The following is a 72,089-nucleotide window of genomic DNA, read 5'->3' on the forward strand; positions in this document are numbered from 1 at the left end:
CAAAAGACCCTACGTTTAGTTGTTAATCTTTTAAAAAACGAGATTACCTCAATCACTAAAATAAACCAAACTTACAATCAATGATAAGAAAGCTTAAGGTTTAGAAAACACCTATCTTGAATCACACAAGAGATGAAAACACCTTCCTTGAAATCCACAAGGGATGAAAACACCTTCCTTGAATCACACAAGGAATGAACACCTCCTTTGAATCACACAAAGGATGACCGGCTTCTCCTAGCAACAACAACAACACTCAATCCCTCAAAATTCTACTTGATAAAAGTTATCGCTCTACCCACACTAGGTTTTTCAAAGCCTTCCCACAGAGTGTTCTCAAGTACTTAGACTTCTCTAACTTCTGTATGTTGATAATGAAAGCCTACCACTCTATTTATAGAAGCCTATTTAGAAATTAGGTTAAGAATATGAAAAGTTAAGTCGCAACTGTCATAGATAATCAATTATCAAAAGTGATAATTGATTATCATAAAAACTTTTCTAAAAACATTTTTCTTGCTGTGATAATATATTATCAGTCAGGATAATCTATTATCAGCAAGTGATAATCGATTATCAGCAGTGATAATTGATTATTCCAGAGGCTTTACTCAAAAATTAGTTTTAATTAAGATAATTGATTATCACTAAGAATAATCAATTATTCCAGTAAGGTTTGCAGATAAATAAAATTCTCTTGGTGCTCTACTACTTGGGTTTTACCTTTTGGACTCTTGACATACTAATTTAATTATTTTTAATAACATACACAAATTACAAGACCTAAAGAACTAAACCCCTAAGTCTTCAATGTATCTCTTGAATCAAAGCATTCTTTTAAGTCTTCAACTTTTTTCCATGCACATCATCATCAAGTCTTCCATACTTCTTCATAAGTCATCATCATCATCAAAACTCCTAATTGGAGGAAGATGTTCATCTTTTTCTTTTTGTCAACAACATGAAAATGCATGATGCTACAAATTTGGAAGCTACCTATACACATGTATGCATACTAACAACATATGGATACATGTTATACATTATGCAAAGTGACATAAAGATGCAAATATGATACATATTATGTTAAGTTTGGAAACTACCTAGATACACATGCATGTGAGTGTATGTATGGTATGTACTATGCACGATGGCATGAAAAAGCAATGGGATGAATATTATGCATTATACATTATGACATAAATCCAAAGTGGATCCATGTTGTGTGTCAAGTGAATGTAAAAATGTTATTTACCTTAAAACTGTGTGCATGGTACCATGCATGAAGACAAGATGTGGATGTAATGCATTCTTATGGCTCAAGAGGCATTGACATGATATGTTGATGCAATTGTGACGCAATTATAAAAAAACATTCATGATATGCATTTAACTGACTTGCCTAATGAGATGTAACACATGTATGCGTCTCGAGAGACCCTTATTTACATGATATGTTGATGAAAATATGACATAGTTTAACTACTTAATTTTATAAAAAATGAAAATATTAAAAAATATAAAGAAATAATGCACGCTCCCTTTGTGTCCTAGAAGGTGTAGAGAAAATATATTTTCTGGTCTATGGGCTTTTACATGATAATCCGAGACTTAACAAATGTGGCATGTCAAGAGGAAGCAAACTCTAGATGAAGTCTTCCCAATAGTTAAGTAGATTCAAGATCTAGCATAACAATCGTTCGACCTCTACTCCTTATGGTTAACTCAGATCCAGGTATGGGACCCCAATATTAAAATGAATGCACTAGCCTAACATGTCTAGTGTGTGAATTTAGCAACCTAAGACTACCGAAACCCACACCTGCAAAATAACCAAAAAATTTCCAAACAGATATAGCAATTGTCTTCTACCTTAGGGTTCAATAATTTCAACAATATAATCATATAAAGACATCAAAGCAAGTAAATACGACATCTAGGAAAAAAAAGATAAATAAAATATACATGAAGTAAAACAAAACATAAGGGGAAAATAAATATATTAAAACAACATACCTTTTGCACACTCAACTAATAGGATCGACTGTCAAAAACATCTCTAGTGGAGTCGCCATCTGTCGCAACCGAGATTGCGGAGGGACGGTGAAAATAATTTAGAAAAAATAATGGAGTCGCCACCATAGTTTATTATGGAAAACTATAGAAAAACCTTAAAAAAGAATAATCTTCGAAACCAAATTTGAGTTCGGGAGTCGATTACGTATGGGTAAGATATTAGCACCCCACAACGTCAGTCATAAGACGGTTCCCTTTAATTAAGTATGCAAGATAAAAATAGATGTTTTAAAATATTGGTTGTTCCCCAAAAATCAAACAAAATAAATATACAAAATAATAAAGATTAAAAATATAATTATTTTTTTTCATTTTTTGGCCCGACAAGGATTGTACCTCGCTCTTACGTATTTCCATTTGGAAAATCAAAGATAACGTAGTTCTTTGTACAAATATTTGTTGTTTGATATTAATATTATTTTTTAAAATTTTAGATTTTAATATATATATTTTTATTAATATAAAGATAATATGAGATTCAAGATGATAAAAGATTTAGTTATCCGTGACTTGACATGATATTCAATAAGTATATAAAAGAAATAATATAATTATTTATTTATTTATTTATTTATTTTTAAATAGAATTAAAAGGCTACAAAAAATATTTCTAATTATCAAAATAATGGCATCCCAAATAAAAGAAAAGAGAAAGGTTGGGCATATCAATGATGAACCCAAACCCATCATTACCTAACATTCGAGCCCCAAACACAGTTAGCCATACAACAGGTTAATCAATCATACACTTGATATTATAACAAAGTCTCAACAATACATGAATACCATTAGGAGCAAAAAGAATTTACCTTTCAGAACCACAAATAGAGCAAAACCGACTGAAAGGATAGTAAGGTGACCTCCTTTTACGTGTGTACTCTAGTAATAAAAAAGAAGAGAGGTTTTCCGAATTTTTGTCTTTGTCTTGCATTTGAGAGATTTTGTGCTTATAGATGGGATACACTGAAATCCTAGTATTTAATTATAATAAAATATATGAGGATGAATTTGGTCCCTGATGAAACATATCATAGAAATTAAATCGTTGCATAATATTCAGGGTATTGATTATAATTATTAACAAAATATTGTCTGTAATTACTAGAATCATATATTTTCCGGTACATGAATATCTTGATCAAATCATAACATATTCATATAATTGATTCTAATTATTACCAGGATTATTCTTTTCCAATTATTAAAATCGTATCATTGTCTAAAAAACATTATTATCGGGAATATTTGCTTCTAATTATTAAAATAATATCTTCTCTAATTGAAAAATCAATGAGACACATCACATAAGCATATAAAGTCAAGATATTTATTCTAATTATTATGAAGAAAATTGCTCCTAATATTATACCCTTCTTTAAAAAACAGAGACTATAAAATGTCATTTTCTAACATGTCATGTGTGGAGTGTAAGTAGCAAACAATGAGGGTGAAAATATGTAGGAAACATTTGGGCTCATGAAAAGGGTGTGATAACAAATTAGATTCTCCCTTCTTTTTTCTTTTTTGTTCTTTTTTTTTCATGGCAGAATTATAGTTAAAAAACCTACCATCAATCAAAAACATATTTTTTTATTTTATTTTATTTATTATTATTATTTTATTTATTATTTTTTTAATAAAACAAATGCATTCACCTGGAATAAATTGGGTGTTGACAATATGTAGGCAATTTTTGTTGTGATAATTATAAATATTACAAAATATTATAGTTGCCTTTTTTTAGTGTGAAGGTCGTTAGTGGAGATTTCTACGTGCATCCTTTGTTTCAACCTCCGAAAGCTTTCTTTCGGTTGGTTACATTTCTTTAAAATTATGAATTTTTTTCAACAACAAACTCTTGCATATTGGATTCTTCCATAAGTTGTGGGATATGATTCGCAACTCATGGTGCTTTGGCATGGGAAGTTGGGGGGTTTTTGGAACCAATCTACACTTATAAATAGGTGTCAATTATTCCACCGAAAGATACATACTTTCACACTATTCTCTTCTCTCTTTCTTATTCTTGGTTTTCTCGTTTCCTTCTTTTCTTAAAAACCCTGGGTTATTATTTTACGAATTATCTTGCTAGTTTTGAGATCCTAAGAAAATCCGCGAAGTTCCAATTGGATCTTGGGAGACTTTCACATCACACCACGAATAAGTCCTTAAGATAGTGAATCTACACACCTCATGAAGTTCATCCAGTTTGTATTTTCGTCAATTTTTATTAACAGTTTTTCAACTTTTTTAGGGGTACAGACTTGTATTATGTTGAGTTTATATGGGCCATTTATGATTTGGAGCGTGCTTGAATGGAGATTTTTCAAAGGCTTTGGTTGGACAATGATTCTTCATTAGTATGTTGTGGTTTTTATATCAACAAATGGTTCCTTAAAGTCTTGATGTGCTTGTAGGAAGTGTTCTTGCATCTATTACCAAATATCAGATATGTATTGTCTTGTGTTTACTCTTATTCTCCAAAGGTGGTGTACAGGTCGATATAGCCCTTAGTATTGACATTTCCTCTAGCAACTCCAACTTCTTGTATTGTTTCAGTAGAGTATGTCCACTGAGCTGCATTGATCTATCATGATCTTCTTAACAAAAAAATTTTCAATCTCCATTGTGATGACCATATGGTCATCTTAATAAGGGTCATGCCTTAGAAGTTGGCGTCCGTGAAGGTAATATGGGGGATCTCTTTCCCCTAAAAGTTTAAGATATCAAATTAATAGAATGCTCGACTCTCACATATCTTTTCTTGGTTGATGACGATGAGCCTCTTCTAGCAAATCCATCTAATATTGTAATAACGGGGTCCTACTATCAAATCGTCTCTCCTCACGTTGGGTCAGTGTTACCGTCATATCAATCCAGTGTGAGTGCCTTCCACTACTTATGTAGTGGGGTATCTGTGATATTGTCAAAAAAGGGATGTCGACGATTTCTTCTTATTGTCGATGAGTTATTTGTTGTCCCTCCAATTATATAGTCGTTGTCCCTTTTTGCAACACAAAGGTGGGATATAGCTTTCTACACTGATCGTACATTCTGAGGGATTTTCTTCTCCTTCCCCTCGCCAGTTACAACTTCAGCCTCGACCCTCATTCTCAAGCTGGCATTCTCCTACCTCAATGCATCCATTTTTCAACACTTGTCATCTTAAAACACTATGAACTCTTGCTACATTTTCATTTGCGCTTCTAGCATCGCGACTATGTCAAATTAGAAGGATCCTAAATCTGCTTCCTTTGCTCCGACCATCTTGCTCCTTGCGAAAACCATGTAACTCTTTCTCTTCATAAAGTATATGTCAGCCCCACGATGGGTTCCAATTGTTCTTATGGTGTCGAATCTAATCTTAATACAATTGGAAACTAACAAATGGCAAGTTTTTGAATAAAATACTATTTCTGAACTACTACAATTCAAATATTTGTTACTACAAAAAGTAAAAAGGTTGGCGTGTCAAACTCTCATAATTTTCATAATTTTGGAACTTCAAAAAATAAATCAAAAAGAAAATAATATCTCTCTCTTTTCGTCTCACCTTTGTATCCTACTAACCCAATCCTTCTCTTTCCTCCCAACCTCTTCATCTTCTTCTCTCTCTTTCTCACTCATAAATATTCTAACCTCTTCATCTACTTCTCTCTCTTCCGATTTTTCTCTCTCTTTCTTAGTCGCAGACAACACCATGGCTCCAGATAATCTTCTTCTTCAGACAACACCATGTTTTCTATTTTTTTCAGACAACACCATGGCTCCAGATAATCTTATTCCTCTTTTCATCTCATTCTCTCCAACTTTTCATTTTCTCTCTTACTCCATCAATCTCCGTCTTCTCTCTTCATCTCTATTGCATGGATCTTTTCCTCTTAGTTTTTTACTCTCAGATTCATGACCATCGTGACCAACAAGAAAAAGGTAACAACTTCTCATTTCCATTTGTTTTCGTTCTTCTACCATATCTCAAATCTACTTTTTTTACTATCATTTTTGTGTTTGGTGGATATTTTTCTCTGAGAGCTACTTATTTTTGTTATATTTTTTTGTTTGATGAATGTTTTGCTTTCAAATCTACTTTTGTTATATGACGATATTGGTTGGATCGAGGTTTTTTTCTCAGATCTGATGTTTGATGTATATTTTGTTTTCATATGTTCTTTTCTTTTTGTTGATGTTTTGCTGTGAGATTTTTCAGCACCTTTACAAATACAACGAAGGTAACAACTTCTCATTTTCATTATTTTCGTTTTTTTACCATCTTCTCATATCTATTTTTGACGAGATCTTGGATCGTTATTTTTGTCTCAGAGCTTCTTCATCACCTTCACGAATAAGAAACATGTAACAAGTTCCTACTTGTTTTCGTTCTTCTACCATCTTCTCATATCTATTTTTTTCTATCATTTTTGTGTTTGATGGTTATTTTTCTCTTAGATCTACTTATTTTTGTTCTATTATTTTGTTTGATGAATCTTTTTCTTACATATATACTTTTCTTTGTTGCCGACATTGGTTGGATCGAGGCTTTTTTCTCATATATGTTGTTCGATGGATATTTTTTACTCATATCTACTTTTCGTTTGGTTTATTTTTTGTTCTGACTTCTTCATGACCTTCATGAAGATCATTTGTAAAAGGTTTGATTTTTACTGGGCTAAAATCATTCTCCTCTTTTTTTAAAAGTTTTATTTCTTTTTCATTTATGTGGGGTTTCTTTTCTCACATCTTAACTTTATTTTTGTTTTCGAGATGAATGAAATCTTCAAGAAAAAGAAAACTGAAGATCTCTTCAAAGCCAAAGACAAGGCTATCAAGCATGAATAACATTATTAAAAGGTTTATTTTTCTTCATTTTCATTTTTTAGATCTCAATTTCAAAACTTAATGTTTTTTCTACCCATCTTTTTTTTTCATTGGTAAGATTTTATCAGGATGTGTCTTCAGTTTACCTCTTCTTCTTTTCACATCCATGTCTTCTGTTCTTTCCAGTTTGATTTTCGATTTTGAGTTTGTTTTTTTTATTCATTTTTGTTTAATCCATTTAAGTTTTGGCTTAGATCATACTCAACTCATTGTTTTTATGTTCTTCTTCTTTGATTTGTCAAAGTTGAAGTTTTTCATTATTAAGATTTTTTCTTTGCATTAAAATCAATTTACTATTTTTTTTATGATTTTCTCCAATATTTTGTTTTTCAACTACGATTTATTTAAGTTAAGTTATTGTTTTTTTTCCATCTTCGAATATGGTTTTTTTTCTTACTTTTTGTTTAACCCATTAAAGTTTTGTTTTTTATTATTAGGGGTTTTCTTTGCTTCAATGTTTTTTCGTGTCTTTTGCTTTTTTTATTTATTTGTTTTGGGTTATGCTTTATGTGTACATCTTCTATGATTTCTATTTTTTTGTCTTTTGTTCTTTCAAATTTTCTTCTTCGTAGACCACACTTGCAATATTTTTTGGATGGATGAATATGGTGGGTGTTTGAGAAGAATGAGGGAGCCCAAAGGTGTTTGTTGAAGATGCAAACATTTATACAATTGCTAAGAACATAAGAGCACATAGACCTGTGTGGGAAAATTTAATCTTAGTAGAACATTTATGTTTGACAAATGTCATAAAACTACACAAACCAATGCAGGAAATTTAATCTTTGAGCAGAACAATTATGGTGACAAAGGTTGGAAATGATGTGTTAGAGAAGACATGTATTGGAACATACAACATTTATTTATTGTAGTAAGAGAGTGTCATGTCCCAAAAAAAAACATAATTGTTCATAATTAATGTTTTGGAGCAGTAAGTATCATAAGATGGCATTTTAGGAACCTTTACAAAGTTTTTTGGAGAAAGTAACTATTCTTTTTAAAATAAATTAAACTAAAAATGGTAATACAATAAATTAATTAGGAATTGGTGTGGAACTTACAAAATATTACACGATGTTTACTGAAATGTTTCGCAGTCTTGAGAGTGAATACTTTCAAATATAATTTTCATGTTATTTGATACAATAATATTTACTATTTAAGAATTATAATAGTGAAGTAAATGGAAATCATAAACTATAATTTATTTTTAAAATAAATGCAAATCGAGGTAAAATCTAAATTTTCTAAATTTTTCAACAAACAAAATTGAAATGAAGCTCATGCTTCAATAAATATTTATTAAAGTAAAAAAAATATATTTGTTTGCTTCCTCATTCCAAGACTTTGTCCCACGTCTTAAAAATTTTCGAGTAAAAAAAGATTTATAATTTAAAATTAAAAGAATACATAATGATAACTAACAAATATTTTTATATAAATATTAATAGTTTCTCCTTTTTTTTATAGACAAAATTAGTTATTTTTTAATTTTTTTTTCAAAAATAATATTACATATTACACTTTTTTTTATTCTGATCAATTAATAATTTCTTATTAATAATAATAAATGCCAATAAAATTATTTACTTTAAATACATTTATTGACCAAATTAAAAATTAAGACTTTTATTTTTTGTTTACTTGGCTTGCTGGATATGCTTTTTATACTTCTCAAACAATACTTTTCATCTTCCAAAAATTAAAGATGATTAGAAGAATAAAAACAACTTTTCAGTTTCTTTCAACACTACTTTCAAGATAAAATTTTGTCTCTTCCAACACATCTTTATAATTAATTAGCATTAATTATGAAGAAACCAAAATTTTTTTTAGTGTCTCAATACAATATTATATTTGAATTTATTGTATTATAATTTTAATGTTTTAAAAAATCTACATACCTTTTTGAAAAAATTTTATACTGGCTCCACAAATCTTCTCACCTTCCCATTGAGTAAAAGTCATTTTGAATGACCAAAATCTCTAATAGTATCTAATCTAATATATAATTATATTCAATTGCAAAGCCAACAATACTGTTTTGAGTTCTAATGTGCATTGTCCCAAAATATTCATAATTGGTGGTCTTCATAATTAATATTTTGAAGTAAATATGACAAAATAACAACTTTAGAAACTTTTACAAAGTTTCTTGGAGAAGGTAGCTAATTTTTATAAAATAAATCTAATTAAAAATTGTAATATAATAAATTAATTAGGATTTTGTGTGGAATTTATGAATATTACACAACTGAAATGTTTTGTAGCATCAAGAGTGAATACTTTAAAATATAATATTAAATCTTATTTGATAAGATAATATTTACTATTTCAGAATTTTTATAGCGAAGTAAATGCAAATCATAAACTACATTTTATTTTTATAATAAATACAAATTATAAAGGCATAATCAAAGTTTTTAAATTTTTGAACAAACAAAATTAAAATAAAGTTCTGACTCCATGAATTTGTCTCATTAATGATAACATAGACTTTTAAAAAGTTCAAAGTAGAAGAAAGATTTATAACTAACAAATATTTTTTATATAAGTATTTGTTATGAATTAATGATTGTCCATTGATTTGATACATTTACTCATATGATTGATACTCATATGATTCATTACTCTTTATGTAAATATTTGTATTAACTATGTTGATTTGTGTTTCCTTTATGGATTACATGTTGTATCTATAAATAGGACTCTTCCTATCAATAATAACATATATGAGTTGATCTTTATTCTCTCATTCTCTATTCTCTATTCTCTATTGTTGCTTCTCTTCTTTATTATTTATTATTCTCTTTATTATTCACTTTATTTCATAACACGTTATCAGCACGATGCTCCAACCAATTGAGGACTAGTGGAAGCTTTTTCTCTCTAACGATAGTGCTCTGCGTGTCTCAATCCAAACTTTTTCTAATCCTTTCTCAATTTATAATTTTACCTTATATTCTTCCTCTTGTGATAATAATTGTTTGACTTTATCAATTTTCATCTCCATCTTATTATTTTTATTTTTATTATGATGATGATGATGATGATGATTATTATTATTATTATTATTATTTTGATGATGATTATTATTATTATTAATTATATTATTTTATGTGCTAGTTCTAAACACGCGAAACGTTGCAAAATTTGGATTTGTGACCCTTGATATTACAAGGAAGAATTCTTTATATTGGATTTTAAATGTTGAAATACATTTAGATGCAATGGATATTGGGATACCATTAAATAAAGAAATAAAACATGTAAGCAACTAATTTGCTCATGCGACAAAAATATTGTGAAAAAAGATTTCACAACTATTATGAATTTATTTCATGCCTATGTATGGCTGGCTGGACAAAGCAATAAAGTTTTTGATGAAAAATCATGAGATTCGCCTAATTTGCTCCATTCCCAGAAGTGAATGCAGCAATAAATATTATGAATTTATTTCATGCCTTTGTATGATTGAACAAAGCAATGAGTTTTTGATAGAAAATCATGAAACCTGTCCAAATTGGTTATGTTCCATTCCCAGAAGTGAATGCAGCACATTTGATTTATATTTTCATGATTGTGATCGTGATATTGATTATGAACATGGTTATAAAGAAAATTTCAAAGACACATTTTGTGACCAGAAGTGGCACAATAATGTGAAAAAGGAAAAATGAAAATGTGAAAATATTGACAAAAAAATGAAAGTATATATTATCATTACAGTGGTAAAGCATCTTACAAATAATGAGAAGAACATAGAAACACATTCTGATTATGACCATATGGATGCTACTCATATTGATATTATTATTTTCTTTGTTAAATCAAATGGAAGCATTGATCACCTCATTGGTTATGAGAGTGTTAAAAAAAGTCATATTGATATTTACGTTTATATGAAGAACGAATGTTGACACTAGTACCAAAGGTTGTGTCTTATTGATAGTGCAACAACTTATAAATTCTCAAGAGTAATACATTTTTCTCTTATTTGATAGTGTTAAACATCAATGTTAGTATTATATATAGTACTACAAATATATTTGAAGGCTCTAGAAGAGCTATAATACTTCTACCAAGAAGTTGAATAGAAACTTATTAAGTATCAAGAATATTTGTCTAAATGGATATTTATTAAGACAAACAATGAAAAAGATGTGAAATATCTTTATATCTCTACGATTGAGTTGAAAAAAAATGTATATTGGAGAAATTATCAACATTCTCTTATGGTTTGTTAATTCCAAAGAGACACTTGAAGCGTGGTAGGCCTATTGGTTCCAGTGATAAAAACTATTGAATGAGAAAGGGAGCTAAAATGCAAGATGACATACTCGAAAAGGTGAAAATCTCAAAAGATTCATTTGACATAATTAATGATTCGGTTCTAGAAGAACCTCAGGTACCTGAAATTGTTCAAAATGATGAGATCTCAATAAATTATGTCATGAATCATATAATATGGAACCAAAAATGAAGTTAACATTGACGAAACTTTTACTTATAATATAACAATGAATGTTATGAATGACAATGAGGATCAATAAGCAATGATCATTGAAGATTGTCGGCAAAGAAAAGATTGGCCAAAAGGAGAATTTGCAAAGAAGCATAATTATATTTGCTTGCTAAACGAAAGGTTTTTGGACGTATAGTTCGCACACCTGAAGTTGTGAAACCCGTTGGGTACATATGGATTTTTGGTGCAAAAATCAAATTAAGAATGATGAAATTGTTAGAAACAAAGCATAATTGGTTGCTCAAGGTTGATCACAAAATCTTGTATTGATTTGTGAAAAAACATATTCACTAGTATTGAATGCAACAACATTGCAATATTCAATTATCCTAGTTGCACAACAAGGTTTGCGTTTACATCTAACGGATGATGTTACAACCTATTCGTACGGTTCTTTTGAGAATCATATTTATATGAAAATCCCTGAAGGATTTTATTTGCCCAACAAGAGAAATTCTAAAGAGGGTTATTCGATAAAATTGAACATGCTCTTTTATTGATTAAAGCAATTAGGACGTGTGTGGCATAACCGTCTCATTGAGTACTTATTATAAGAAGGATATAGAAATGATCATATTTGTTTTTGTATTTATATGAAAAGATCTAAAACTGAATTTGTCATAATTATTGTTTATGTAGATGACATAAACATCAATCGAACTCCCAATGAGCTCACAAAGGTAATTGATTACTCAAAGAAATAATTTGAGATGGATGATCTTTGAAGGGCAAAGTCTTATTTGAAATTAGAAATTGAGTATTTAAATAAAGGTATTTTTATACGTCAAGAGGCTTATATAATTAAGGTGCTTAAAATGTTCTAAATGGACAAGTCATGTTCATTATGCACTCCAATAGTTATGAGGTTGTTAGATGTTGATAAAGACTCTTCTTAAACCTTAAGAAAATGATGAAGATCTTCTTGGTCCAGAAGCACCATATCTTAGTGTCATAGAACACTAATGTATATTGCTAATTATACTCGATCTAATATTGCATTTGCTGTAAATTTGTTAAGCAAGATATAATTCTTCAACTACAAGAAGAAAGTGGTTTGAAGTAAAACATATACTTCGTTACTTTAAGGGTACTACGAATATGAGCTTATTCCATCCAAATGATTCAGATTCAGACCAATGGGTTATGTATATGCATGTTATTTTACACATTCTCACAATTTCACAATGGTTGATCACAAACAAGATGTTTGTTCACATGTGATAGCACAAGGGTTTCATGAAGGTATATGAAACAAACCATAGTAGCAACATCATCTAATCATATAGAATTACGAGGAAAGTTGTGAATATGTTTGGTTAAGGTCTATAATTCAACATGTGCAAGAAATTTGTGACTATTCCTGACAAAGATGGAATCAACAACCATATATGAAGACATTGAAAATATGATATAGATATCAAAAAATTCATTCATGTGAAAATATGGCAGGTTTATATATGAAGTTTTTGCTAAGAAGAACTTTTGAGTAAATGATTCACAAGTTCGGACTCTGTAACCTTAATGATGTAAGTTTACATAAGGGAGAGAAATAAAATATGTGATGAACAATATTGTATTAAAGAATACAGAATGTACTCTTTTTCCTTCACTAGTTTTTTTTTTATCCTAGAGGGTTTTTCCTAGTAAGGTTTTAACGAGGCACATTCTTTTATCAATGGACACTAAAGGGGGAGTGTTATGAATTAATGATTGTCCATTGATTTGATACATTTACTCATATGATTCATACTCATGATTCATTACTCTTTATGTAAATATTTTTATTAACTATGTTTATTTGTGTTTTCTTTATGGATTACATGTTGTATCTATAAATAGGACTCTTCCTTTCAATAATAACACCTATGAGTTGCTCCCTATTCTCTAATTCTTTATTTTCTATTCTCTATTGTTGCTTATCTTCTCTATTATCTATTATTCTCTCTATTATTCACTTTATTTCATAACAATATTAATATTTTCTCCTCTTCTGCAGAAAAAAAATATGTATTTTATTAATTTATTTTAAAAATAGTCATTACATATTACACTTTTCTTAAAATCCGATCAGCTAATAGTTTCTTAATAGTTAATAACAATATTAATAAATTCAAATAAAATTACTTACCTTAAATATATTTAATTACGAAATTAAAAATTAAGATTTTGTTTTTTTTTTACCTAGCTTACTGAAAAATATATTTATATCTTTCAAAATCTACTTTTCATCTTCCAAAAATATAAAGATGTTAAGAAGAATTAAAACAATTTTCCAGTTTTTTCCAACTCTACTTCCAAGGTATATTTTTTCAACCTTTCAAAGAACTTTTCAGTTTCTTTCAACGCTACTTCCAAGATATATTTTTACAGCTTCTCACAGATGAATGTCTTTGTCATTAAATAACATTAAATATTAGAAACCAACAACTTTTTTGTGTTTCTCATTGCAATGCTATATATGAATTTATTGTATGAAAATTTTAAATGGAAAATATTTTAAAAGTCTACCTACCTTTTAAGAGAGTTTTATACAGTTTTTAAAAATCTTCTTAAATTTCAATGTAACTTATTGAATAAACTCTATAAATCAACACTTTCGTCTTTCAATATAAATGTTAAATTTATAAAGAATAAAGGAAAACGTTTCATCTTCCAAGAATTTTGCATTTTGAATTGTGACTATTTATTATGAACAACAACAATCATGATTTATGGGACTCAATGAATCATGAAGTATCAATCAAACATATAATTAGAGTTTAAGACATTCACAAAAAATATTATTTATCAATTTTAAGTATATAAAAAATATAAAATTTTTATATCATCATATTGTTTTTTGAGATTGTATCCGCTTTTCTATTTATCGTTAATGATTAATACAAAATGCAAAATCTTCTTCTATTAATGTGCTTGAAAATCGATTGATCTAATATTACTTATTACGGTTGTATTCTTAACTTTATACCAATTATGGTTTTAAAATATTGCATTGGAAACGAAAATCTTCTTCTATTAATGTGTTTGACAACTGATTAATATAATAGTACTGATTATGGTTGTATTCTTAACTTTATATCAATTTATGATTAAATTTAAATATTAATTTAAGAATAAATTTATATTTATGTAGAATTAGTGTAATATTATCATTTTATATTTTTATATAATATTACATTACATTGAATTTACATTGGAAACTTTTTTTTTCATTTAATGTCCTTCGAAAATGAACTTTTCTTATAGTTTATTTTTTTAAACATCAAGCAGTAAATAATATTAGGTAATACATTCCTTCCGTGTGTTTTTAAAATAAATTTCAAAATTAATTCATTGAAAATCAAATTGTTTTTTAAGTTGTGAAAAATTAATCATAATACATATAATAATATTAATAAATTTTGGATTCAAATTTGAAATCGTAAGAGACAGTAAAAGAAAAAAAATGTGATAACAAAATTAAAATTTAACATTTAAAATGTAAAATATATACAAAAAGTTAATTTTTGCAATAAATACTTTAATATTTATGATAAAAATATATAAATTCAAATATTCAAAAAATTTGATGACCCATAATGATATAATAATATATTATAAAATATAGGGTTAAATATGTTTTTGGTCCCTTAACTTTCATTAAATTTTGAAATTAGTCAATTTCAAAACTTTGGACCAATTTAGTCTTTCATCTTTCGAAATATGTGGACTTAGTCCTTTTAATTATATTTTGTTAAGTTTATTTGACATTTCAAGCGCGTTTCATAATAGTATTTGACTTAATATTAAAATAAAAATGTGTAAAACAGTATAAACAACATGAATACAATCTTGAAAAGCAAACGAAATATCAAATAAACCTAACAAAACTTGATTAAAAGGACTAAATCCACGTATTTCGAAAGATGAAGGACTAAATTAGTCTAAAGTTTCGAAATGGACTAATTCCAAAATTCAATGAAAGTTAAGGAACTAAAAACATATTTAACCCTAAAATATAATAATATGTAATAATGTAAATATAAAATATAATAATATTAATATAATTAAAATATAAGGTAAAAAATAAAAATTATAAGTTTTTTAAACTTTTAAAGATATGGAAATAATTAACTATTTCAATTTCAATATTATCGCAAGATTAAGATTCATATATTGTGAAAATTTGAATTCGAAATATATACAATAACATTTTCTCTGAAAGCGATTATCAAATTGAAACTTTCGAATGAAAATGGGTACTATTTGACTAATTAAACCAAAAATATACCAATAAAATTTGAATTTTAACATTTAAAAAAAATTGTAAAATAGTGTAGGTTTTTTAACAGATTCTTATCTCTAAACAACTTTCGAATATTTTTAACTTAAAAGAAATGTTCGTATTTAATATATTATCAAAATCTGAAAATAATAAATTGAAAAAATTTAATGAAAATACATTAAAATTCACAATTAAAAATAATAAAAGTTAAAAATATGATACAGAAAATAAACAAGTAATATAATATTTAGGAACAAAAGCTCTGTGATTCTTAATAATATAATAATATATTAACATATTAGTCCTAATATAATAATAATAGTAAAAATAATTAAAATATGGTGTAAAATAATAAATAAATAATTCTAAAATTTAAATATCAATTTTTAAATATATTTAAATAATTTTCACATATTTTTGATAGTTTACACAAACTTAAATAATAATTTAAAAAGTAATTTTTATAACATAGACATTGGTATATCATTACAAGTTAAAATTACATTCTTAAAATTTTTAAAGATATAAAAATCACTAATGATCTCGATTTCAATATTTGTTTTCTAAATTAGGATATACATTGTCAAATTAATATTTAGGTGTAATTAGTCGGATAATACTCACTTTTGTTTAGATATATCAGTTTGATACCTGCTTTTAAAAAGGTGTCAATTGGGTCCTACCTTTGGAAAAGATGTCTCAATCAAATCCCTTTGAGAAAAAAAAGTATTAACGCCATTAACGGTATCGATATTTAAAATGACTTACAAGAGTGAAAGGAACCTAATTGAGACATTTTTTCAAAAGTTTGGACTCGATTAACACATTTTTAGAAGCGGGTACCAAACTGACACATATGAAGAGAGTGAGTACTATCTGACTAATTACACATTACATATATATGCACAATCTATCATTTGTAGTTTTATATCGTTTACTCTTCAAATTTTTTGTATCGTCTAACGTTTGTATCTTTATTAAGTCTACTCAACAATTTCTATATCGTCCATCATTTTTATTATTAGAGAATCAACTATTTTATTTTTCTACATTTTTTACTCAATATTTCATTCAAAATTAAATTTGATTTCTTAATTTTAATTAACTAAATCTTAATATATTATTTAAAATAGCTATATATAATATATTTTGTTAAAAAAATATATAAATAACTTAAATACATTTTTATCATAAAATTAATTAAAATATTATTATTGAATTTTATAAAATAAAATTTATATTAAATTTAATTATACTTTTATAATTTCAAATTAATTTAATAAATGTACTATAATTTTTAATTTTAAAATTCATATCTCGTGCGTTGCACGGGTAGAATAACTAGTATACTCTATAAAGACTCCGACTCTGAACACTCCAAGCTCTAACTTCAAGGGGTCTCATCCTCTTCAAGGGTAGTCATCATCTTCAAGGGATATCATCCTTTTCAAATCAAACGTTACTGTGCCATTAGAAGACACACTAACGCTTACGATAGTGAAGTGTGTCAGAAGGTAATGAATGTTGCAATTAATAAACATGATCAATGTACCTCATGTACTCTTCTATTTATACTATGTTTATGAGCTTTTTACCTGGGTGAGCCTGATCCATGTGACTAATTACCTTCATTAATCTTTAGTTAATCAAGCAACTTAATTACACCTTAATCCCAATCTTAAGTTAGTCAACTCGGTGAACGTTTTCCATATGCCAATTTTGGTTGGCCGACATGTATTCGACCAAGTCGTCATGATGTTGGATCATATTCTGAGGGCTGAGTATATCTAGGCATTGGTGGCCATGTGTATTTTTGGACATGTGAGGAATACCTCCTGGTTGGTTGATCTGTAGCCAACCTAGCTTTCTCACCCTATGGCCATACCATAAGGGCTGAGTACACCTAGGTGTGAGTGGCCTAGATATAGTCAAACATGTATGGTACAAATATAAAAGTATATAGTTCTTAAGATAAAATAACATGTGCTTTTTATATATTCCTATATATCTATACCTATATATAAATGAGATTTCCTTATTTGGTGTCCACATTTGTTTTTCAATTTTACCCTATTTAATTTTTTTTAAACCATACCTATATATAAATGGGATTTCTTTTTTTGTTTTTCCCTTTAAATATTTTTTAAACTACACAAGTATTTAAAAAGAATTATAAAAAATATTTATGTTTACAGTAAAATATTAAAAAATAGTTTTTATTATCATAAAAAAATACATATACATATTTGAATGTATTTTCACTAATTATTTGTAATGAAAGTATATTTATAATAATAGTATTATATATTAATAATAATGACGAGATAATTCGTTTTAATCACAGCAAAAATATTTCGTCAGCTTATATTAGTTACTATAATATTATATTAATTATAAAACTTCATGTTTTTAACATATGGAATGTAAACAAAATAATTATGTAAATAACAACCACACTACAAATATACAATTAAAAGTTTTTGAAATTTTAAAATAAAAATTTAATTAAAACACACTCAAATTTATAAAGTAACTTGAAATTCAACTAAAAACCCTAAATTAAAAGGGATAGAATAACATATATAAATTATGATCCACAATAAAATCATTACAACATACTAATATTTCATTTCATTATATAGGTATAAATATAGGAATAAGTGTAACTAGTAGAGGAATAGTTTTGTAATTATGCAGTAGGGTAAGAAGCCATCATAGCTATCCCACATAGTCCCTCCTCAGCAGCAACACCTCTTTGCATTCGAATGTAGCCTTCTTCACCCCACTCTGTGCCCCATGAATTCTTAACTAACCAATACTTCCTCCCATCATCACTAACACCATATCCCACAGCAGTTACACCGTGATCCAGCTCAGTTCCACAGGAACCAGTGAAAACACCACTCTTGTACAATTGAAAGTCAGAACCACTGGCATCAATGGCTACAGAAACTGGTTGATTTGCAACAGCTTTCTCAAGGGCGTCCTCATTGTTAACAGGGACATCTTCGTAGCCAGTAATGGTTGCAGCATTGATGGCTTCTGCCTTTGCATTGCATTTTCCATCAACACCCTTGTAGGGGTAATTGGCTTCAGTGTTGAGTCCATGATTTTTAATGATGAATTTGAAAGCATCATCCATTAAACCACCTTCACAACCCTGGTCCACACCTTTTGTATCACAATCAACAAGTTCTTGTTCAGACAAAGAGATCAGTTTTCCAGTAGTCAGTGCATGAATTCCTTCAGTTGCTGCAACCGCGGAAAACGCCCAACAACATCCTACAAGATAAATTAATAGTTAGATAATGATTGCGTTTAGAATTTGACTTGGAAATGTGAATGAAGAATGAAGCATTTGCTTACCACATTGACCTTGGTTCTTCACGGGTGTAACTGCACCCTTTTGCCTCCAGTCAACTGTGGTAGGAACTGCAGTCACATTTTCATATTTAAAAGTGGTTGATCTTATGATTGAGGAACACATGTGGCCCTTGAACCTATTTCTGCGTGCTACGAACTCCTCGTTGGTGAGGTCTGCAAATTGATTAGTGCCTAGCTGGTAAGGTTTATTGGCAGCATTGTTGGAGGCTTCGATGTAATTCACATTTTGCTTGAATATTCTGAAACGTTTTTCCCTTTCCTGAGGGTCCTTGTACACTATGCCATAACGACTCATCCATTCTTCATGCCTCTCATACATGGAGACATCTTGGAGAGTGCGACATGTGACTTGGAAACCCCAGAATCCCATGCAGAACAGCAATGTCAGTGAAATATGATAGAATTGATTTTTTGCAACCATGGTGACTTGCTTCTGTATTTGTTGCTGAGGGAAGTGTGTGAAAGATGTGCTGTGGAGTGGTATTGAGGATCGTTTGTGGTGTTTATATAGGCATGTTAACGTTGAATTCTAAATTAGTTTTTCAGTTTCCAACTTAAATCTCGAAGCACCTCTTTCTTGTAGATACTTAGTAATTAGAGCTTGTTGTGCTGTTATGGACAAATTGTTTGTCAAACGCAGATGCTTCCATGTACCATACTGCCAAACTACCTCTCACCTCTCAAGAGGATTGTGCGTGTTGGAAAAGCTGACCAATAAAAAATGGAACTTTGAAAGCTTTATCAACTGTGCAGGAAAATTGTTAATGCATTAGCAAACGAAAGCTTAGAATCTTCAAATCAAATCATAATATATATTTTTTATACATAAGTATATAGCAGAATGATCCTTTATTGAATATAGTAATTAATCAAGTGTAATAGTGTACGCCATCGCCAAGCCGAAGAATAACAAGACAAAAATCAAGTAGTAGGTTTAATTACTCAAGTTAACTTATTCTTCCAACTAGTTAATTAACTTGTAAAAGTGACGCAAGTCCCAACTTATTAATTGAGTAAAGCGTATTATTTTTTTTAGACGTTTTAATTTAATTTAGACGTGTAAGTATTGAAGTTTCTTAATTAATTTCAGACTTTTTTGCCTGCAACTTAAAATGTAAGTTGCTTTAATCTCTTCCAGATCCTGTTGGGTTTGGCTAATGAGCACAGGTGTATATGCATTTCTTTTCAAGGGTCTGGAATAAATATAAGTACTTGATCTTGTTTGTGTTTATCAACTATATATATATATATATATATATATATATATATATATATGTATATATATATATATATATATGATACGTATTAAATGGAATGGTTTATTTTATAAGAAAATATGAAAAATAAATTAATCATCAATTTAATTACTAATGCTTACTCATTAAATCATCAATGATCATTGATTACAGTTTTACAAAAATTACATATGTTTTAAAATAAATCATGTGAAAGTTTTAAGTGATAATATCTTGATTTAAAATATGTTAATATGAATAACAAAGTAAAGGGAGTTATAGTAATTAATTACAATATAGTTATTTAATAATAATAATAATAATTATTATTATTATTATTATTATTATTAGACTATATTTATTTTGGATTGAAATTTAATATCATAAATCAATAGAAAAGACATCGGAAGTAAAATCCTATTTAATCGGAGAATATTTAAAAGATAATATTAGCACAAATAAGAAAAAATGTTCCAAATTTGCTTATAAAAGCAACTCTAAAGAGACTTTTTACATACATTTTGATGGAGGCTAAAATTCCTTTTTATCTTATTCGTTTGAAATTTTTTATTAGTTTCCTAAGTTTTATTTCATTCAATTAAATCATTGTATTTGTAAAATTATCAAATTAGGTATTTTTTTTAGATAGACGTTAACTTCATGTCAATATGTGTCATTAGTTTTTTATATTTTTAATTTATTATTATTACTTTTGTCATTCTTTTTTCATTTTATTTTGCCTCGTGTTAGGTCATTCGCTGCAAGAAAAAATGAGTTTAACATAGGTTCGTTTTTATATTACCAAAGTTAAAATCTTCACTAAGTTATTTATTCGTAGTTTCAAGCCCACCAAATCATTTTTGAAGAATCTGTTCTCCAGGATTTTTGTGAACCCTAGGAAACGTTAATCAGTAAGTGAGATTTCTTATCTTGTTATATTTAACGGAAATTTTGTAGGTTTAAAACCCCGGTTAACTACTGCGGGTTTTGAAAAATAATTATTTTCCGAACTTTCATAAATTATCACTGGTTTCAAAATCTTTGAAAAGTATTATAGATTTTTAAATTATTAATATTATTGTTTTACTCATTTATCATTTATACATGTATATTTTTTCAACCATAATTATTTACATCTACCATATTTGTTTATCTATATTTAGTTATACAAAAATAGATATAATACTCATTTTCAAGTTAAATATAGATAACTAAATTTATATCCAACACAATAAATTCAAATTCATGTACAATTAGTTAAGAAAAACTAGCAAAAATTGCATGAAATAGTACAAATGGTTCTCAAAGAACAAAATTTATTGTATTAATTGGTACACTAGGAAACCTACCATATAAATATGTATCATAATTAGAAATAGACACTAAAACCTATAGTATAATAAATATACACATTAACAGAAGCAAACTCTGAAACCTCCAATATAATACACTAACTTTAATTAACCCTTTCATTTTCCAATACTAACTCACAAGTCCTTGTTTTCTAAGTATTATTCTAACAATAATTAGGCCAAGTTAGCATTAAATTGTGTGGGAATAACTCCCTCACAACACTGAGAACTGGTAAGGAATATAAACTACCAAAGCAATGTGCTTTTACAATTAAATAGTTAAGCAATGTGGTACTCATCCATGACAGTTAAATAGTTTTTGAAAAGAATAGAGAAATTTTGAACATAACGTGATAATTTCATGATTCCATTCCGCAATCTTTTGAACATAAATATTTTCCAATACATTCACAAGAATTGAGTTACCTGAAACTGAATTATTGATAGCACACTATAAACCTTAAGACTGAAACAAAAACGTATTGAAGGATTTAGTAAATCTTGTGAGGTTGGTGGCTACTTACACCGATGCCTCAGAAATTTGGCTCTTGGTGACTGTCATTAACTTCCGGTGTTAAAGTGTTAGTAATGTAAGATCTATTGGCCTATCATCTAGTGATGATTAAGGTCCCAAAAAATGTGTAACCTTCAACATAAAATGCTATCACATCACATGGGTTAAATATTTCTAACAAAAACAACAGATTCTTCATTCCATGGCATTGAACATCATGTAGTATCTTATATAAGAACCTCTACTCATTCCAATAAGAACGTACAATTCTATTAACTAGAAAGAATTAGGAAGAAGATTAGGCACTGTGCAAGGAACTTAAGGCTTAAATTTTATCAAGTCAATGAAGGGGCTTGCTGGTGACTCGCAATAATTTGTTAAAAACCTTATCACTGTAGGTTAACAAATCTATATTAACCACTTTTAGAGACAAGAAAGTTCAATGAACTTGTCATATATTCTGCGACACATGTAAACTTCCCAAGATTTGACACGATTCATCATCTCACAGAAACTTGTCTTCTATCATCACAGTATAAAAGTGATGCAAATATATGCTAGTCCTTTGGCGCATCCACCGCTTTTAAAGATTCTTGATTTGCTGTAAATAGTGCCTTTCTGATACCAGGTAAACGAAAACCCATTGTTGTTTTGGTTTGGGAGAACTCTTGAGAATAAGCTTTTTGAGTTTTGAATGGTTTAGGATGTGAATGACTTGTGTTGATTCTAAATGCTTGATGGCCTGAATTTATAGACAAAAGATATGTCGAAAAACCATTGGCTAGAAGAATCATTGGTGAAGGAGGGAACAGAGTAATGGGACCAACCGAGAGACAAGCGCATATGGTATTGTCTTTGAGCATTGTCTCATGAATCCGCGTAGCATGTGATAGTATTTAAGATAGCAGTGTCCCTCCTTCTCTAGTGAAGGCCAAAATGTTCCTCATTTGGACAGAAAAATATGTGAAAAAAAAATTTGAAAGTTGATCACGTTGACGATTATCAAATGGGCCCAGTGAGTTAGAATTTTTCGTACATGAAAAAAGTGGACCAAAGTTAATGATGATCATGTATTGAACATTGGTTCTCTTCTTACCTCCAAACACTTATTCAGAGCTGTCCATCTGGTCTGCTTAAGATTTACTGGTTGTTGTCAGTCACTGATATTATTGGTACATTCTATATCAATACAACTGTCATCTTAATTATTTGCAGAAGCATGTGTCCACCATTGGATTAGCTATATCAATCACAATGCATGAGAAAACTACAAATTCTCGGGTGCGTAATTTGTTGGCCACATTCTCGAATGGTGAATATGAACAACCAGGGAGCATCCCAATCCTTTAGGGAGACCTGTGAGACAACACCATGTGATCCTTAGTCCCTCAATATATTATTGAAAATAACTCGTTCTTTGACTTCTCTGGACTGTGTTATAGATAATGATTCATACCATTCATAGTGGTATAAAGTAAAGCTACTGTTACAGAGTAGGCCAAGTTAATTCAAGAAAAAAACTAAACCTTGAAGATAAGTCCAATTTTATGTTGCAACCACATCTATTTGAGCAGAGAACCAACCTCTTTTGTTAAGGCCCTAGCTTCTCAAAATTTTGCTTTGCTACATATATTTTTATTAATAACCTAAACTTCCCAATTAAATTTGTTTCCTCTTTGGTCCAAGTGAAATTTTTTCACTCTACCATTCTAGGAATCATGTGGTCTATTCCCGCATTGAAATTTCACAGAATAGAGTCTAGTTTTAGAACTGGACTTAACCTTGTTCATGCAGAAGAAGCGAAGATTGAAATTGGTAAACTAAAAATACTGAGTAGCTACTTGAATAGTTGAGTTCACTTCCATTGCACAAAAAAATATCATTATATGTCACAAAAGGGAGATCTTTACAAGTTAAGAAGACGCCTATTGTACAAAAATGTCTTCTCTAATCTATGTTAGTCTCCTAAAGTAATGACATCTATTGTCCATCCAAACAAGAACTTATATGATGGAAGATTTCTTCACTGTAAGGAATTGTGAGGCCACCCATGGGATGATCATATCCAAACTCTTCCTCAGCTTTACTCAACAAGTCTTGGAAGGAAGGTTTGTTCAAGTATGATACAGGAATCATAAATCGCTTCATTTTCTCTCCCACATACACAGCAAGATAGCCCTTTTGTGCATCAACTGCTTTTGAAGATGCTTAGTTTGCTGTAGATATTGCCTTTCTGATTCCAGGTAAACGAAAACCCATTGCTGTATTGATATGAGAACAGAACAGTTTGAGAAAAGGATTGAGAGTAAGCTCTTGAATTTAGAATGCCTTGGGATGTGAATGATTTGTGTTGGTCCTAAATGCTTAAGCCATTAGTATTTATAGATAAACAGATATTCATTAATTGATTACTCAAATTATTGGTGAAGGATGTATATGAGATAGCAGTGACAATGACAGGAGCAAAGGAGAGACATAGCATGTGGTGTTGTCCTGAAGGACTATTTTAAGTAGCAATGTAACGTATTACAATAGGTAAACAAGTCCCACATTGTGGATCTATGAAAAGGAAACACTAATTGTTTCGTAGTGCCACATAATATGATCATGTATTTAATGTTCATTCTCTTCTTATCTTTTGTGAGCAACAGAGCACGACATTTGCATAAATGATGTCTCCGTTGGCTACAATCTTGAATGGGTTTCAAAATCAGAACTTCTTTATCGTAGACACCGAGGGTGAACTCCTACCATCTATTATAACATGTTACATTTCTGAAGGAAGTCCTCTTAGATAACACCATATGCGATGTCTCTCATTGGTGAATGGATCTTATCACATTAGCTGTTTAAGTATATTTAGTTATGATTTTTAACTTTTTCTTAACATAACTGGAAATATTGTGAATGCATTTATGTTGTCTTCCTCAACTAAATTTATGATGTCTTTCTCAAGAAGGATATCACCTGGTAGTTATAACTTGTGGCATACCACATTCAATCATTTCTACATTCGTCCTCACATATTTAGCTTGACTGCTGTTATCTTTTACACATTCGTTAAGTTGATGTAGTTCACCTGTTTCCTTTGTAGTTGTTGTAATTAATTAGTGGTGCAGTTTATTTTTTATTTATTTAAAGTAGAAGGTTAAGTCTTTCTAAATTAAAATTGAAGCATGCAGTAGCAACATTTTTAGTGCATTTGGCTCATTTTATCAATGCTAATGCATACATACCTGGCTCTCCGAAGGCCCTTTCCCTTCCCACAGGGATAAGTATTGTGGTTGGAGACCCTAAAGCTATTATTAAGGCCTCGAAAAATTCTATAGCACTTAGAGTTTTTTCTGTTGAATGGTTTGAGAGATGCTCTTATTCTAGTTTTTGAAGAAGGACTTGACAATGTGACTGCAAGGAATACTAGTGCAGGAAAGAAAAACGACAACGGTTAACTTTAACTTTTGGCTTCAGGTTTGCACTCGAGGCATATACTGCCGAGGTAAAAAGACACTTCTTTATGCCTCGGTTATCAACCCGAGGCATATTGCATAGTTACTGCCTCGGTTTCCACCAACCGAGGCCTAATTGTGTACCAGAAATAAAAAAAAAGTTGGGTCTTCATTTTCCTCGTTACCTGTGGGTGCTTCAATCACACTGAGAAAAAAAGAAACAGTTGTGAAGCATTGTAAGATTAAACTTAAAGAAAATATCACAAATTCTGATGGAGGTAAAACAATAATTCTATTGCTGGAATGAAAATAAAAAATGGCATCTATGTGATTAAATCACTACCAATAGCATAATTTTTAACACAAACATAAGCCCAAAACATGGAATGGCATAAACAATGACAAAATGGCATAAACATTCATTCTTAGATCTGACCTCAAATTATCAACATCAATCAATATCACAAACTATGGCAATGGCAATTTCATTTACTTCCATCAATAAATAAAAGCAATTAAAAGATCCAACCAGTAGCTGATCCTTGTAAAGCATCCCATAAAACACCAGATCCGATGACGACGAACTTCATGCTCGGAGAAGACGAAGATGCAGCGGCGCCGGAACAATCTCGTCGACGGTGAAGTGGTAGTGCAGCGACGGTGCAGGCAGAACGAACGGCGCACTTGAAGAGTGGTGATGGTTGCTCAAAGAAGAAGAAGATGCAGCGGCGGCCCCGAAACAACCTCCTCGACGGTGCAGTGGTGGTGCAGCGGCGGTGTAGCGGTGGTGCAGCGGCGGTGCAACGGTGGTGAAGCCGAAACGAACGGCTGACGTGTAGTGGAAGAGTGGAAGCTGTGTGCGAGTTGCTCGGAGAAGAAGAAAATTGTGAATGTTGCTACTGCAATTAAAAGATTTGGGGTTTTTGTTAACCCTACAATGCGATACTGCCTCGGTTATTTCGAAACTGAGGCATATTGCTTCTTATATGCCTCGGTTGGCAGGAGGACCGAAGCATAAGGTCCCTATTGTCTCGGTTAGAAAAGAACCGAGGCATAAAATGTGACTTTAATTACAAAGATGCCACCGCGTGTTTATATGCAGCGGGTGCGCAGGAACTGAGTCATATACTGCGAGGTAGAAACTCTTAAATGTATTAGTGGAATAATCATTTAGGCACAACAACATGTGCTAGTCGAAATATCCTGATTAATGATTTTGAGATGTGACTTTTTATTTTACTGATATAACTATTTTTGAATTTTATTGACCTTAATAGATAATTTTATTTTATTTTTTGTAAACTATATCCTTTTACAGTTAAGTATATATATATATATATATATATATATATATATATATATATGAATATCTGGTTCTAATTCAATTCCTAATACCACACGTTACTTAAGCCATAATTATAAATCATTACTATGCTTAAGTTTTGAAGACTTTTCATATGGCCTATTTACTGCTTCAATTTTGAAAACTCTTCATATGGCCTATTTACTATTACAGTTTTTGAAGACTCTTCATATGGCTTATTAACTGGTTCAGTTTTTGAAGCCTATAAATAACATCTCCATGTGTTGAAAGAATATAGAAAAAAAATCTAGAGAGACACACTTTGTAATATACACCTGAGTGTATTTTGGTGAGGATTCTTGTTCCCATTCAAGAGCTTTGTACTCTTCTTTTCATAGTGAAACTTTGTTAATTATCGTCCCATGGTTTTTTCTCTTACATTCAAAAGAGGTTTTTCACGTAAATCCTTGTGTTATTTCTCTTGCTCTTTTACTTACTCCTCTTTAATTTCCAATTGTCACGATCCTGTGCTTCCGCGTGCTACAATACCATAACAAGTGGTATCAGAGCTCTTAGTTGGAAATTCAAAAATGTCTGCAAAATTTGACATTGAGAAGTTTGATGGCAAGATTAGTTTTTCTATTTGGCGAGTCCAAATGAGGGTCGTTCTAAATTAGAGAGGATTAAAGAAGGCTTTAGATGGAATAGAAAATAAGCTAGCTTCCATGACTGATGAACTGTGCGAGGAGTTGGATGAAAAGGTGTTATCATCAATCCAACTCTCTTTATCAAAGGAGGTTATCCGTGAAGTAGCAAATGAAACAACCACTGCTGAATTATGGCTAAAGTTAGAGTCTTTATACATGACCAAGAGTCTTGCAAACAAGCTTCGTCTCAAAGAACGCTTATATACCATTCGAATGGTTGAAGGTACTCCTATTCAATCTCATCTTAATGAGTTTAATTCTATCCTCTTGGATCTGGAAAATATTGATATTAAAATTGATGATGAAGATAAAGTTGTTTTGTTGGTTGTCTCTCTACCTTCTACCTACAAACACTTCAAAGAAATTATGTTGTATGGAAATAATGATACCTCATCCTTTGAAGATGTTAAATCTAATTTATTGTCCAAAGAAAAATTTGATCTTGAAGTTCATTCTATGGACAAGGGTGAGGGTTTAAGTGTCAGAGGTAGAACTTAAGAAAGGAGTATAAGTGACAAAAAGTTCAGATCCAAGTCTAGGGGACGCTAATCCAACAATTTTTGTCGCTATTGTAAGAAACCTGGACACAAGATTTTTGATTGGTTTATCTTGAAGAAAAAACAAGAAAAATAAGAAAAAGGAAAAGCCACACAATCCCCTGTTGTCTCACAGTGACATACTTTTTCTATTGTCTCTTCTAATAAAAGGAGTAAAATAGAATGCATCCTTGATTCTGGTGTACTTTTCATATGTGTCCCTAAAAGGACTTATTCACTACTTTTGAATCTGTTGATTGTGGTGTTGTCTTGATGGGTAATGATGCCTAATGCAAGATTGCAGGAATAGGTACAATTTAGATCAAGACTGATGATGGTGTCATTAGGACTTTCTCTGATGTTCGCCATATACCTGAATTAAAGCGAAACTTAATTTCACTTGGCACTCTTGAATCTCTCGGGTGCAAGTACTCAGCTGAAGGTGGAGTTCTAAAGGTATCAAAAGGTTCTCTTGTTCTCTTGAAAGCTAACCGAATGGGAAGCTTTTATGTCCTACAAGGGACTATTGTGATAGGTTCAGTAGTTGTATCATCTTCTATGGCTGAAAATGATGTCACTAAATTATGGCACATGCGCCTAGGCCATATGAGTGAAAAAGGCATGCATCTTCTAAGCAAGCAAGGATATCTTGGTAAGCATGTCATTGGTAAGTTGGAGTTTTGCAAACATTGTGCTTTTGGGAAACAAAAAAAGGTTAGTTTCTTTACAACAACTCACAGTACAAAAGGTATTCTTGATTATATTCATTCTGATCTTTGGGGGCCTTCTAAAGTTCCTTCCTATGGAGGACATCGTTATATGATGACTATCATTGATGACTTTTCCCGTAAGGTCCGGGTCTATTTTTTGCGACATAAAAATGAGACTTTCCCCACATTCAATAAGTGGAAAACTTTTGTTGAAACCCAGACAGGGAAGAAAGTAAAGAAGCTCAGAACAGATAACGGGTTAGAGTTTTGTAGTGGTGACTTTAATGAGTTCTGCACAAATCATGGTATTGCTAGACACAAAACCATTCCAAGGAATCCCCAACAAAATGGTGTTACAGAACGAATGAATAGGACTCTACTTGAGAGAGCTCGTTGTATGCTCTCAAATGCTGGGCTATGGCATCAACATGATCTATAGACCAAGGCAGTATTTACTACATGCTATTTGGTCAACCGTTCTCCACATTCAGCACTTGACTTCAAAGTTCCAGAAGAGATTTGGTCAGGTAATCCTGTTGATTATTCTAATTTAAGAATTTTCGGATGTCCTGCATATGCACATATTAATAATGGCAAACTAGCTCCAAGAGCTATTGAGTGCATATTTCTAGGTTATGCATCTGAATCTAAGGGGTATCGTTTATAGTGCTCTGAATCAAAGTCTCAAAAGCTAATTCTTAGCAGAGATGTAATTTTTAATGAGGATGCATTATTATCTTTTGGAAAACAGTCTTTTGTGTCTTCTTCTACCAATACAGGTAGTATACAAGGTTCTAATGAGAAGGTGGAGTTTGAATTCAAATATTCAATTCCTGGTATTGATGTCCCATCTTCCTCTACAAATGAATCCAATATTGATAATCATGATGATGATGGTGAATGTGATGATAGAACCACTTCTCCTATTCAACAACAAGGAGATGATTATTGTATTGCTCGGAACAAAGCTAGAAGACAAATCAGAAAGCTTGCTAGATACACTACTGATTATTTAACTGCCTATGCATTATCAATTGCACAAGAGGTAAATGATGGTGTTGAGCCTGTCAACTACTCTGAAGTTGTTTCTTGTGTTGAGTCTTCTTAGTGGCTAGGGGCTATGAATGAAGAAATTCAGAGTCTTTATAAAAATAATACTTGGACTCTGACGAAACTGCCTAAAGACAAACGACCATTAAAGTGTAAATGGATTTATAAGAAGAAAGATGGAATTCTCGGGGTTGAAAATGCAAGATGCAAAGCACGTAGTCGTTAAAGGCTGTAATCAAAAGGAAAGTATTGACTTTAATGAGATATTCTCACCTGTTGTTCGTCATACTTCCATTCGTGTTTTGCTTGCTTTTGTTGCTTTGTTTGATTTGGAGTTAGAGCAACTAGATGTAAAGACAACTTTTTTACATGGAGAGCTGAAAGAAGAAATTTACATGGAACAACCAGAAGGATTTATTGTTCCTAGAAAGGAGCATTTTATTTATCGTTTGAAGAAATCTTTATATGGCCTCAAGCAAGCACCCAGGCAATGGTACAAGAGGTTTGATTCTTTCATGATTGGGCAAGGTTACTGCGGGAGTCAATTTGATGACTGTATTTATTTTCAAACATTCCAAGATGGATCTTTCATATACTTGTTACTATATGTTGATGATATGTTAATTGCATCACGTGACAAGTTTTCTATCAAGAAATTAAAAACTCAACTAAGCAATGAGTTTGAAATGAAAGAATTAGGTGCAACAAAGAAAATTCTTGGTATGGAGTTTCGCAGGGACCGTCAAGCTGGTAAATTGTTTTAATCTCAACAAAGGTATATTGAGAAAGTACTTGATATGTTTAATATGAATGATTGTAAACATGTTTCTACTCCACTTGCTGCACATTTCAAGTTATCCTCATATCTTTGCCCAGATTCAATGGAAGATGTGGAGTATATGTCTCATGTTCCTTATGCTAATGTTATTGGCAGTCTTATGTATGCCATGATATGCACCAGGCTAGACCTTGCATATGTTGTTAGCATGGTAAGCTGATATATGCATAATCCCGGCAAGAAACACTAGAATGTTGTAAAATGGATTTTTCCGTATCTAAAAGGTACTTCTCATGTTGGCTTGGTATTTGACAAAAAAATGGCTACAACTGATAATGTTGTAAGATATGTTGACTCAGATTATGCTGGTGATCTTGATCGAAGAAGATATCTCTTAGGTTACATCTTTACCCTCTATAATAATGCTATCAGTTGGAAAGCAACACTTCAATCTATTGTTCCATTATCTACAACCGAAGCAGAGTATATTTCAGCCACAAAGGGAGTGAAGGAGGCTACTTGGCTCTGAGGTCTGGTAAATGAACTTGGTCTAACACAAAAAATTCTTATTGTGTTTTATGATAGCCAAAGTGTTATTCATTTAACCAAGAATAATCATTATCACAACAAGACCAAACACATCAATATAAAACATCACTTTATTAGAGATGTTGAGAAATTATGGTTGAAAAGATTCACACTTCTGAGAAATTATGGTTGAACATTGTTCAGACTTGGTTGGTTAATACAGTACTTGAATGCCTTTTGGGGCTATATCGGACGATGAACACTGGTAGAATTCGAACCAAGGTGGAGATTGTTAGAATATGTGGTTCTCATTCAATTCCTAATACCACACATTACTTAAGCACTAATTATTAATCATTACTCTGCTTAAGTTTTGAAGACTCTTCATATGGCCTATTTACTGCTTCAATTTTGAAAACTCTTCATATGGCCTATTTACTAGTGCAGATTCTGAAGACTCTTCATATGGCTTATTAACTAGTTCAGTTTTTGAAGCCAGTAAATAACATCTCCATATCTTGAAGAAATATAGAAAAACATTTTAGAGAGACACACTTTGTAATATACACCTGAGTGTATTTTGGTGAGGATTCTTGTTCCCATTCAAGAGTTTGTACTCTTCTTTTCATAGTGGAACTTTGTTCATTATCGTCCTGTGGTTTTTCCTCTTACATTCAAAAGAGGTTTTCCACGCAAATCCTTGTGTGTTATTTCTCTTGCTCTTTTACTTACTTCTTTTTAATTTCCAATTGTCATGATCATGTGCTTCCGCATGCTACGATACCATAACAATATATATATATATATATATATATATATATATATATATATATATATATATATGTGTGTGTGTGTGTGTGTGTGTGTGTGTGTGTGTGAGAAAAAGTAAACTCCATTATGTTCTTTTTAGTTTTGCAATTTATTTGTCACCAGTAGTGGAACTTGAACAAAAATTTTAGGGGGCCAAATTATATTTGTTATATATAAATTATTTTTTTTAATTTTTTTTTTCATTTTATTCACATCATTTTCTCTATTCAACACAAACACTCATTACAATAAAAATAAAAACAATATGACAAAAATATATATGAAAGTGTAACATAAAGTTTATCATCAACAATAATATATTAAAAAAAATAAAAGTTACCTTTAGTTAGAGTGCTCCTTTACAATTAGGGGTGGGCATGGATTGGATTTTTAATGATCCAATCCACATCCATTTTAGATCCAAATAATTGGATTAGATTTTCGACCCAAATCCATTTTTTTAGCAAAAGTAGTTTGGATTTTCTTAAAATCCAGATCCAAATATTTGGATCAAGATTTAAATCCAATCCAAATATTTGGATCAAGTTCAAAATCCAAAATCCATTTTTTATATAAGAAATTTAAATTGAATTTTTAAAACTTGTGTCATTAAGGTCAACATGATTCAGTTCGTATAGGTCGTCAGGCACGACCCGTCTGAGTTGTCAGGCCGACCCATAGAGGTGTCAATTTGGCCCAGCCCACAAGGCTTGGCCCTGGCCCATGCGGGCGAGGGCCAAAAAAGCCCACACTGAAAAACATCCCCCATCAAAGAAGCCCACAGGGCCAAAAATCCTACAAAAGCCTTGTGAGTCAAGGCCAACTCATGGGTTTTCATCTTCGACATGAAAAATATATTATTTTTTAAAATAGATCCAGATAAGCACGACGACTCGAATAGGTCGTTCGACCCGTCCAGGATGTCGAGCTCCTCCGGGTCGTAGGGCCTGTCTGGTTCTTCGGGCCCGTTTGTGTCGTCATGCCATCCGGCCCGTCCAGCTAGTTCGGCTCCTCGGGCCCGTTTGGGTTGTCGGGCCTGTCTGGGTCATCCAAGTCGTCAGGTCTGTCCGGATCGTCGTGCCCATCTGGGTCGTCTGGCCCGTTCATGTCGTCGTGCCCATCTGGGTTGTAAGGCCTGTGTATGTCGTTAGGCTCGTTCGGGTCGTCGGGCCCGTCTGCGTCGTTTGAGTCGTCAGGTATGTCCGGATCGTCGGGCCCGTCCGGGTCGTCTGACCCGTTCGTGTCGTCGTGCCCATTTGGGTCGTAAGGCCCGTGTAGGTCGTTAGGCCCGTCCTGGTCGTCGGGCCCGTCCGGGGCGTCGGGCTCGTCATGGGTCGTCAGGCCCATCCGGGTCGTCTGAGTCGTCAGGTTCGTCCGGATGGTCAGGTCCATCCGGGTCATCGGGCTCGCCGGACCCGTTCAAGTCATCGGGCCCACCGGGCGTGTTCAGGTCATCGGTCCCGCGTAGCCTGTTCGTATCTTCGAGCCCGCTTGGCCTGTTCAGTTCTTCGAGCCCGCATATCTCGTCCGGGTCATCGAGCACGTTTGGCCAGTTCGGATCTTTGGGCCTGCCTGACCCGTTCGAGTCTTTGGGCCTGCCTGACCTATTTTTGTCATTGGGCCTGCCTGACCCGTTCGGGTCCGCCTGACCCATTCGGGTATTCGGGCCCGCCTTACCTGTTCGATTCTTCGAGCCAGCCTGACTCGTTCAGGTCATCGGGCCCGCCTGACCCGTTCGGGTCTTCAGACCCGCCTAACCCGTTCGGTTCTTCGAGCCCGCTTGACCCACTCGGGTCATCGGGCACGCCTGGCCCATTCGGGTCTTCGAGCCCACTTGGCCCTTTCGGATCTTCGATCCTGCCTGGCCCGTTCGGGTCTTCGGGCCCACTTCGCCTATTCCGGTCTTTGGGCCCGTTTGGCCCGTTTGGGTCTTCGGGCCCACCTGGCTCGTCGGGTCATTGGGCTTGCCTGGCCCGTTTGGGTCATCGGGCTCACTCGAATTTTCCGGATCGTTGGGCCCGATCAACTTGTTCGGTTTGTTGGGCCTGCCTAGTTCGTTCATATCTTTAGGCCCGCCCAACCTCTTATGGTTGTCGGACCTGCCTGATTCGTATAGGTCGTTAAGCAAGGCCCGTCCAAGTATGAATTTAGCCCTAGTTCATCTCAACCTTTAGTCGAACCCAACTAAAAATTTAAATTGAAAATTTGGATTGGATTTTTTGGATTATCCATATTTAAAAATCTTGATTTGTAAAATGGATATCTGATCCATAAAATATATAAAATGTTGATTAGATTGAAATCCAGATCCATTAAATGGATTTTAAATGGATTGGATTTTTAATAAAATAGATTATAAATGGATTGGATTGGAGCAAAAGTGGATTGGATCAAGAAAATTAGATTTTTTGCCCACCCCTATTTACAATCTTTCAATGACTTAAAATCTTCAATAATTGAATCAAAAGTGAAGTTAGTTGCAATATCTCTTTCAATATAGATTATCATAGTGCTTGCTAAATATTCAAGGTTCATCTTATTTCTCAACCTCTTGTTGATTATTTTCATTGCAGAAAAAAAATCTTTCAATTGTAGTTGTAGAAACTAGAAGAGTCATGATAAGACAAAGTAATCTATCAATCAAGTAGTAAACTTCAATTTTTTTTTTGTTGCCAAATATGTACACAACTCTGGCATTCTTGATAAATTCTTGAAATTTGAATCTTGAGGAGCATCAATACTGAAATGTTGAAGTTGAAAATTCAAATTAATATTCTTTTACTCATTAAAATCCATGGGATAACATTTGTCTACAACAGTGCAAATTTTATCAATATTCAGTTGTATCTATAGAAACTAGATGAGTCATGATAAGACGAAGTAATCTATCAATCAAGTACTAAACTTCAGACTTTTTTGTTGTTGCCAAACATGAACATAACTCTTGCATTATTGATACATTATTCAAATTTGAATCTTGATGAGCATAAAAAATGAAATGTTGAAGTTGAAAATTCAAATTAATCTTCTCTTGCTCATTGAAATACATGGGATAATATTTGTCTACAAGAGTGCAAATTTGATCAATATTAAAAGCTTTATAAGAATCCTTAGAATCCAAAGCAGAGCTTAGAATTAATACTTCATTGCTTGGTCATTAAATCTACAATTTAACTCTGGTAATTGCTTATCAATGGTAACAAAGAATATTTCAACTCTCAAATAATACTCTCCACTGTAATATGATCTTTTTGGTGATGAGAACGTTCTTGCCTTACTACATAAGAAGCCCCAAAATTAGGCACCTCAATGTCATGTTTTCCACAAATAGAAGTCACATTTTTTAATAACTTATCCCAACCATTAACTATATCCTGAGATTGTTGTTGTAATGCTTGACAAAGAACATATGTTATCCCCATAATTTCTCTAATTAAATACAATATCAGTATAAACTCAAATGAGGTCAAGCTTTTGTAAGCATTATAAGCATCACCACGTTGTGAAGAAGTAGATCCATCAACGATATAAATCATCAATGATCATTGATTACAGTTTTACAAAAATTAGATATGTTTTAAAATAAATCGTGAAATTTTTAAGTGATCATATATTGATTTAAAATTTGTTAATATGAATAATAAAGTAAAGGGACTTAGTAGTATTATTTAATTACAATATAGTTTTTTAATAATAATAATTTTTAGACTATATTTATATTGGGTTGACATTTAATATCATAAATAAAAATAAAAAAACATTTAAAATAAAATCCTAATTAATCGGAGAATATTTAAGAGATAATATCAGCAAAATAAGAAAGAATTGATCCATATTTGCTTACGTATAAGACCAATACTAAAGACATTTTTTACATACATTTTTACGGAGGTTAAAATCCTCGTTTTGCTCTTTTTTTTTTTTCATTTGTAACATTAAATTAATTAGGTCACAGGGTGATTAAAGTGGCACAATCACACGGTATTGTATTTAATTTAATTTCTATATTTGAATTTTTGATTCGTCTATTTTTTTTTAAATGAAATAATATTATTTCTCACTACAATAAGACTAAATTATTAATTAAGCTTAATTATAATTTATATATACTTTTTTAAATAATTTTTAAGAATTTATACATAAAATAAATTTTCCTAAATATTAAAATTATATTTAAAAAAATACCTATTTTAAACTTATATATATTCTTTAAATGTTAAAAGTGTAAATGCAAAATGGCATGTAATTTAAAAAAAAAAAAAGCATTTTCCTCCTTATATAAAAATTTAATGTGACAAATACATTTACATATTATAACATAATATATTTATATCTTTGTTAGTTTATTTATGAATTTAATGTGACAAATATAAAAATTTTAAAATTACAACCGTCTACATTTACATATTTAATATTTAAAAAATATAAGTATAAAATATTGATTTTTTTTATTGAATTAACAATGTAAACAATAAAATTAATTTGAATATTTAGATGTACAAAATCTAAAAAGAATATTTTAACATGCATACAAAAGATGTAATTAAGCTTAATTAATAATTTGGTCCCATCCGTGAGTAGGGACAACATTGCTCAGTTTTTAAAAGATTGAGATTCAATTGAGTCAAAATTTCAAATAGATTAAATTAAATATGAGACACTGTCATTTGACACTTAGACTGACATATGACATTGAACCATCACGTGATAACCCAATGGGTTTGGATGAATTTAGGCCTATATATATGTATAAGATTATTACCAAGATATTGGCAAATAGAATGAAGTGTGTGCTCCCAAAAGTTATAGATTTCTCACAATCATCATTCTTAAAGGGGAGGGGTTATTGGACAATATCCTTGTAGCTAATGAAGTTGTTGAAGAGCTGAGTAGAAAAAAGAAGTCAAAGGTAATAATAAAAGTGGACTACGAAAGAGCGTATGATTTTATGAGTTGGGATTTTTTATATTACATAATGGGGAGACTAGGATTCTATAGGCAATGGATTGGATAGATACATGCTTGTTTGGGGTCTATAACAATATCTATGTTGGTAAATAGAAGCCCAACTCAAGAATTTAAACTAATATAAAAGGTTTAAGATAGGGAGACCCAATGGTCCCATTTCTATTCCTAATAGTAGTTGAGGGCCTAGTTGGATGGTAAGATAGGAAATTGGAAAGAAAATGCTTAAAGAGTATGAAGTTGGAAACAATGCAATTTGGGTTAACTTGTTGCAATTCGCAAATGACCTTTTTTTGTATATCAACCTAAGACTAACAATATCATGGTAATAAAAAACATTATGAGATGTTTTGAGTTAGTCTTTGATCTTACGACTAACTACCATAAAAGAAAGATAGGCGCCATAAGGGTACAAAAAGTGGTACTATAATACTAAATTGTAGGTATATGCCAATCTCATTCAAGTACCTAGGCCTGCCTATATGAAGGAATCCAACAAGTAAACAATTATGAGAGGAGATAATAGATAAACTAAGGAATAAGCTATCTAGATGGAAGGGTAGAACACTTACTTTTGTTGGTCGTTTATATCTTATCAATTATGTTATTTTGGCTCTTCCTCTTTTCTACTATTCAAAGCATCAAAATGTGTTGGTCAAATGATCAAGAAAATGAAAATAAATTATGTATGTGGATGAGGGTTAGAGGATCGAAAAATAGCTTGGATTAAACGGGAAAAATTATGTAGACCAAAGGTTGAGGGTGGGCTCGGAATTAGAGACATAGAAAATTTTAACATATCTTTACTAGCAAAATGGAAATGGAGAATGTGTATGGAAAATAAGGGATTATGGAAGGAGATCTTAAACTCTAAGTATGGATCATGGAGAAATTTAAGTGAGTATAATAAAGTAAAGCATGCATCATGGTGGTGGAAAGACTTAAGTAAAGTGTGTGGGGAAGGGTAGTTGGGTAGTTGGTTTGACAACACCACACTATGGAAAGTGGGATCAGGAAATAAAACAAAATTTTGGGAGGAGAAATGGGCAGAAAAAATACCTCTTGGTCATATGCTTCCTCGATTTTTTGCCATATCAAATAGTGAGAAAAAAAAGGAGTGGACAGTTGGGTGAATTAAGAGAAACTAATGCAAATTATAACAAGCCAATATTTGATAGTGAAAAGGAATATACTTAAGCTTGGAAAGAAGATAAGGATGAAGTGTTTACAGTAAGACATTTGGGATATCGTAGAGAGTGGATACAAAGAACCAACGGAGGACGCAAATCAGACGATGGCCCAGATTACCACGTTAAAGAAGACGCGAGTTTAAGACAAGTCAGCTTTGTATTTTTTCTACAATGTTGTGGACGAGTCAGGCTTCGAGAAGATTGCAAACGTTGCATCTTCAAAGGAAGCATATGATATTTTGGAGGTTGCATACAGAGGGAACGACATACAAGTATGATTTCAAGCTCTCAGTGGAGAATTTAAAGGGCTGAAGATGGAAGATAAAGAGTAGGTAACCAAGTACATAACTCGGGTAGAGAAGGTGGCCAACCAACTCGGCAGAAATGGAGAGCCAATGCCAGCAAGCCGGGTTGTGGAGAAAATCTTGAGGTCATTGACAAATGATTTCGAGGGCATCGTATGCGCCATCAAGAAGTCAAAGGACATGTCAATTCTCTTAGAGGAAGAACTTGTCGGGTCACTAGAGGCCCATGAACAAAGGAGAGGGAAGAAGCACGAACCGCGTGATCAAGCACTAAAGGTGTAACTTGATTTGGATGAAACTCGAAATACTCAGAGCCGAGGTCTTGAGGTAGAGTATGAGGTAGCAGAGGACGAGGTGGTCGAGGTCAAGGTGGACGTGACCGAGATGATGTTAAAGAGAGCACATATCAGACCAGGCAGCAGAATTGGCATGGTCGTGGTCAAGAAAGGGGTTAAGAAGATTGGTCCAAGTCAGAAGTGGAATGCTTCAGGTGTGGCAAGTACGACCATTACGCAAGAGAATGCAGATCGACAAGTTTCTACAATTGTGGTAAGGTCGATCATATAGCAAAATATGGTCAATCGAAAAAAAAGGAGAAAAATCTTCTCAGAGAGAAAGACGACGAGGAGGAGATAGGGAGTTTAATGATAATGCAAAACTCAGATGCCAAACTCAAGAGCGGTGAATCGAAAGCTGAGTGGCATTCAGGCCATGTGAAGGAAAGGAGATCAGGTGACAAGCTTAGTCAAAGTTATTTAAACTCGGTTTGGTATCTGGACATTGGAGCGAGCAATCACATGTGTGAAGATGAGAGTTTCTTCAATGAACTCACTAAGGTGGAGGCCAGATTAGTGTCATGTGGAGATGATTCCAAGATGGTGATAAAAGGACGTGGAATAATCCGGCACATGTAGAAGGATGGACGGGTTGGAGAAATCAGGGATGTCTACTATGTTCCTGAGCTGAAGGGTAATATGTTGAGCATAGGTCTGATAGTGGAGAAAGGAAACTTGATTCTAATAAAGAACCAGGTACTGTACTTGAAGGACAAGCACAGGCGACTAGCAGCCCGTGTAGAAAAGAAGAAAAATCGGATGTACAAATTGGAGTTGAGCATCTTGCAGAAAAGGTGTTTGAAACATGTGGACAATAAAGGCAGTGCGAGATCTGTTTGGAACAACGTGGTGAAGAAAGAGAGAGGTAAGAAAATTAAAGTAGTGTGATCAGAAAGAGAAGAGACAACCAATCTTGCCGAAGAAGTTGAAGAAGAAGTAATGTTGTTGATGATGGGATGTAGCTCGGGGGATGAGCATAAATAGTGGAGAAACCAACAAGAAGGTTAAGTGTCATAAATCAGTCCAGTAGCACGGAGAGGTTGTCAAGACGTGTCGACCGCTTGAAAAGCTTAGTAGAGAGTGTGGAGATCTCAGACAACTCGATGGAGCATGTGGAAAGCTTGATGGAGCATGAGGCCAGCTTAGTTTGTAAGACCCGAGAAATTTGAATAATTAAATAAATAATTATTTAATAAATGCGGGTAGTAGAAGCCTTTATGACATTTAATGCAAATTGATATGACGTGAAATAGTACTAGCTCAAGTGGTTGAGAGTACCTGGTTGTGTGAAAGAACTCGGGTTCGAGTCCTAAGTATGTCAATTATATGATATTTTAAAATGTGCATTATTTTAATGTTATGATTGAATGTGAGTAGTGATAATGTAATCCTAATATTATAGGAATTACCATGAAACATGTGTTGGTTGAATTGGTTGTGCATTGACTTTGTAATTAAGGGGTTGTGTGTTCAAACCTTGTTAAGAATGAATTAAACTTTCTTTTTGCCTAATTTTCTTTTGGCAAGAATATGAAAGGGGAGAGAAACCCTAGCTGCAAAATGGGCAGCCTAGGGGGCTGAGAAATCACCTTGTTAATGACTATTGAATAGTCATTAAACCTCTTTTATAAAAATTTTCGTTTTAGAGAGTAAATAGGATTTTTTTACTCTAATTGGAGGAAAAAGCAGTGGTAAGAGTGTGTAAACTGCTGTTGTGAGTGCACTAGGAAAGGAAGTGATCAAAGCAACCATTATCAGCATAGGCGGAAGGGTTTCAGGTCAATTTGGTGGTGAAACAAAGGAGCACTTGTGGGGAGCACGAAATAAGCTTGGAGTTTTCGAATTGAGCAAGGATTAATAGGCTAAGGGAGCTACTCTATTTGCCATATTAAATTGTATGATTTATGTGGTATGTTGTATGATTGGGTGACGTTTCTGCATTAAAATTCTACTGGTTTTGAGTTTCTAGAAATTTCCAGAAACCGCTTGGCGGCTTTGATGGTCCGTAGGCGATGCATGAGCGTGACACCCATTTCTGGGTTGTTTCAGATGAACTGTCGGGCGGCACGGGTGCTTCCGCCAGACGGAACGAACAATAGTGTGATTTATGTGATATTTTTTACGGACTTTATGATATTTTGGGTTGATACGAAAGTATCATATGCATATTGAATGAGATTTGGGAATTTAGGGTTCTTCATGGGTGTGGGAAAAATCTGGGATTTTCCCAGAACTGTATGTACCGCCTGGCAGTAAAGAGCTGCCGCCAGGCAATAAGAGTGGTGTTCTGTTAACGAAAAACGCTGTTTTTTGTGTTTTCACGGAGCAGGTATCGTCGGGCGCTGCTTTCACGGCGCCAGGCGCCACTGATTTTCCTGGCCTGCGCAGTTGTCGTAAAACTGCATTTCCTGGTTTGTTAACTATCCGATTTAGGAGAAATTTTGAAAGGTAGTCCATAACATGTAGTTCTTCACTATGAACGGTGGAGATTTGATTTGGAGGACAATAGCTAGTGATATACGTCACGCATGATTGATTGTTTGAATTCCTTAATAGTATGATTACAAATGGATGATTACGTGTTCTCAAGTGTTGGTATGGCCTTGATTGGTGAATGTATATATATAAATATATAAATGTGTGAATGATGAGTATGTTTTTGGTATTGCTTGCTGAGGCATGTTGAATATATGAACCTATATATGTTAGCTCAAATGTATGATGTTGTAAGTGTGTGAATAAGGCCACTATTGATGATATCTCTATGACCGAGTGTTGCATGATCATGACGGGTTTTGGGAAAGTATGGGAACATGATAATCATACTTTAAATGTAATAAAATTGTGAGGGCATGCAGAATAAGTATATAGCTTTGATGGTGTCTTATGTGGAGTATGTGAATTGTAAGCATGCAAAGGGTTGGGAAAATGAGAAGGAGAAATAAAGTGTGTGTTGGAATTGATTTAAGAGGTAAATATATATGAATTATAAAAGAGAGGAATGTGTGCTTATACTTGAAAGATGCATATGTGTTGTGATGTTGTAATTTGAAATATATGAATGTGTATGTTGATTTCTGGATGTTTGAGAATTGAATAGGTGAATGGTAGGAAATGAATTAGAGTACCTAAAACTAGTAGTATCACATTACTGGTGTGGCGCCTGGCGGTGTAAAGTGGACTGCTAGGCGATAGTAGGAAAATAAGGATGTCTTGCGAGTTGTGGCGCTCAGCGGTTAGGTGGAACCGTCAAGCGGTCTGTACTGCCATTTCACCTAGCGATGCTTAGGCTGCGTTAGGCGATGGTGTAGTGGCAGGGTGCATTGTGATATGTTTTGCATGGTTTGTTGTGTTGGTCCTGGTCTGGGATATGCTTGATGTTGTCATGGATGGGTAGGTTCATGACTGATGATGAACACGTGATGATATGAGCGGGGAGGTTCATATCCTATTACTCTCGTGTGGGGATACGAGCGAGGTAGGTTCGTATGTTCCGTGTTCACACTTGAGAGATGTTGTGAGCGAGGAGGTTCGTAGAGTTAGACCACGAGCAGACAGGTTCGTGGAAGCATTGGAATCCCTAAGACCAGCTTGAGTATGTACCTTGTGTAGGGTAGTGTGCTTTTCTTGTTTCGTTATCATGATGTGATGTGAGACTTGGATCAGGGGATGCTGTGCCATGAGCGGGTAGGTTCATGGATGGTGGTGAACATGTGATGATATAAGTGGGGAGGTTCATATCCTGTTACTCTCGTGTGGGGATATGAGCGATGTAGGTTCGTATGTTTCGTGCTCACACTTGAAAGATGCTGCGTGCGGGGAGGTACGTAGCTGGTGGATCACGTGTATTGGACTACGGGCGGGTAGGTTCGTAGAGCAGGACTACGAGCAGGGAGGTTCGTAGAGCAGGACTACGAGCAGGGAGGTTCGTAGAGGTAGGACAACGAGCAAGCAAGTTCGTGTGAGCATCATAAACCCTGAATCTGAGACTAACTATTTTGTGTGTTGTTAAGGTTGAAAAGCCTTAGGGATTAAGGTCTTGGCCAAGAATTAAGTAGATTAAAATAGATGGGTGTATCTTGATTTTCTTATTAACTTATATGTTATTTGTTTATGAGCTCACCCTATCTGTTTGTGTTTGGCGATGATCGTGTAATGCGTTACACGGGAGCAGATGATGTTGCAGGTGGTGCTGATGAGGCATAGCATCGGAGAGAGGGTTAGTTGGGAAAAGCTTTTACTGGAATTTTATCATTATTGTTTTTATGAACCTTGCAAACAATGTCTTACTGATTTATGAATTTGGATACTGTATTGGAGTTTCATAAATTATGGATTTTTGGATAACTTCCGATTAATGAATGTTTTAAAATTTCCTGCGTTTTGGGAAGTGAAGTATAATAAATGAGGTTTTCATCATATTTCTTAATTTTTATTACTTAAATTAATAATATCCGATTGGGATGTTACATAGTTAGCTCAGTGGGAAGTCCGAATACCTTGATTAAGTTGGTGGAGCAAGTGGAGTGCCCAGATCGTTCGGGGGAGCAAGTGATCACCTTGAAAAGCTTAGCAGGGAGCCTAGGTAGCTCGGTAGAGCGTCCAACTAGCTCAGATAGATCAATGTGGATTGTGGATAACTCGGATCTTGAACAAGAAGAGTAGTTGCATGCCGAGAAAGATCATAGAGCAGTACTGAAGGAGCAAGATGAGAAGTGGCGACTTGAAATAGATGATGATGGGTTTGGTGTGAAGAAGGCGTGGGAATTGTCCGATCTCTTAAAGAGAGCTCAGCCTATTCAGAGGAACCCGATTAATGGCAAGTCGGTCACAAAGATAATAAAGAACCCAACAAAGGGTAAGTCAATCAAGCTTAAGATGAAATCAGTTAATGAGAAGATCAAGTCAGACAAAGAGAAGGTCAAGTCGGTTAAAGAGAAAAGCAAATCAGCTATGGAGATAGATGATTGTTTGGGATGAGAGAAGAAAAAAAATTTAAGATTATGGGGGAGTTTTGTTGGATAATCTTTAACTTTGTTAGATAATCTTTAATTTTGTTAGATAATATTTAGATTATGTTTTAGATTATGGAGTTGTTTTCATATAGCAAAGTGATAAGGTATTTTATATTTGGTCAATTAGATTTAAGTTAGTTGTTATTTTAGTTAGTTGGAGTATCTAAGATTTAGTTTGATAATAAGGAATATTAGATAAGATTAGATTAGATTAAGATTTAGTTTGGTTTGTAAATATTTGGTTTGTAATTGGCTATATAATAGCCCATTCTCCATCAATGAAAAACACCACACACTAGTGCAGTAAGGGCTTTTGGCCCCGGTTGTTTTTTATATTCTGCCCCGGTTCCAGAACCGAGGCATATTGGGGTGAGGAAAAAAGGGTGGTTTTTGGCCTCGGGTGTCAACCGAAGCCATAGGGGGTACTTTTCTGCCTCGTTCTCTGAGGTCCCAAAGCCATAGGGGTACTTCGCTCGCACCACCATTAGCACTGTTGCACTCATCCTCGCCACCGAGATCGTCGGCAAACGCTGGCGCGGCTAGACCTTCACCAGCACTGAACGAGCAACCTACCGCGATGCTCAGACCCATGCTACCACGACACAGTCTAAATGCGACAACGACAAACCACCATGAACCAGTAGAGCTAAGAGATCTAGAGATTCAACACCTCAATCGCCGTTCGAAGCAGAACTTCAAGCCACTGTTGCGGGCAACCCTACCACTGTACCGCCAACACCACCGCAGACAAAAGAAGAGAGTGACCATAAAATCACGCCTTTGCCGTGAGCCGCGAGCACGCCTCCTTCGCCAATGACGAACCAAACACCACCGCACGAGAAAATGAAGACGAGAATGCCTCCACTGTGCGCAAAGTGTTCGCTCAGGAACGAAGGTGAACAATGCGAAGTCGCGAATTTGGGAACCTAAATAGGGCATATGGTCTCGGTTCAATTAATAACCGAGGCCTAAAGTCCCTTTATGGCCTCGGTCAATAAAGACCCGAAGCCAAATGTGACGGCCCTGGTGACATTTTTGAAATTAGGGTTACTGACTCACTTATAGGCCTCGGTTCTTTTTTAACCGAGGCCAAAAACCTCTTCATATTACCTCGGTCCAGAAACACCCGAAGCCAAAAGTGCTGACGCTGATGGCATTTTTGAAATTTTGGTTACTAGACTGCCTTATAGGCTTCGGTTCTTTTGCAACCGAGACCTAAATTGGAAGAAATTGCAAAAATGTCACCGCCTCCTTATAGGCTTCGGTTCCGCTATAACCGAGGCCTATAAGGCGAAGTAAAATATCAAATCTGCACTAGTGACAGTAAGTTACATTACATATTCTTTTAGCGTGTGTGAGTTTTTTCTAACAAAACCTACATAACTACTACTCCCACATTCTTCTATCTCCATAATTTTCTCTACCCCATCAACTATTCCTTTCACAACATCAAAGTACTATCAAATGTTTATTCAAGTATGACACCAGGATTACAAATCGCTTCATTTTCTCTCTAATGTAGACCGTGGGATAGTACTTTGGCATATCCCTTACTTTTGAAGATTCTTGATGTGCTGCAAATAATGGTTTCTAGATACCATGTAAACAAAAACCCACTGTGTTAATTTGGGATCCACCATTAGATTAGCTTCTTTGCTATGCATGAACAAACATGAGGTTATATTAGGTGGCTAATTTGTCAATCATTATTGAGGAAGGTGAGTTATGTACTTCCATTGAGCTTTCTAATCCCTAAAAATGACTTCTGTGACCATACGATATGCAATGTTGTTTTCTTGAGTCATAGGTTGATTATTTTGAAAGTCCTCAAAGACAACACCACATGCCATGTCTCTTATTTGGTCCCATGTCCCTCCACAAATAATTAAAGTAACCAATTCATAGTTTTTGCATAACCTTTTATCTATATATATTCACTTATTCAAGCATTTAGGATTAACATAAATCATTCACATCTGAAAGCATTCAAAATTCTTGAGACTTCTCTTGAAACCGTTATCTTCTTAAATCAATACAGTAATTGGTTTTCCTTTACCTATTACTAGGAAGGCCTTTTTTGTAGCAAGTCAAGTATCTTCAAAAGTTGCAGACGCACAAAAGGGCCATCTTGTAGTCTCATACTTTAATCAACCTTCATTCCAAGACTTGTTGAATAAAGTTGAGGAAGAGTTTTGATATGATTATCCTATGGGTCGCCTCTTAATTCCTTGCAGTGAAGATGTCTTCCTAAGTATAACATCTTGCTTGAATCGACCTTAAGTATGACATTTTAAGAGACTAGCATAGATTAGTAGAGGCCTTTTTCACAATATGCATCATTTGAGTTTGGAAACACCCACCTTCCTCGAGAAAGATGGCAAAGAAAAGTAATAACAAAATCATTGTATATAATATTTTTTAACTAAATTGAATTCTACTACTGAAGCATTTCCTTGGTAGTTTCCTTTTTATCTCAAATCATGTGTTTTATTTTCTTGTGTTTTGTCTTGTGCAGTTGGTTTATATATGTTTATGATTTCCATTAATTTGGTTTATGTTTAATGTTTGTTTCGGAGTACACGTTAGAGCATGATCTAGTTGTTGGAAGGTCTTAGACATGGGATTTCAGCAGAAATGGGATAGTGTGTTTGGCCCTCACTATTTATGTTCTTAATGCATGTTTTGATGGATGCTTAATGCATGAGATTTGGTAAGGCATGTCAGACTTAGATAGGCTTTACAAGAGACATCTGTGTGTCTAATCTTAGAGAACATGGAAAGTAAGGGAAAGTAATATCCATCACAAATGAGAGTACTGAATAATTTTGCAACAAGAGCCATATGAGGGAGATTGCTTGGGAAATCTATTTAATCATTCTGAACATTAGAATTATTGTTTGGTTGGTGTGCCTAAGCTTTAAAAAGTTATTGCCAAAACTAATAAACACCCTCTCTTGATCAAAGACAATGGTCTTAGGGAACCCATGGATTTTAACCACTGAATTAATGAAGGTTTCCGCTACAATTTTGCTAGTGAACTCGCTTTTAAGAGGAATAAAATGAGCGAACTTAGATAGCCGATCGACAACCACCATTATCGTGGAATAACCATGCGAAAGAGGTAGATGGGTGATGAAATCCATCGCAATATCCTCCCATATTTGTTGAGGAATCGGTAAGGGTTGTAGTAAACCCGATGACAAAGCATGATCAATTTTGGCTTGTTGGCAAATGTGATAGTGGCGTACAAAATTTCTAATATCTTGTTGCATTCGGGGCCAATAGAATCGATAAGAGATGCGAGCTACTGTTTTGGAAACCCCACCATGACCTCCTATTTTGGAAGTATGAAACTCCCTTATAATCTGAAGTCGAAACTCACTGCCTACAAGCAATACCAAACGATCTTTCCCAAACAATATCCCATCCTTGACAGTATAATGATGAGCGTGGACTTGGCCTTGTAAACACTGATTAAAAATCTGAAATAATTGATCACCTTGCTGAATCCCCTGTCCCACCTGTTTCAACCAATCATTATTATATTCAGACCAAGCCATCACCAAGCTTCGAGATAACGCATGGGGGGGATATTCTCTCTGCCAGGCTTGTATTGAATTGTAAAATCACAGCCAAGAAATTTTGGGAGCCATTGTTGTTGTTCCGGGATTTGTAAATTTTGTTCCAATAACACTTTTAAGCTTTGGTGATCAGTTTTGATAATGAATTTATGGCCCAGGACATAATGTCGAGATTTAGCTATGGTCTCCGTTATTGCATAAAACTCACGAATGTATGCTGACTGGTGTTGCATTCTTGCCGACCACTTCTTAGAAAAATAAGCAATAGGATGGTGCCCTTGATAGAGAACAACTCCAATACCCATGCCAGAAGCATTCGTCTCAAGAATAAATGGTTCCTTGAAATTAGGAATTGCGAGCACCGGTGTAGAAGTCATGGCACTTAAAAGAGTCTTTCTTAAAAGAGTCTTTCTTAAGCAAGTCCGTTAAGGGAGCAACGATCGTAGCATAATTCTTGATAAATCTGCGGTAATATCTACTCAAGCCTAAAAATCCCCGGAGTTGCTTAATGTTGGTGGGTTGAGGCCAATCCTTCACAGCTAAGACTTTTTGGATATCCATAGCCACACCATTACCAAACAACACATGGCCCAAATATTCAACCTTCATGACCCCAGAAGAACATTTGGCCAAGCGGGCATACAACTCATGGTGCTGCAATATTTTTAAAACAGTCTCTAAATGGCACAAATGATCCTTCCAATTGGAACTGTACACCAAAATATCATCAAAAAAGACTAAGACAAACTTTCTCAACATGCCTTTAAAAATCTCGTGCATCAAATTTTGAAAAGTAGCTGGGGCATTAGTAAGCCTGGAAGGCATGACAAGCCATTCATAGTTTCCATGATGCGTCCGAAAAGCGGTTTTATATTTGTCATTGGGATTGAGCAATATTTGATGGTAACCGGACCTTAAATCCAACTTAGAAAAACATGTGGCCCCATATAACTCATCAATCAATTCGTCAACTGTAGGTATGGGAAAGGTGTCTTTAATTGTGATGGCATTTAAAGCTCGATAATCGGTACAAACACACCAGGATCCATCCTTCTTTTTAACCAAAAGAATTGGAGAAGAAAAAGGGCTACGACTGGGATGAATGATGCCCTCTACTAACATGCTCTGAACTAAGCGCTTAATTTCCTCCTTTTGACTATGAGGATAGCGATATGCTTTCACCTTGCACTACAAAAAAATAAAATAAATATGGCAGTTATAAAAGACTGCCACAATTTGTTTCATAATACGACGATTTTATAACTACCATATTTTGTATGCAAAATATGACATTTTCAAATGTCATTATACTCCTATTATACATCTTTCTTGGCAGACATCTTTTTAGTAGTGCTATCTTTCGCTCACAATACTTTTTTTTTATTCATCTCTCATTTAATTATTTTTTTTATTACCAAATAAAAATTATAAAAATTGAATTTTAATATAGTGTTTGTAGGAGACAAAACAAAGTGAAGACAAAACCCTAGAAAATCCACTCAATCATCCCCACCTTCACCCAAAAGGGTTTCATCGCGAGTACGCAGAACAGGCTCACCGACGTGTACCAATGCCGGAGACCTCACCGGCTCTGACTGCCATAGTTGCGTGGAACGGATTCTGGACATGCTAGGTCGCCTATGCGGCGACGCGGCTGTAGCGACACGAGTCCAGCTTAGTGGGTGCTACCTGAGGTACGAGGTGGTCGGGTTCAAGTAGGTTGCGACGATGCAACTACTGTACAAGGTCTGCAGACCCGCAGGGTAGTCGATGGCGGGGGGTTCGAGGCGAGGAGGGACACGACATTTGGGATGGTGGAGAACGATGTCCAGAGTAGTGGGAACTTGTTCTACACCGGGAAGCTTGATTTAAGCAAATGCTCACATGATCAACTAAGTATAGTGCAAGGTGAACAATTTATGTTCTTGATAACTTCTGTGTAATAAGAAATGTAACACATAAAAGAATTTCACTGTGTTCTAGTCAATCCTTCAAAGCATTATAAAATTTTTCATGCCTCTATTATCATTGTGTTCTATTTTCAGGCTTTAAGAAGGAATTCGAGAAGGCAATGAGTGTGGTTGGAGACTCTCCATCTAGAGGAATGTTTATAGATTTTTGCTTTGACCACGGTTAAACAGAATCACAGGAAACATGGTTTAAAAGTGACTCACCACATCTTGCCAATACAGTAAGATGCTGCATTATTTTCTTCTATTTGTCGAATATAAGGATTTTTGTGTGTTATGAGTATTGTTATTATCATTACTTGCTTTTTTATGCAGTTGAAAAACGAACTTGTCATGGAAACAAATGATCAAAGAGTCAAATAGTTCAGTTTTTTATCTGGGTAAAGTATTTTTATTCCTAATTGCTACTACGTTGTGGATAAACATGTCTTGCAATTGTAGGATGCTGTGGAGGCTTAAATGAGAAGACTGAAATTGGAGCTCAAGCAAACAATGGAAATGTACAGCAATGCTTACAAAGAAGCACTCACCGCACAGCAAAAGGTACGATATTATGGCATCTGTTTCTGCATTTTGAAAGCACAAAATGGTCTAACTCTGAATGCTATGCAATGCATCACAGGTTGTGGAACTCCAATGCTAGAAATTAGAGGAAGAGAGGAGATTGGAGGAGGCAAGGCTTGCCGAAGAAGTTGCATTGGCGGTTGCAAAAAAGGAGAAGGCAAGATCAAAAGCAGCCATCGAGACAGCTGAGGCACAGAAGACGATTGCAAAACTGGAATCATAGAAGAGAACTAGTGCTGAAATGAAAGCATTGATGGAAACGGAAGAGAAGAGAAAAGCAGTGGATGCTTTATCAAGCTCTGGTTTGAGGTATAAAAGGTACACAGTTGAGGAGATTGAAGTTGCCACAAATATTTTTGCCGAGTTACAAAAGATCGGAGAAAGGGGTTATGGTGGTCCAGTTTATAAGTGCCTTTTGGACCGTACACCTGTGGCAATGAAGGTTCTACGTCCTAATGCAGCACAAGGAAGGTTACAGTTTCAAAGAGAGGTAATTAACCAGACAGACAAACTTTCTTGCCCCTTTATGCAACACTTCATGTGCAATACCAATAAATGAAAAGGTTTTCAGCCTAACTAAAATAAAGAAAAGAAAATTTTGTGATCTTAGGAGGGTACTTAAGCAAGGAAGAAATGGATAAGATATGTGGTAGGGAGGTAAAATCTCTTGGACTTGTCTATTTTGGTGATGTAAGACTTGGTTAAAAACGTGAAGTTTGTATGTCTTGTTAACTTTCTTACAAGGCTTTGAATTGAAGAAGTTTTTGTTCTCTAAAGTACTTATAAGTTATACTTCGAAATTGAAATGCTTCTTCAACTTGTGGTTGGTGACTTTAATTATGGTTCCAATATTGTGGTTTGAAAACCCTCTAAAATCATAATTATCTATATTGGCCTAGATTTTTCTGCACTTGTAATACTCAACCAAATGCTACCATGATCACATCCACAATTTAAGTATGTATACTTTTGCATGAACATACAGGTTGAGGTACTAAGTTGCATTCGACATCCAAACATGGTTCTCCTCATAGGAGCATGCCCTCAGTAAAAGAATATAGATACAACACATGGTGTCTCAGCCCTTTTACACACTGGATAGGCTGATTATAATAAAATTATTCTAGTGTTTTCTCTAATGTCAAACTTCCAAAATCATATCACTAATAACAGAGTTGTATAACAAGAAACATATTTTTTCAACAAGAAATTATATAAGTTTATTATAATACATGTGAATTTGAATAGCTTTTAAGTTTTTTTTTTCTATTCTAGATACCCGATGTTGGAAGTGGTGCTTTATCCATTATTATTGAAATAAGAAGATCAAGCGGTGCAGAAAAGACTAGTTAAAAACATAGATACAGGAACATAACTATAGAAATTTAGCAAAATTTATGATAATAATGTGTAGGATTTTTTTTTTTGGTTTTTTTTTCAATATGCAAACTTTTGGATGGTGTTCCATAATATCAACATCTTTAATATGAATTACGAATGAAAATATTAATGATTAAAATGTTGTCTATGTGATTTTTTACTTTTTTTTTTAATTTTATGGAAAACAAGTTAAATAATAATAAAAAGCAGGTCAAACAATAATGGAAAGCAGGTTAAATAAAAAATGATTTAAAAAAATTCAGATTCAAATTATGGTAGTTGAAACGTTGTATAACGTGTCAATATAGTGATAATAATGGCATTTCTAGTTGTCATATTTCGCAATAGAATTCCTTTAAAATAAACAAATTACGACGGTTTTGACTGCCATTATTTACACATAAAATACGGCGGTCAAAACTGCCATTATTTGCATAGTGCATTTAATGGCGGGTGTTGCGGTGTTTCGTCCAAGACCACCATATTATTCAATATGGCGGCAGGATATATGGTGATACTTGTACCCGCCATACGTGTAAAATATGACAGTCATAACCGCCATTTTATACTCCAAATAACTGTCATATTTAACAATTTTTTTTGTAGTGTTGACAGGAGCAAAACCTTCGACCAGGGGAATGGTGTGGTCATGCATTCGGGAAGGAGGCAAGGGAGTAGGTGTACTAAAAACTGAAGCATTATCCTGTTGTAAGGAAGCCATCTCAGGAGCCATCTCAGGAGGCAAATCCAATAAGGAATGTGGAGGAGAGTCAGGCGCCACGAGTTCCATACAAAAAAATTTTGCAATAGAATTAGTATGAAGCATGCGACGAATATGATGAAGTTGTGCAGGTGGAGGGAATGTATCAACATCACCCTGTAAGGTAATAAATTTCCCTTGATGTAAAAACTATAGTTGCAAAGACTCATAATTGGCCAGGTGAGGTCCAATAGTCTTTAACCAGCGAGCTTCTAAAATTAAATCAACTCCTGATATGGGTAGAACAAAAACTGGTAATTCGAAAGTACTTCCCTGCACCTGAATAACAAGATCTTGGATCATACCTTCGACCGCTAAATGAGTCCCATTACCCATCATAACCCGAAACGTGGAAACTGGTTCAATTGGTAACTTTAAAAACTTGGCCATGCGTGGTTGAATAAAGTTGTCGGAACTACCACCATCCACTAAAACTCTAATGGGTAACTGGTTAATAAAATCCTCAAAATGGATAGTGCCAACGCTAAGGCCCCCCTTTAAGGCATTTAAGGATAAAAGAGGATCACTTGCAGGAACGGTATTACTATTGGGAACGCATGTTGTGGCTTCATTTGAAGCGAGCAAGTCAGGGGCTAGATCATCCTTTTCTGTTTGTAACAACAACAACAATTGGCGATTAGGACATTTATGATTGAAATTGAACTTCTCGTCACATAAATAACACAAGCCTTTTTCCCGACGCAGTTGCATCTCGGCAAGAGACATCTTCTTAACAATATTATGTCGAATAGGAGGTGTGGAGGTTGTAGGCAACAAGGGCGGCAAGGAAGTGGTTGATGCATTTTGTTTCCCCGAAGTCATGCTAGTACTACTAGAGGAAAGCTGTGAATATTTTTGAGTAGGAGTAGAACGCCGGGTGGAGCTGGGAGGTACATATTCTCCTCATATAACTTGGCTAAGGAGACTGCTCGTAGGTCACAGGAAATTGAACAATAACATCATGGCGAATATCGTTATTAAGGCCACTTATAAAACATTGTAATAATGCTTCAGCAGAGAGTCCAAACAAACGATTGGCCAATGCCATGAAACGCAAAATAGTCAGAAACCGTACCAGATTGTTGCAGTTTGAATAGTTCCTGAGCTGGGCAATCAAACAAAGAAGGACCAAACTGAGATTCCAACGCTGTAGTAAGCTCAGTCCAAGATCGAATAGCATTCAAGCGTTGTAGCATTTGAAACCAAGGAACGACATCTTTCTCAAAATGAATAGCTGCAATATGCACGCGGGCAGCGTTCGAAGTGTTGTGGTAGAAGAAAAACTTCTCAGCTTTAAAAATCCATTCCAGGATTAGCGTGGTTCCATCAAAATGTGGAAACGCTAAGGAGATATTCTTCATAGGCAATGAGGAATCTCTAGGGGAGTTCGTAACACCAAGGCGCTGAGAATGATTATGAACCAATAAATTAATGGCTTTCTGCATCTGCTCCAAGCGTTTCTGGGTGGTATTCTGCAACCGTGTCGCCACCTGTTGTTGAGCGATATCACGGTCGTGTTGTGCTTGATCCCACAGTTCAATCAAATTCATCAATTGACGCAGTTCTTCACCTTGAGTTGTAACTTGATTTTGCAAATCTTTCAGCTGTGTGTTCTCAACCATTGACGTCAATGGAAGCACCAATGGAACAATGTATATTCGTATTATGCAACAAACGTCAAAAGTAGCAACAACAGAGTTCAATTCTAACAAAAGCTGAACCAAATTCAAATAAAGTGTATCAACAAGGCAACAAAGGTAGTGTCGATAACACTTTGATTCGTCTTCCTTTATGCACCCTTCTAGAATTTCACACCTGAATAATCCAAAATTAATGAATCCGAATGAAAAAAAAGTTCAGAGTAAGAAGGTGAAGCAGAGGAATTATCAGAAAGGATAATCATACCATCAACCATCCTCTTATTCTGCAAAATCCCGCAAATAAACGTTTCTTCTCATGATTCTGTTTGTTCTTCTCAATGCCGTATGATATGGGTTTTCTTCCACATGTCCTTCTGTTATAACAAACTTAGATTCTGCTTTATTCTTTTCCATGCTATCATCTTGACACGTTACAACAACCTCAAATATTTTGTTCCCATAATTAGTAATTTTGTTCCCATAATTAGTACTCAACACCGAAGCCTATTACACTTACAAAAGGGTGTTAAAGAAAAATGCAATGCAAAGGCAGAAGCCCTCGTAGAAAGTATGAAGAAGCAAATTATGAACAAACTATAATATACAGGTGGGTGATCCGGTAACAACAAAGAGCAATTGACATAATGAACTCAACAATCTTATGATAGATTTTGATTTCATTTTAGAAAGTAGACTCTAATCTCAGTCAACCATCCAAAATCAAATTATAAAATAAGGTTTTTATTCATTTATATATTTTAATTCGATCATATCACTAATCAGTAAGATCTCTAACATACTTTTACATGGATGAGACCAGTATATACAATTTTAAATTGCACATATCTTTCTTGTCGTGCATATCATTGTAAAATATTGCACATGTTAACAATTACTTTGCACTAAAAAGTTAGTCATGGTTATGAACTATGAGTTATACAATACAAGCTAAAGTTAGTCATGGTTATGAATTATGAGTTATATAATACAAGCTAAAGGCATCAGAATTCAGAACCATAAACTAATGAAAGAGAAAAGTAGCAAGTCACAAAAGTTAGAGATAGAGAAAATTGAATTGTATGGAAAAATTGTATATCATTACAACGAGACAGAAGATTTGTGTGTATGCTCTATGGAATATGAATGGTCATTCCCCTCTCGATATGAAGAAAGGGAGATCTCTAGAAGTTGAGAAGACGTCTATGATACAAAATGTCTCCATTAATCTATGTTAGTGTACAAAGGCATACTACTCTTTCTCAATTGAAGCAACATGTTATATTTTGGAAGACATCTTCACTGCAAGGAATTGTGAGGCCACCAATGGGATGATCATATCCAAACTCTTCCGCAGTTTGACTCAACAAGTCCTGAAATTGAGGTTGATTCAAGTATGACACGGGGATTACAAACCGCGTCATTTTCTCTCCGACGTAGACTGCAAGATAGCCCTTTGGCACATCCCCTGCTTTTGAAGATGCTAGATTTGTTGCAAATAATGCCTTTCGGATACCATGTAAACGAAAACCCATTTGTGTTGATTTGGGATGGGAATGGTTTACGTAAAGTTTTGAGAACAATAAGCTCTTGAGTTTTAAATTGATTTGTGTTGATCCTAAATGGTTAGCCGTGAATATATATAGAGAGAAATGGATAGATACGAAACCGGTGGGTGCATGAATTATTGAAGGAGGGCTATTCAATTCAATATGAGTAATTCGACCAAGTTAAAGACACGGGCACTTGGTGTTGTCTTTAGAATTTCCTCAAGAATGTACGTAACATGTTATAGTGGGCCCTCATGATTGTTACTGATGTTGCTTCTAATTTTAAGTCCATACACTTATTCTGAGCTTTCAAATGTGGTTGCTACCTATCATCTGATATTATTTGATGATACATCAGAGATATATATTTATAAATAGAACTGTCATCTCAAACATTTGAAAGTCTGAAGCTTATCCACCACTAGATTAGCTTCATGGCAATACATGGACAAACATGAAGTTATACGAGGTGGCTAATTTGTCGATCATTATTGAGGAAGGTGAGCTATGCACTTCCATTGAGCATTCTAATCCCTGAAAACGACTTCTGCGAACATACCATATGCGATGTTGTTTTCTTGAGTCACAAGTTGATTATTAAGAAAGTCCTCAAAGACAACACCACATGCCATGTCTCTTATTTGGTCCAATGTCCCTCCTTCACCAATAATTCAAGTAACCAATTCATATAGCTTTTGCATACCCTTTTATCTATATATATTCACTTATTCAAGCATTTAGTATCAACATAAATCATTCACATCTGAAAGCATTCAAACTTCTCTTAAAACCATTATCTTCTCAAATCAATACAGCAATGGGTTTTCGTTTACCTGTTATAAGAAAGGCCTTATTTGCAGCAAATCAAGCATCTTCAAAAGCAGTGGATGCACAAAAGGGCCATCTTGCAGTTTATGTCGGAGAGAAAATGAAGCGGTTTGTGATCCCTGTGTCATACTTGAATCAACCTTCATTCCAAGACTTGTTGAGTAAAGCAGAGGAAGAGTTTGGATATGATCATCCGATGGGTGGCCTCACAATTCCTTGCAGCGAAGATGTCTTCCTAAGTATAACATCTTGCTTGAATTGACGTTAAATCTCACACTTTAGGCGACTGACATAGATTTGCAGAGGCATTTTGCACGATACGCATCTGCTGAGCTTGTAAACATCTACTTTATCTAGAAAGAGGGCAAAGAAAAGTAATGACAAAATCATTGTATATAATATTTTTGTTTAACTAAATTGAATTCAACTACTCAAGCAGTTCCTTTGCAGTTTCCTTTTTAGTTCAAATCTTCACTTTCCGAAAAACAGTTGCGTCGTTTGTATAAAATAGCCATGTGAGGATGTTGTTATATCAGCCATTGCTTGATAAGGTGACATGATTGTTTAAAACAGCCATGTGATATCTCCTGTCTGTCCTCAATCCTTTAACAACAGTCATTAATTTAATCTCGGAATTTGGTTGAATCTTAAAAGCTGTATACTACCCGTTGTCTTCACAACCAACACACAAATCAATATGGGTTTTCATTTAGCAGCTAGCCAAGCATAATCAAAATCAATTAAGGTCCCAACGAGTTATCTTGCAGAATATGTTGGAGAGAATCAGAAGCGGTTTAATATTCCCATTTCATCCTTGAATCAACCTTCATTCCAAGACTTACTGAGTCATGCTGAAGAACAGTTTGGACCCAACCATCCCATGGGTGGCCTCAATTCCTTGCATGGAAGATGTTTTCCAACATATAACTTTCATCTTCTATAAAAAACAAATCTCACACGGTGTAGCAAACCATCGACATTGATTAATATGCATTTTATTCTACAGGAAACTTCTCGGCTTGTAGAGTAAGGGTTGGATGGATTGGATTTTTCGAAATCTAGTCTAATCTTATAAAATAGATTGGATCCATAATACCTATTGTTGAATCTCTTGGCAAGCGTACCAAAAGTCAACTGTAGTATAATGATTTGAAGTAAGAGTGTCGAACCCACGAGGAACGGATTCAGTTAAAATAATTAATTATCTCGATCAGCATATATATACAAAGATTTTAATTTGATTTGACATTAACTATTGCATAAAATTAATACAGTAAAAGCAGAAAAGTTTAGAAAAATACAGTAAAAGAAACTGGGATTGAATTTCATCTATCTCCCTTGTCTGTAATCTGGATGAATATAATATATAACCTCTGAAAATACCAATATTGATGCACACTCAAAAATCATTTATATCGATCCCTCGCGTATAAAATTCATAAGATTAGTTCCCTGAATATTGATTCCTCACATATTCAACAAACTATCTAACATTACGGTCGAGTGTTAAAAACAATTGATATATTGAGATCTATTCCTAGCATCACAGTATATCAAGTATCATTGTTCAAATCAGATTTTCAGAAATACTTTCCGGTCAGATCTAAAAATAAAAATCAAAACATCTATTGATCAGATAGAAGTAAGCATTAAGAGCAGAACAATAATACCAATACTGAGTAAAACATAAATGCTATATATAAATATCACCAGATTACATCCAAGTTCGAGTAGATTACATTCAATCCCAAAGGAGAAGATTAGCCACTCATGGTAGCCAACAAAATTCTATGAGCTAAGAAGAAGAAGAAGAAAATGAGAAACTTTGATGCTCCTGGTAGCAGCTCTGCAGCACGGACGCGTTCTTCTCCAAAAATTCCCAGCTCCCTTCACTTTCTGATGCACTCAGAATATATACCCACGAAGTCTCGCTCAAGCTACCTAAGTCTCGCTTGAGCAAGACAACATTCTTCATCCTAAAGAAAGCCTCTCGCTTGGGCAAGATGTGCTGAAGCCAACATCTCGCTTAGGCGAGCAAGAGTACTTCAAGCTGAAGAAAGGATCTCGCTTAGGCGAGATTGGCAGCATCTGAGCTCGCTTGGGCGAGAATGGCGGCAAGAGAGGGTCTCCATTGCACGAACTCTCGCTTAAGCGAGAGTCTGCGTCGCTTAAGCGAGAATGGTGGCAGTGGCTTTAGCTTAGGCGAGAATGCTTTGGTTTTGAGCGACGTTGACAGCATTCCTTCCCTTTTCTTCTCTATTTCTTGCTTTCTCCTTCACTCTTCTTGAGTTCTCTTTAATCTCTCCTGAAAAACACACAAAATATGATCAAATGATTTCTTTAATTCAAAACTTGGAAGCATGTGATTGAAACTTAGATTTAGGGAGAATCAATGTGAAATGAACACCATTAAAAGCATAAGTGCCAGATTTTGTTATGAATCTTTACTGAATTTTGGCACTTATCAACTCCCCCCAACCTAGCATCTTGCTTGTCCTCAAGCAAAGTAACAAAATCAACAGCCATTCAAAACTAAAACTGAAATTGGTTATTGAGAAATCATTTTCACAGTTCCTGTCCAGACAACTTTTACATTCCAAACCATAGATTCAAAATCAGAAGCAAATGGTGAATCCAATTATCAAACAACAGTAGGATAAGAGTGCACCCAATTTTTCAGGAAAACCAATTGTAAGAACAAATGATTCTAACCAAGGAAATTCTTTCTTAAATCTCACAGGCATATGTTTTTCTCATTTTCCACTGAAATTGAACAAATCAACATTGTCAGTCCTTTTCTTCCTTAAGTGCAATTCTACCAACCAATTACCCTTACAGTTGAAAAATACACCTATGCTCTCTATCCCTAAGTGTGCAAAGGGAAAGGATAATAATTCAGGTTAAGGTTAAGGTGCATAATTCAAACAATTAGGCTCAAATGGGCTATCAACGAAGGATGATTAATTACAGGTTGGCTATTTAGCACTGAGTTATAAATTCAACAAAATTGCCTTAATCATTTCCATGCTTCAAGTGTGATGTTATTAAATGAAAACTCAACCAATATCAATTTGTCAGCAACAGTGGAAACACTCAAACTGTTTAAGGATTCGCACACTCACTAGGTTTTCTGGTTTATTTCCTTGGTATCTCACTTGTTGTTACAACTGATTATCTTGACTAACTATGCAGCACTAATATCCTAATTTTGTTTAATTATGAATTCAACCAAAATTTCCCTTTTTCACCTCTGTGTTCAGTTCACTCAGTTGTTCTAGACTCAGGATACTTACTGAAATCAGATTTCTCTTTAACCAACTTCCTCAAGAAAGATTTTCAAAATGATTCCCAAAAAATTTTAGCTGTCTCTAAGTATTATGCACAAAATACTAAGCCAAAAACTAAAGTTAAACAATTAATTAACTAGATAATATAGCATTCTAGCCAAAACAACTAAAGCAAAATAGTAGTAATTACATAAATACTGCAAAATACTAAAAGAAAAAGAACAATGAAACCGTATTTATAGAGTTTTGAAGGGTGGAATGATGCTGTGAATCAATCTCCTCCAAAATCAATCTCATCCTTAATGTTTGCTCCATCTGTGTCAACAGCTCCTGATGGTCCCTCACCTGCAACAGGTCCACTTCCCCCAGGAAAATAGGACTGCCCCTAGGCCACTGTAGATAAGTGAAAAACTCTGGTGGAGTCATGCCTGGGTATGGTCCGCGGACATTCTGATAGAGGTACTCCTGAAGATGGAGTTGTCCTCTATGAATGGAAGCATTTTGCTGATGAGTGTGCTCCATCTGCAACCTCAGATATCTCATCTGCTCAAGCAATTCATTATTCATGTTGAGTTGAGGTTGTTGTGTGGGCCCTGTTTGTTGTTCTTCCATTGCTGGTTGGTCTTCAGCTTGTTGGTCCAGCTGGGGCTCTTCTAGCTGCTCCAAGTCCTCTAGGTGGGTACAAAAGTGTTCAATGAATCTCTTGGTAATTGAAGGTCGTATCTTTTCAGTTAGTTCTACCTCCACCCCTTGTTCTTGGCAAAGAGCTGTGATCAAAGCCGGAAAACCCAAAGCACCTTTTGCCTTGTCATTCCTAGTGTTGACTTCGTATCTCACAAATTTGTGGATTTCTTCAGAGATAATTGTGGCGACGTCAACAGTCAGATCCTCCCTCATTATGCAATAAAGGAGATGACATCTAGGGACGTTCAAGTCTGACACGTGGCCAATGGGCACTATGTTTGCAAGTAAGAATGTGGTCCAGACTTGGGCTAAGGTTTTCATATCTCCTCTTAGAATTCTGAGGGGATTTCTAGTGGGTCCGACTTGATAAGATCGGTTGGCAACGCATATAAGGAGTGCTACTTCATTTTCATCATAAGGTTCATGACTCCTTCTTGTTGTGAAGTCACAGCGTTGCCCTGGTTGTAGAGGTAGTGGATTACCAAGGAATTCACTGATGGCTGCTCGATCATAATTTACCCACCTCCCCCTAACTTTAGATCTCTTTTCACCAGGATTGTCCTCAGAATAAGCATTTGCATAGAACTCCCTCACAATCTCTGGATCAAATTTGGGAAGCGGGTCAGCCAACTTCATCCAATTCCTCTTGATAAGGCCATTCAAGAATGGATCATATTCATCCGGAAGTAGGACCACCTTTCTTTCTTTGATAAAGACCCAGTTCTTTATCTTCTCATACCGTTCTTCTCTTTCGGGGTCCCTAAAATGGTTGCTTATTGGCATTTCAGGAGAAGAGCTACTTGCACGTCTTCTCCTCTTCCCTTTGCTGGGTTCAGTAGTGGGAAGTCTAGCTATTGTCTTTGTTCTAGCCATAGACCTGCAAGGATGAAAATTAACCAACCAAAATCTTGTCAAGTTAGTCAATTACAATGCAGTAGCAGTTTCTAGAATCCATTCACTAGTCAACCAAGCACAAACAAGAACAATTTCAGCATGACATTTCATCAAACACATGGAGTGCATTTTCACACTGTGAAAATCTTTGAATCAATTCATCCATAGATAACCCACATTATTCAATTTCAGCACTAATTCACACTAAAACCCACAGTATAAACACAAAACGCATCAAAACAGATTATGGTACTACCTAGGGTTTGCAAGAGCATAAAAACATGACTATGCTTGATGGAAATCAAGAAAATGAGGAAGAAGAACTTACCTTGAAGTGAAATTAGCAAAAGGAGGAAGAAAATTTTGAGTTAAAATGTAGAGAAAAGACTGAGTTATGGCGCGCTCAAAACTGAGGAGGGGAGAATGTGAGCGAGGGTTTGGAGGAAAGAAAAAAATAGTGAGCTCTGCCACTGTTCCTCAATTAAACGCGTATTCTCGCTTAAGCGACTCATTCTCGCTTAAGCGAGATGAGCGTGAGAGGAAAATTAAAAAGCTCTCGCGCAGGCGAGACTGTGTCACCCAAAACACCCCTGGTGCAGGGCATTCTCACCCAGGCAAGCCACTACTCGCTTAAGCGAGTATATCAGCGAAATTGGTTGGCTCAGGTTCTGCATATCTCGCCCAGGCGAGACATGTTTAGCTTGGGCGAGATTTCGTGCAGTTTTGGAAAACTCTGATTTTGCCACTTTTCAAATTTTTGCTTAACTTTCACTTACTTGATTCATGATCCTTTCAATCCAAATAACTCGAAAACACACATCAAACCATACTTCAATCAATTCTCTATCATTCCAAAAGGTTTCACATCAACAAACTCAAAATCAAGCTTTTAAACTCAAATTTCACAATTTGGCCAAAACAAGGCAATTTTTAGCATTTGCTGATCTCAATTATGGCACCAAAACTCATTCCCATGCTTAAAATACCAGTTTTGTTTGAAAACAACCAAAATTGCATGGTTTGCCTTATTGAGATGATTGGATGCTAAAATTCACCTTTTTACACACAAACATAAAACTATAAACACAAACACATAATTACATACACAAACACATTTAATCACAAAAAAGATGAAATTGAAGTGCAAAAACATAATTAAAACACTGGGTTGCCTCCCAGGAAGCGCTTGTTTAACGTCACGAGCCTGACGCCTGTTTCATTTAAGGTTCATCAAGTTGAATGATTGTGGCGAGCCTATCAATCTCACCACCCAGATAGGGCTTCAACCTTTACTCGTTTACAACCCAGCTCCTTTTAGATTCAGGATCCTCTAGTTCAATGGCTCCATAAGGTCTCACATTCTTGACAAGAAATGGTCCTGACCATTTTGATTTTAGCTTTCCAGGGAATAGCCTCAACCTGGAGTTGAACAATAACACTGATTGGCCAGGATAAAATTCTCTTTTGAGAATTTTCTTGTCATGATAAGCCTTCATCTTTTCCTTGTAGAGCTTAGAGGACTCATAAGCACTGAGTCTCATTTCTTCCAATTCTTGCAGCTGTAGTTTTCTCTTTTCTCCTGCTGCCTTTGAATCAAAATTCAAAAATTTCAAGGCCCAGAATGCCTTGTGTTCCAATTCAACCGGTAAGTGACATGACTTACCATATACCAGCTGGAATAGGGATAAACCTGTGGAAGAATTATAAGTAGTTTTGTAGGCCCAAAGTGCGTCATCCAACTTCATTGACTAATCTTTTCTTGAAGATGCCACTGTCTTCTCTAGAATACGCTTGATTTCCCTGTTTGACACCTCTGCTTGTCCATTGGTCTGTGGATGATATGGTGATGCAATTTTATGCCGCACTCCATAATGTTCCAAACATTTCTGAAGTTGAGCATTGCAAAAGTGTGAACCACCATCACTAATCAACACTCTTGGAGTACCAAACCTGTAAAAGATGTTCCGCTTGAGAAATTTGATTACAGTTTTGGCATCGGCCTTAGGAGTTGCTACTACTTCAACCCACTTTGTCACATAATCAACTGCCACCAAAATGTATTCATTTAAGAAAGAAGATGGCAGTGGTCCCACAAAGTCGATTCCCCAACAATCAAAAGCCTCAACCTCTAAAATGATATTCAGTGGCATTTCATGTCTTTTTGAGATCCCCCCTATTCTCTGACAGCTATTGCAGTGTTGCACATATTTGTGTGCGTCTTTGAATAAGGTGGGCCAATAAAATCCAGATTTGAGGACTTTTGCAGCTGTCCTCTCTCCATTAAAATGCCCTCCATATGGGGAACTATGACAGTGCCACAAAATGCTCTTTGCCTCATCATTGGATACACACCTTCTCAACAGTTGATCAGCTCCGATTTTGAACAAATGAGGATCATCCCACACATATTGGTGTGCATCTCTCAGGAATTTCCTCTTCTGGTGCCAATTAAGATCTTCAGGTATAACCCCTGCAGCTTTGAAATTGGCCATGTCAGCAAACCATGGCCTTTCTTGCACCATCATCAATTTTTCATCAGGAAACTCCTCCTGCACCTCTGATTGAGTGTTGGTCACCTCAGTATTCACCAATCTTGACAAATAATCAGCTACAAAGTTTTCACTTCCCTTTTTGTCCTTGATCACCAAATCAAATTCCTGCAACAATAAGATCCATCTAATTAGTCTTGGTTTTGAATCAGATTTGGTTAACAAATATTTAATTGCAGCATGATCAGTATATACAGTGACAGATGAACCAATTAAATATGCTCTAAATTTTTCCAATGCATAAACTATAGCTAGCAATTCCTTTTCAGTTGTTGCATAATTAATTTGAGCTTCATTAAGGACTTTGCTAGCATAGTGTATAGCATGGAAAACTTTGGATTTTCTCTGTCCTAAAACTGCTCCTATGGCATAGTCACTTGCATCACACATTAACTCAAAGCCTAAATTCCAATCAGGAGCAATTATCACAGGAGCTGAAACCAATTTCTGTTTTAACAATTCAAATGCATGCAAACATTTAACATCAAAATTAAAGGGTGTATCCTTGTTGAGCAGATTGCTGAGTGGTTTGGCAATTCTAGAGAAATCTTTGATGAATCGTCTGTAGAACCCAACATGGCCTAAAAAACTCCTGATACCCTTCACATTTTTGGGTGGTGGCAGCTTTTCAATGATCTCCACTTTAGCTTTGTCGACTTCAATACCTTTAGCAGAGATTTTGTGGTCCAGCACCACACCTTCAGTTACCATAAAATGGCATTTTTCCCAATTCAAAACCAGATTGGTATCAACACACCGCTTCAGTACGATGTTTAAGTTTTCCAGGTATTGATCAAATGAAGCCCCAAATATAGAGAAGTCATCCATAAAGACTTCTATGCATTTTTCCACCAAATCAGAGAAAATTGCAAGCATGCATCGTTGAAAGGTTGCTGGTGCGTTACACAATCCAAACGGCATTTTCCTGTAAGCAAACACACCAAAGGAACAAGTAAAAGCAGTTTTTTCTTGGTCTTCTGGATCCACTGCAATTTGATTATAACCAGAATATCCATCCAGAAAACAATAGAATGCTTGCCCTGCTAACCTTTCTAGCATTTGATCCATGAAAGGCAAAGGAAAATGATCTTTCCTAGTGTCCTAATTTAATTTTCTATAATCAATACACATTCTCCAACCTGTGACTGTTCTAGTAGGAATTAATTCATTTTTATCATTACAAATAACAGTCATACCTCCTTTTTTTGGAACTACCTGGACCGGGCTGACCCAGGCACTGTCGGAGATTGGATAAATCATACCTGTATCAAGTAACTTCATTACTTCTTTCTTGACCACCTCTTTCATGGTTGGATTCAATCGCCGTTGAGGCTGTACTACAGGCTTGTAATCTTGCTCCATATGAATTTTGTGCATACAGTAGGATGGACTAATTCCTTTAAGATCAGATAAAGTCCAACCTATTGCACCCTCATTGGCTTTAAGAACTGAAATCAGCTTTTCCTCTTCAGAAGCCGTTAAAGCACTACTGATCACCACTGGTTTGTTACCTCCATCTGCAAGAAAAACATTTTTAAATGAGGAGGTAATACCTTTAGCTCCAGCTTCTGACTTTCAGTTCTATTTTCTTGTTGCAATTTCTCAAGTTGTATATCATTTGATGCAATTTCTTTTGCTGAATTTAGATGTGTCATGTATTCATCAACTTCCTTTTCTTCATCTTCCTCCAGATCGTCACAAGCACCAATCAAAGCTTTTTCCAATGGGCTTGCCTTTGCTAATTGCTTCCTGGATGATAGAAAAAGTTCATCTATCACATCCATCCTGAAGCATTGTTGCTTGTCCTTCGGGTGTTGCATTGCTTCAAATACATTAAAGTTGACTTCATCATCTTGCACCCTGACCTTCAATTTGCCATCATCAACGTCAATAATGACCTTGGCCGTCTTCATGAAAGGTCTTCCCAGTATTAGAGGAACTTCGGTGTCTTCCTCAATATCCATTACTACAAAATCAACTGGGAACATGAATTTGTCAACCTTAACTAAGACATCCTCTGCCACACCATAGGGATACTTCATGGATCTGTCAGCTAGCTGTAATGTCATCCGTGTAGGCCTCACTTCCAGATCTCCTATTCTCCGTAGCATAGACAAAGGCATCAAATTTATACTGGCACCCAGATCAAGCAATGCTTTTCCCACTGGTAATGTCCCGATTGTAACTGGAATAGTGAAGCTCCCAGGGTCTTTGGATTTCTGAGGTAATGATTTCTGAATTATAGCACTACACCCTGCTTCAAGCTCCACTGTCTCTTCAGAGAATCTTCTCTTTTTTGTTAGGAGCTCTTTCATGAATTTTGCATATGTCGGCATCTGCTCCATAGCTTCCACAAAAGGGATGTTAATCTGCAGTCGCTTGAAAATGTCCATGAATCTTGCAAACTGCCTTTCCTTGTCTTTTTTGGAGGGATTTTGAGGGTATGGTAGGCTCTTCAACTGAGGCACCTGTTTCTCACCCTTCTCCCTCTTTTTCTCCTCACTTTTATTTTTTTCTTCCTTTTCTTCTCTTTTATTTACAAACTCTCTTTTATTTTGTTCTTCCTCTCCCTCACACTCATTTTTTTCATTTTCTCTCTCTTTTTCCTCCAACACCTCCTCCTCTACACCCAGGTTGTCTCCAATCCCTCTTCCCACAACTTTACCACTTCGGGTGGTAATAGATTTACAATGCTCCTTGGGATTAGTCTGTGTGTTGGCTGGAAATTGACCTGTCTGCTGATCTGATAATTGTTTCGCCAACTGTCCAACCTGAGTTTTGAGATTTCTGATTGAAGCTTCTGTATTTTTCTGATTAGTCAAAGAAGCTTGCATAAACTTTTCTAAAGTATCCTCCAATTTAGATGTTCTGTCATGCACCGAAGGATAATGTTGTTGCTGCTGTTGATAAGGAGGTTGTCTGTTTGAAGGACCAGCATCTTGCTTCCATCCAAAATTCTGATTTGGATTGTTTCTCCACCCCTATGAAAAGTTGTTATTGTTGGAGAAATTTCCTAGTCTTCCTTGGTTGCTCACATATTGAACTTCTCCTTGTGAGCTACTCTGATAAGAACAATGACCATTTGGATGATCTCCTCCACATAAGTCACATCTCATGGGTTGTTGACTAGGACAAGATTGCACAACTTGCAATTGCTCTGGTAATTTAGACATCTGCTTCGTCAGTGCTTCAATCTGTTGAGTCAGAATCTTATTCTGAGCTAAGATCGCATCTGTAGTACTAAGATCAAGCACTCCCTTCCTCTGAACAGTTTGCCTGTTATGTTGAGCTTGATGATCTGTGGATGCTAATGCCTCAATGATTCTTGTTGCTTGCTCCGCATCTACACTCATCATTGTTCCACCTGCTGCTACATCTAATATCATCTTGGTGTCAGGCCTCAGACCATTACAGAATATGTTCAACTGAGCAATATCCTCAAATCCGTGATTTGGACATTTCCTCAATAAGGAATTGAACCGCTCCCAAGCTTCACAGAATGGCTCATCTGGTCCTTGCCTAAACGTTGAAATATCAGCTTTGGCTTTGATGTAGCGAGATGGTGGAAAGAATCTGTTCAAAAATTTCTCCTCAACATCCTTCCAGCTATTCAAACTCTGATTTGGATGTGACTTAAGCCATTCCTTTGCTTTACCTGCCAAAGAAAAAGGAAACAAACGCATGTATACATGCTCAAGATCTCCTTCTTGGAAGCCCATGGTTCCTATCAATTCATAGAATGTAGAGAGGTGAGTATATGGATCTTCATTATCCATTCCAGTGAATTGATGAGAACTGATCAAGTTGAGGAAAGTTGGCTTCATCTCCAAAGTTTTGGTGGTGGATGGTATTGCTATGCTAGAAAAATATCTCGGCCCTTGTTGCATAGCATAGTCTCCAAGTGTCTTCCTGGCTGGAGCTGGTCTTTGATTCTCCATGTTTTCTGATTGAGGTGTGATGGAAGTACTGGAAGATTCTTCCCTTGTCTTTCCTTGCTTCTTTTTGCTTTTGCCTCTGTTCCTCCTAGCTGTCTTTTCTATCTCCGGGTCAAATGCTAATCAATCTTCAGGAACCTGACCTCTTAAGAGCATAAATCAAACAGCTCAAGCAAGGATTAGTACAAAGGGAAAATTTAATAAGCTATCTAATAAAGAAAAAAAATATACACAAAGCTGGATGAGATAACTAAAAATTTCAAAAGAACACCGTTCCCCGGTAACGGCGCCAAAAATACTTGTTGAATCTCTTGGCAAGCGTACCAAAAGTCAACTGTAGTATAATGATTTGAAGTAAGAGTGTCGAACCCACGAGGAACGGATTCAGTTAAAATAATTAATTATCTCGATCAGCATATATATACAAAGATTTTAATTTGATTTGACATTAACTATTGCATAAAATTAATACAGTAAAAGCAGAAAAGTTTAGAAAAATACAGTAAAAGAAACTGGGATTGAATTTCATCTATCTCCCTTGTCTGTAATCTGGATGAATATAATATATAACCTCTGAAAATACCAATATTGATGCACACTCAAAAATCATTTATACCGATCCCTCGCGTATAAAATTCATAAGATTAGTTCCCTGAATATTGATTCCTCACATATTCAACAAACTATCCAGCATTATGGTCGAGTGTTAAAAGCAATTGATATATTGAGATCTATTCCTAGCATCACAATATATAAAGTATCATTGTTCAAATCAGATTTTCAGAAATACTTTCCAGTCAGATCTAAAAATAAAAATCAAAACATCTATTGATTAGATAGAAGTAAGCATTAAGAGCAGAACAATAATACCAATACTGAGTAAAACAGAAATGCTATATATAAATATCACCAGATTACATCCAAGTTCGAGTAGATTACATTCAATCCCATATGGCTCCTTTCTGTCTCGGGTTCACGAGAACCGAAGCCATATGGTAAAAATATTTTTTTTAATTAAATTTTTCGCGACATAGCACGCTCCTCTATTCATCATCATAAATCGTTTTCTCCTTGTCCTCCCTTCTCACAACAAAATCAGGATGATTACCATTGACAGAACCATTTAATTAACAAACAGAAATCAAACACACAGAACCATCACAACATCACTCCTACATTTCGAATCACCAACCACCTAATCCCTATCACTTTTCCATTTCATCCCAAATAACAACATTTCGCATTGAATTTTAGTTACTTTTTCGATTAATTCCAAACAAAAAATTGGCATAATTCTTCCACAATTCAAGAGGCGCAATTCTGAACTCCAATAATATGCGCAAAAATCACAGTAGCAATATCATCAGAAACAGATATGAAATTGTTAGCATTCTTCCACAATCAAATATGCAATCCCGAACTCCAATAACCACCGCGCGAAACAACACACAGAGAGAGGTGGAGAAGATGTAGCGGCACGCGAGGAAGAAGTAGAGGGGTTCGCGTTTTTGTGCCCTAATTAAACTATATGGCCTCGATTCAATTAATAACTGAGGCATATAGCTCTATTTGGCCTTGGTTCAGTGCCACCCGAGGCCAAAGACGTAACGGCTACTGGCATTTTTGAAATTTCTAGCCACGTTTTTGGCTTTGGGTCTGTTCAACCAAAGCATATAAGCACCTTTTGGCACCGGTTTTTCTTGAATCGAGGCATAAAAGTTGCCTGGAATTGCAAAAATGCCACCGCGTCGTTATATGCTTCGGTTCCTTGCCAACCGAGGCCTATAAGGCGAGGTAAAAATGCAATTCTGCACTAGTGTATGATTATGAAATATGGCAAATGGATGTGAAAACAACTTTTGTTAAAGGAGAGTTGAAAAAGGATGTGTACATGACACAACATGTAGGTTTCACACCTGCTCCTGATCATAATAAAGTTTGCAAGTTGCAAAGATTCATTTTTGGATTAAAGCAAGCTTCTAGAAGTTGGAACATTCGTTGCAACAACATATTAAAAATGCTTGATTTTGTTAGATATGAAGAATAGCCTTGAGTATACATACAAAAGGTTCAGTGGGAGCACGATTGTATTCTTGTTGTTATATATTGATGACATATTGCTTATCGGAAATTATATTCGGGTTTTACAATATACAAATATTTTTCTATCTAAACAATTCTCCATGAAGGATCTAGGAGAAACAACTTATATTCTAGGAATAAAGATCTATAGAGATAGATCCAAAAGGCTGTTAGGACTCTCCCAATCTATGTACATTGATACCATTCGAAAGAGGTATAACATGGACAAATCCAAGAGAGGCTATTTGCCTATAGGAAATGGAGTCACTCTTACTAGGAAGGATTGTCCTAAGACTACTGAAGAGAGAGAACGCATGAATAGTGTATCATATTCTAGTGTAGTGGGAGTTATGATCTATACCATGACTTGTACGCGGCCATGATGTTACTTATGCACTGGGTGTGATTAGTCGATATCAAGCCAACCCGGGTGAGGAACATTGGAAAGTGGTTAAGACCATTCTTAAGTACTTAAGAATGACTAAAGACTAATTCCTCATATATAGAGTTTCTAAACTCAAGTTAAAAGTTTATGCTGATGCAAGTTTTCAATCAGATGTTGATGATGCAAAATTTGTTTCTTGTTATGTCTTCACCTTAAATGGTGGTGCAATAAGTTGGAAAAGTTCCAAACAAGCTAAGATTACTGACTCAACTACTAAAGTAGAATACATATAAGTAAGTGAAACTTCTATGGAAGCAATTTGGATGAAAAATTTCTTAACTGAACTTGGTGTAGTTCCTTCGATGAACGAACCAGTTACATTGTTGTGTGGCAATAACAAGGCAATCGCTCTACATAAGAGCCTAGATTTCATCAAAAGACAAAGCAATATTGCCAAAAAATATCACATTCTTAGAGAATTTGTTGATCATGGAGACCTTAAGCTACAAAAGGTAGAAAGCAAAATGAACACTGCAAATCAATTCACCAAAGCACTTGGCATAAAAGAGTATGATAGGCACAAGTGGGAGTTGGGAATGAGATACATGACTGATTGGCTCTAGTGCAAGTGTGAGATTGTTGGATTTCAGGTATGCCTTAGATCAAATATGTCATGTTAGTAATGATAAAATTGTGTTTATTATTATTTCATTGTCATATTTATTGAATTCATATGATAATGTCCTTGATTAAAATTAAAGACTTATTATTATAATAGAGATTATAATACTAAGAAATAAGTCTTATGTAATTTTAATTTAAATTGTTCTTAATCGTAGAATTATAGAGGAGAAAACATCATTAATTCAGATGGATCAATATGTGTGTAGTGGTCTTTATAAGATAAAGATTAAAATATGTCATTTTTAAATTACACATGTAAATTATACATATAGAGATATGACCATTGAATTGACTCAACGAGAATTCCTAATTGTTGATATTACTTTTGAATTGTCAATGGGAAATTCTTTTGAACAAATATATAATTTTTTTAGACTTGAGATTATCATAGAAATTAATGAGTTATTTATTATACTTTGATATCGAACATCTAACGCTTCGTGATGTTAGTTGAATGATTATTAAGTATGATTAAATTCTTGTGGGATTAATGATTAATCAAGAAAGAATGCATCAACTCTTGGTAATGAGTTTGAGCTCTATATAAATAAAGACGTTGGTCAGGGTATTATGAATGAAAGAATAGAGAAGTTTCTTAAGTCATTCATCATGTGTTAACTTATTAGAATCTGATATCTATAACATATTCTAGAGTTAACATAGAGTTGTAAAGATGGAAGGAAATATTATATTAATCTTCTAGTGGTTCTAAAGTAAAAGATACTTCATACTATCCGACCATTAAGGAGTGTTGGTACATGCCAACCTTGATTAATAAATTAATGAGTTAATTTATTATCGATTTAGTAATGAACATACGCGGTGTGACACTAATGAGTGTTTTGATCTTTGTTGGACCGAAAAATATTATTGATTAAATTAAAAAGTTTTACTTTAATTAATTAGTATTTTTTTAATTGAAATATTAGTATATATTTTTTCTAGCACAAAAAGTACATTTAATATAAAATTTAAAATTGTATAAATTGATTGGGTAAGACCGGGTCAATTAGATTAGTAAGAAAATATATTTTTATTAATATGATTAATTAACATATTTGATTTTTTACTGAAACCAACCAACTTAGAGAAAGGATTTAAAATAAAAAGAAAAAAAGTATTATGTGGGCTTTTCTGATTTTCATTATATGAGATTAAAACCTATATATATATATATATATATATATATATATATATATATATATATATATATATATATATATATGAGACTACTGAAAACATAAAAGAGCACGTACGCATTGGCTTTGGTTTTTTAGAAAGAAAAAGGAGTAGTTTCAAAATCTCTCTCTAAATGAGTTGCCTTTATCTGATTACTAAGGTTATAGTTTTTCAAGGGTCATGGGTTCTCAGTATGGATACATGTATAGGACCTTAATGCATTTGAAGGGATAACTT

At 34.4% G+C, this 72,089-nt stretch overlaps 3 protein-coding genes, 1 long non-coding RNA gene, 1 other non-coding gene and 3 pseudogenes across 6 annotated transcripts; 3 read left to right on the forward strand and 5 right to left on the reverse strand.

Annotated features, from left to right (window-relative positions):
- Positions 1 to 18,280: 18,280 nt before the first annotated feature.
- Positions 18,281 to 19,628, reverse strand: LOC114170465 (senescence-specific cysteine protease SAG39-like). The gene is made up of 2 exons (XM_028055951.2): positions 19,107 to 19,628; positions 18,281 to 19,022 (listed from the first exon to the last, which is right to left on the reverse strand). The coding sequence occupies exons 1-2, from the start codon at positions 19,543 to 19,545 to the stop codon at positions 18,430 to 18,432; spliced, it is 1,032 nt and encodes a 343-aa protein (XP_027911752.2). The 5' UTR covers positions 19,546 to 19,628; the 3' UTR covers positions 18,281 to 18,429.
- Positions 19,629 to 24,063: 4,435 nt separating this feature from the next.
- On the reverse strand, positions 24,064 to 24,586 carry LOC114169020 (indole-3-acetic acid-induced protein ARG7-like; annotated as a pseudogene).
- A 24,383-nt stretch (positions 24,587 to 48,969) lies between these two features.
- Positions 48,970 to 51,164, forward strand: LOC114169021 (uncharacterized). The gene is made up of 4 exons (XR_003600811.2): positions 48,970 to 49,392; positions 49,530 to 49,675; positions 49,770 to 49,997; positions 50,077 to 51,164. It is a non-coding gene; the product is annotated as an uncharacterized LOC114169021 (long non-coding RNA).
- Positions 51,165 to 51,725: 561 nt separating this feature from the next.
- Positions 51,726 to 54,470, reverse strand: LOC146881790 (uncharacterized; annotated as a pseudogene). The gene is made up of 2 exons (XR_014986156.1): positions 54,064 to 54,470; positions 51,726 to 53,973 (listed from the first exon to the last, which is right to left on the reverse strand). The product of XR_014986156.1 is annotated as an uncharacterized LOC146881790 (transcript).
- A 159-nt stretch (positions 54,471 to 54,629) lies between these two features.
- Positions 54,630 to 55,422, reverse strand: LOC146881791 (auxin-induced protein 15A-like). The gene has a single exon (XM_085669491.1). It carries the CDS (start codon positions 55,328 to 55,330, stop codon positions 55,058 to 55,060), a length of 273 nt encoding a protein of 90 aa, XP_085525617.1. The 5' UTR covers positions 55,331 to 55,422; the 3' UTR covers positions 54,630 to 55,057.
- A 684-nt stretch (positions 55,423 to 56,106) lies between these two features.
- On the forward strand, positions 56,107 to 56,634 carry LOC146881792 (auxin-induced protein 15A-like). The gene has a single exon (XM_085668533.1). It carries the CDS (start codon positions 56,163 to 56,165, stop codon positions 56,433 to 56,435), a length of 273 nt encoding a protein of 90 aa, XP_085524659.1. The 5' UTR covers positions 56,107 to 56,162; the 3' UTR covers positions 56,436 to 56,634.
- A 5,624-nt stretch (positions 56,635 to 62,258) lies between these two features.
- LOC114191307 (uncharacterized) lies at positions 62,259 to 67,662 on the reverse strand (annotated as a pseudogene).
- On the forward strand, positions 67,029 to 67,135 carry LOC146881793 (small nucleolar RNA R71). Its single transcript, XR_014986709.1, has one exon. It is a non-coding gene; the product is annotated as a small nucleolar RNA R71 (small nucleolar RNA).
- Positions 67,663 to 72,089: the final 4,427 nt, after the last annotated feature.

Source organism: Vigna unguiculata, chromosome 11 (genome assembly GCF_037176805.1).
Source record: "Vigna unguiculata cultivar grain cowpea cultivar isolate G323 ecotype 2 chromosome 11, ASM3717680v1, whole genome shotgun sequence".
Lineage (NCBI taxonomy): Eukaryota > Viridiplantae > Streptophyta > Magnoliopsida > Fabales > Fabaceae > Vigna > Vigna unguiculata.

What these genes read in the sequence shown, in the direction of transcription:
- LOC114170465 (XM_028055951.2), bottom strand. Translation starts at nt 19,545, where the DNA reads ATGGTTGCAAAAAATCAATTCTATCATATTTCACTGACATTGCTGTTC. An exon ending in GAAGAACCAAGGTCAATGTG is followed by an intron (nt 19,023 to 19,106) that starts GTAAGCAAATGC and finishes TTTATCTTGTAG; the next exon opens with GATGTTGTTGGGCGTTTTCC.
- LOC146881792 (XM_085668533.1), top strand. Translation starts at nt 56,163, where the DNA reads ATGGGTTTTCGTTTACCTGTTATAAGAAAGGCCTTATTTGCAGCAAAT.
- LOC146881791 (XM_085669491.1), bottom strand. Translation starts at nt 55,330, where the DNA reads ATGGGTTTTCGTTTACATGGTATCCGAAAGGCATTATTTGCAACAAAT.